Source organism: Sinohyriopsis cumingii, chromosome 3 (assembly GCF_028554795.1).
Source record: "Sinohyriopsis cumingii isolate HCF-2022 chromosome 3, ASM2855479v2, whole genome shotgun sequence".
NCBI lineage: Eukaryota > Metazoa > Mollusca > Bivalvia > Unionida > Unionidae > Sinohyriopsis > Sinohyriopsis cumingii.
In genome coordinates this window covers 137413397-137470133 of record NC_142963.1, presented here as the reverse complement: position 1 = coordinate 137470133, position 56737 = coordinate 137413397, and the positions used below count along the sequence as shown (strand labels likewise).

General features: G+C 35.8%; 1 protein-coding gene across 1 annotated transcript; it reads right to left on the bottom strand.

Moving 5' to 3' along the window:
- Positions 1–6809: 6809 nt before the first annotated feature.
- Positions 6810–56184, bottom strand: LOC149803937 (protocadherin Fat 4-like). The gene is made up of 22 exons (XM_089954021.1): positions 56130–56184; positions 55016–55262; positions 51418–51611; positions 50050–50286; positions 48997–49301; positions 46880–46967; positions 43874–44121; positions 42107–42227; positions 38314–38343; positions 36527–36772; positions 34622–34759; positions 30353–30486; positions 27006–27102; positions 22985–23224; positions 21298–21378; positions 19696–19842; positions 18686–19432; positions 16133–16445; positions 13261–13367; positions 10064–11758; positions 7807–8166; positions 6810–7002 (listed from the first exon to the last, which is right to left on the bottom strand). Exons 1-22 carry the CDS (start codon positions 56182–56184, stop codon positions 6872–6874), a joined length of 5961 nt encoding a protein of 1986 aa, XP_089810147.1. The 3' UTR covers positions 6810–6871.
- Positions 56185–56737: the final 553 nt, after the last annotated feature.

Here is a 56737-nt window from a genome sequence, read left to right as displayed (position 1 = left end):
TATTTGATTCATTCTTTGATATATTATGTACAGTTAATTACTATTTGATTCATTCTTTGATAATATATAGAGTAATTAGTACTTGATTCATTCTTTGATATGAGTAATTACTTTTCAATTCAGTCTTTGATATACATGTATTACAAAGAGTAATTACCATTTGATTCATTCTTTGATATATTATGTAGAGTAATTACTACTTGATTCATTCTTTGATATATTATATAAAGTAATTACTATTTGATTCATTCTTTGATAATATAGAGTGATTAGTATTTGATTCATTCTTTAATATATTATGTAGAGAAATTATTGACTGATTCATTCTTTGATATATTACATGGAAATAGCCATCATACAGGATTCATTTAGTTAAGATTTTTCTGAAATACTGTAATTTCAACACTAAAGCCTTATTTGCAATTTCAGAACATACCATCATGTTCCAGCAATAGGTCTGGGTTTAACAAACTACACAATCCATTTAGACTGGGTTTAACAAACTGTGTACAATTCCTTTAGATCGTGATCAACAAACTGTACAATTCTCTTACACTGGGATCAACAAACTGAGTAAATTTCCTTTAGACGGGGATCAACAAACTGTGTAGAATTATGTTAGACTATCATAAATTCAGTTCATTTTCTTCCATGATATACTCATGAATGTAGGTGTTTTCAGATAGGAAATATGTAAGGATTTCTAAAATATACATTTCCTATAGAAAGTATGGGTGAAGATGAAAAATGAAAGCTCTAGCAATACAATTTGGAAGTAAAGCATTCTTCATTTATAATATTTATCCAAATCATAATATATTCACTATCTCACAAATCTATCCCTCCAAATCTAATAAGGACATGTTTCATGGCTTGTTTAAGCAACCAAAATGGTCATCTGCTTGCCAAGGCACAAGTCAGACATGAGTAGTCTCTCCTTGGCAAGTCAGACATGAGTGGTCTCTCCTTGAAAAGAGGAACTAATTCCAAATCTGATCAAAGTTGCAGTGGTTCCTCTCTTATAATGCCTTACCTTCTAAAGTAGAAAAGTGGCCTGACAAGGGTAGTATTTCTACTGGGGGATCACACAGATGTGAGTAATAACTGCATGTAAAGTATAAATGGTGTAAACAAGTTAAAAAAAAATTACTTATTTTTATTTGCAAATTACAGGCATGTCATTGAATCAGTGTGATACAACTTGTAATAACATCATTCAATCAATATTATACAACTTGGAAAAAATATTATTATAACTTAGGTTTATTTGAATCATTATGATATCAAATTTCTCCGCAATGATCAAAGGAGTTGCCCTATTTACATGAATCAAATTTCTCAGCAATGATCAAAGGACTTGCCCTATTTACATGGTATCAAATTTCTCAGCACAGATCAAAGGACTTGCCCTATTTACATGATATCAAATTGCTCAGCACAGATCAAAGGACTTGCCCTATTTACACGATATCAAATTTCTCAGCACAGATCAAAGGACTTGCCCTATTTACATATCAAATTTCTCAGCACGGATCAAAGCACTTGCCTTATTTACTTGATATGAAATTTCTCAGCACAGATCAAAGGACTTGTTCTATTTACATGATATGAAATTTCTCAGCACAGATCAAAGGACTTGCTCTATTTACATGATATGAGGGGCCCCAAGTGGCCGAGTGGTCTAAAGCGCTCTCTGTTACGGATCACTGTCATCTCACCTCTGTCTGCGTGGGTTCGAGTCCAGGATTCGGCCAATGTGGGTATGTGAGAAAGCTTGCCAGTAGCTTCTCGTGGGTCGGTGGTTCTTGTCGGGTTTTTCCCAGGTTCTTCCTCCACCATTAATACTGGCCGCCATGCATAACCTATTGTGTGCTGAAAAATGGTGTTAAATCCCACAACAACAACAACAACAACATGATATGAAATTTCTCAGCACAGATCAAAGGACTTGCCCTATTTACATGATATCAAATTTCTCAGCACAGATCAAAGGACTTGCCCTATTTACATGATATCAAATTTCTCAGTCGAATTGCTGTCATTTTTCCTTCTAAACTGAGAACATCTAAGATGACCTTATGCATTTTTTTTTAAAGGAACTTATTCCTGCACTGTCAGTGTTTATAAAGGCAGTGAGCTTGTCACTTGGTCAACTATTCTTTTTGCAATACAGCAAAGAGAAGCCACTAAGGTTAACATACCATTTTCACTTTATGGCAATCAGACATTTTGTAATACATAACAGAGAAGCCATTTTCACTTTATGGCAATCAGACATTTTGCAATACATAACAGAGAAGCCATTTTCACTTTATGGCAATTGGATGTCATGCTGACTTCAGCTGAACAACACTGTTTCTCAGTGTTTGTCTTCATAATAATTAGTGTGGTAATAATTACAGGCCTGTAGTTATCAAAGTGACAAAACTGAAAGCCAAGGAACACAAAGCATAATTGGATTAATTACATCTCCATACATATTAAAGTCTGGTATTTTGAAAAAAATGTCAATGGTTCATATTTATAAAGCAACAACTATTCATGAGATTTCCATTTAAAACTTAAAAAAACCTATTATAGGACTGCTCATGAGTTGTAAAACTGACAGCTTTTGCACAAAGATGCTGGCCACTGGTCACATTAGTGGAGTGACTGTCCTTGAGAAGAGTGTATGTCCTTGAGGTGTTTTTATGCACAAAGATGCTGGCCACTGGTCACATTAGTGAAGTGACTGTCCTTGAGAGGAGTGTATGTCCTTGAGGTGTTTTTTTTGCACAAAGATGCTGGCCACTGGACACATTAGTGGAGTGGCTGTCCTTGAGATGTTCTTTTGCACAAAGATGCTGGCCACTGGTCACATTAGAGGAGTGGCTGTCCTTGAGGTGTTCTTTTGAACACAAACTCATCAGTACCAAGGGATTTTGACAGTGTTAAATGGGAGATTGCTGTTTATTGGGCATAAAGAAGGGGAATGTGGCTAGGACTTGGGAGTGTTTATTGGGCATAAAGAAGAGGAATGTGGATAGGACTTGGAAGTGTTTATTGGGCATAAAGAAGGGGAAAGTCGCTAGGACTTGGGAGTGTTTATTGGGCATAAAGAAGGGGAATGTGGCTAGGACTTGGGAATGTTTATTGGGCATAAAGAAGGGGAATGTGGCTAGGACTTGGGAGTGTTTATTGGGCATAAAGAAGGGGAATGTGGCTAGGACTTGGGTGTGTGTGCTTATATTATGACTGGGTAAGTATTAACTTATTTTACTTAAAAACAGTTGGGTTTTTTAGGCAAGAAGTGCTGAGTTGACTTGTTTCTTGTCTCCTAACGAATATGAAGCAACTTAAAAGTTTTGTGTGAAATAAGGACTAGGGTTAACATATGGTCTTGTTTGAGATAAGGACTAGGGTTAACACATGGTCTTGTGTGAGATAAGGACTAGGGTTAACACATGGTCTTGTGTCAGATAAGGACTAGAGTTAACACATGGTCTTGTGTGAGATAAGGACTAGGGTTAACACATGGTCTTGTGTGAGATAAGGACTAGGATTAACACATGGTCTTGTGTGAGATAAGGACTAGGGTTAACACATGGTCTTGTGTGAGATAAGGACTAGGGTTAACACATGGTCTTGTGTGAGATAAGGACTAGGGTTAACACATGGTCTTGTGTGAGATAAGGACTAGGGTTAACACATGGTCTTGTGTGAGATAAGGACTAGGATTAACACATGGTCTTGTGCATAGATGCATTTGTGAGACAAAATTTTGGCTCAAACAAATTAAGCAAATGGTGACTAACTCGTGTGGTCATGAAGCTGCTCAATAACTTGGACCTATTGTTTTGTTGATATCAGGTCAAATAGCCCATTGTGACAAGGTCTCTGAGGTCAAAACCAGAAGAAAAGCAGAGTCATAAAAGGAAGTTCTCACTGCTTAAGTACTGGGTTTGCCTCTATGATGACATGTTTTCTGACCTCCTCCTTTATAGCCATGAGATATCTGTGAATCAGTGGTGGTCTTTAAGTGGTGTGGACATGAAGAAGAATGGTTCTCTTTCGATGAGTTAAAAATTAATGGATGCAGCTATGATGTTTGACTGTGAGTGTTGACCTGCATAATTGAGTACATGAATCTTACACAAGACTGACTCCCAAACATGTTTGTTGGCAGATGGTTGAGCTTTTGATGGTCTTGGCTTCGGATTCCTGAAAAACAGCCATTGTACATGGAGCCAATCACTATGATTTTTGTAAACTAGCTGTTGTGTATCTTTATGGGTTTCCAATCCATGCATGAAGGGGAAGGTTTTGACATTCTTAGGCCCAATGTCTTTCTTAACAGATGGTCTTAAGTGTAAAAGACTGGAATGTGTTTCTTGTAGAAAGCCAGGTTCAAGTCTGATCAGAGTTGTCACGAAAAGGAAAGCTTTCAGACACACAGGTCATGAAGTTGTTTTCCGAAGGAATGTTAAGATGCATGCAACTTAACCAGGCTGTAGATCTAAAGCTGTTTTCAGAAAGAGTGGTCCTCTTTGTTATATGATTGATGGATGTGGGAATGGTGTGGGAATGGATGTGGGAATGGTGTGGGAATGGTGTGCAAGACACTGACAAAGCTAAAGGTGTTAACAGGCAGAAAACCACTTACATAAAAGGAAGGCAGAATCTTCCATAATGTTGACTGTAAGCACATCTTTCAACCTGCACGAGTGCAGCGGCAAGTAATCCTCCTGCCAAAAAAGTGATACCTAGGCTGGTAAAGTGTGTGTGTTGGGGACAGTGAACAAGGCTAGAAGCACGTCTAGCCTGGAATGCGTTGATATCCAGGCATTCACTTTTGGCATCACCAGTGATCTGAAGCTGGTACCAGATGGCAGCGAATGTCGAATTACCATTAGCCAATATTGTGTTGCAACAGCCAGAATGAGTGATTGATCTGTTCTGTGCTGGCTTACAATACTTCCATGGGTCTAGTACCAGACAGTGGGAGAAAGGTTCAAAACCACTGTCAATCATGCGGGTCATATGTGACAAAGCTGGTAATGGACCTGGTGTCAGTGCTGTGTTTTGGGTTTGGGATGGGATATAACAGGAAGACAGATCAATATGCCCAGTCATGGTGGTATATGGCTTGTACTGTGGCCTTGCTAAAGCTGGAGTCATAATGTCTGACTTCTAGTGCATATTCCTGGTTTGGGTTATTGAGGGAAAGATCAGAATTTCCAGGTGATTTAAAGTCCAGTACTGGTCCAGGTGAGCTGCCATACCATGGTACTACTGGTCCAGTTGTCTGGATGGAATGGTCTTGCTTTGGTACTGCAGACTGGGTTTACCGGGAATAGATCACCATTGCCTGAAATAGGTCTGTATGAAGTGATGGAATGTTCAGGACTTGCTCAGATGGAATGCTGTACCATAACGGTACTAACATGGCACTCTGTTCCATGACAATGTTCTGTTTGTGACACTGGGACCTCTGTATACCAATGAAAATAAAGCTGGATTTGTGGTCCAGATCAGCCAACAACTGGTACCTGATTGCTATCATGATAATGATGTCTGGTTTATGAACAAAGGTACTTGCTATTCCAAGTAAAGTAATCATAGCCAGTACTAGGTGTATCTATAAAGATGGAATTTTCATGGCTGGTCCATTTTGGCCAGAGTAGCATGTCAGAAGCTTGCAGGATAGATTGTACCATGATTATAAATTCTGGATGTACCATGTGAATAGTTGTGGGGCTGAAGCTGTGCAAAAAAAAACTAATGGCAGAGATTGCTCAATTTTCTTTTCAATGGGCAATCTTTCTATATATCAGAACAATGGTGATGAAGGCTATGCTGGCAGGAATAATGATGGCATCTTTGTGTGTTTTCTTGACTTGCTTAATCACCCGAGTCAAATGCATGGCTGTGAATACTGCCAACCACTCCTCAGACAAACATTCCATGCATGGTTCAAGCAGTATACAACATTGCCATTATTTCCAGCTAGCTTGAAATGCTTGCACTCAAATTCTGTAAGTAAACCATGTATAGAAATCTTAATTGTACTTATCCGACCATAGAGGAAGATATACAGTAATATAAATGAGTTTTCTAAAATAAACACAAAACCTGCACATAAATAAGTCACTGAAGCATCATTATTTATACAAATGAGTAGAAGCTACAATATCCATTGTGAGATGTTGTTACCTGTGGTAAAGGCCCAATGATGTTGTACAAGAAAAAATCAGAAAAGCATCACGTATATAACTCTTAAGTGCATGCTAAGACAAGATAATATAGAAAACTTACCTGTATGAATCTGGACGCCGTGGAAATCATACAGCAATATTAAATGAGTTTTCTCTACCATCATGCACTTGTTAACACAGTTGTAGGAATGCGAGGGAACACCATTGCGACCCATGCAGGTATGTAACAATGGTGCCTAAGTGTGTGAAGATGACAAAATAATAATACTGAAAAGGGCCATGTCATTGTCTGTATCACTCACTTACCTGCATGGCAGTGTCATTGTCCATTGCATTCACTTACCTGCAGGACCTGTGTCATTGTCCATTGCATTCACTTACCTGCAGGACCTGTGTCATTGTCCATTGCATTCACTTACCTGCAGGGCCTGTGTCATTATCCATAGCATTCACTTACCTGCAGGGCCTGTGTCATTGTCTGTATCACTAATTTACCTGCAGGGCCTGTGTCATTGTCTCTATCACTCACGTACCTGCAGGGCCTGTGTCATTGTCTGTAGCATTCACTTACCTGCAGGGCCTGTGTCATTGTCTGTATCACTCACTTACCTGCTGGGCCTGTGTCATTGTCTGTATCACTCACGTACCTGCAGGGCCTGTGTCATTGTCCGTAGCATTCACTTACCTGCAGGACCTGTGTCATTGTCCGTAGCATTCACTTGGATTAAAAATGTTCCAATAGTTTCATCTTCAACCACAAAAATATGCTGATCACCATGTGAAAATACAGGAGGGAATTCATTTACATCTAGAATGACAGAAAACATAAGTAATAGTATTTGTTTCCCTCATGTTAAACATGGCAAAAAAGGGAGATAACAAGTTCCATATGAAAACAGTCCATATACCCTTTCCATATGTTTATTTGTAATCTTATTTATCTAATATGTTGATGTTATAAAAGTAAGCAGGAGAGTCAAGATGAGAAGAAGTGTGTGTGTGTGTGTGTGTGTATTTATATACTGCTTGGCCATGAATTACTTGAATGTTCAAGTGAAATAAAAGTGGTAATTCACTGAAGTAAATTATGAGAAATAACTTCACTGCTACATCAATAACAAGCATGAAATTCAAAGCTCTTAATTCAAAGATGCTTAAATAGCAGTGTAGTAAAATGGCTGCCACATGTTAAAGCCAGCTCTAGATCACAAGGATACTTTGTCTTAATGTGCTAGGAAGGAGAATTATGTAACTGTTTACATTTTCTATCTGAATAATCACAAAACACAGCAGAACATATGCAGTACACTACAGACTAAGAAATCTGCTATTTCAATCTGTTATACTAAACACACAATACATGATGTAGGCAATATGTTTATGCATAAAATAAACAGAAAATCTGCTTGCTATCGAGTAAATAAAATATTTCATCTCTCGCTTGAAAAACATGAGCATTTTCACTCATGGATTTGGCACTCATGAAAATACAGAAGTTTTCACTCACTAGATGAAATATATCCATTATTCACTCATAGCAAGCAAATATCCTCGATCTCACCATATATATATATATATATATATATATATATATACACACACACACACATACCTGTTATTATCACAGAGAGGGTTGTAGTGACAGATCTGGACGGTGTACCATAGTCAACAACTTTGATCATTAAGTTGTAGCTTGCTTGGGTCTCTTTGTCCAAAGCCCAATTTGTTACAACCTCCCCCAGCCCTGGGCTAATGGTAAACTCCGAGTTACTAATTCCATTCACAATAGAATATCCAATGAGATTATTGGGGCTGTCATGGTCAGAATCACTACAGCTGAGTTGGATTACATGGGTTCCTATGGCAACTCCCTCACTGATATATGCTACCCACCTCCACGTTAAACAGGTTGGTGTGTTGTCATTCACATCTGTGACTAGGACTAGCAGAGTATACGCTGATGACAACCTTCCTAATAATAATAATAATAATAATACTATCATCAAATGCTGTTAACAAGATGCCCAGGCAGAAATGTTATATGCGTGTGACTGACCTATAAAATACTCAAATTCTCATGTGATTGACATAAAATACTTATAAACTCACGTGATACACATATAAAATACTCATGTGACTGACTTATAAAATACTCATGTGGCTGACATAAAATACTCATACTTGTGTGACTGACATAAAATACTCCTATACTCATGTGACTGACAAAATACTTGTGTTACTGACATATAAAATGCTCATATACTCATGTGACTAACATAAAATACTCATATAATCATGTGACTGACATAACAAATAAAAGCAGATGACTTGGAAATCAATATTTTGCTTTCTGTAGAAATTTCTTCTGATTCTATTGATTGCATAAAAAAAAAAACTGTTGCAATGTTTCTCTGCTTTTCTGTCTCTTCATCCATATTTGACGATTGTACAGCAACATTATTCAATAATGACAGACCATTACCCCCATGATGATTTCTGTCCGACTTTTTAAATTCTAATGAATGGTTTTTTAGATAAATTAAACTAAAGAGTTTCCCTACTTTTTGCTGAGGTGTATTTGCAAATTGGCATCATCAGCATAAATCTGAAAGACATTTAAGCTTAAATGTTTTTAACAAATTGGTAACACTGTGCCAAGTGGTTGTCATCAGAAGTTATATAATGGTTTATCTATTTTTAGTAACAGCAGCCATTATTTAATGATGAATCAGCATCATTTGGACAAATTTTAAAGAACGTTTGGACAAGGTCCTCTTTGCAAATTGTGGTCTAATTCTGTCTGGCAGTTTCAAAGAAAAAGTTGATGAAATTTATTTCTTGGTTAAGCAAAGATGGCCATGTAGAAAGGTGGGAAAGCAAAGCATGATTTGTAAAAAGTTTGAATGAACTTCTTGCCAGAATGCTTCCTTTTAAATGTTATTGAATTTTCTTAAAGGATTTTAAGTTGAAGTCATTTAATGGAGTTTTAATTCTTTTTTAGTCATGGTGACCACAACGGATGGAGAATTAACATGATTTGTATAAATCTGAATGCCTTCAACCAACGATGCTCCTTGTCGCAGTTTGGTTGAAACTTGGTACCTAATTTTTGAGAATTTTTTTGAAAATAACAATTGTTGATGGATGGATGGATAATGCTGGGCTAAAACAGGACCGTAACATAAGTTCAAGTGAGCTAAAACTATTACAAGATTCAGCCAACATTCTTTACCACCTCATTAAAGCCAAAGGTTTTCACACGGATTACCAAAAATATAGCCTATCTGCTGCATAGTCATTTATTTACCGGCATAGTCATTTATTTACCTGAGGTCATTTATTTACCTGCATAGTCATTTATTTACCTGCATAGACATTTATTTACGTGCATAGTCATTTATTTACCTGCATAGTCATTTATTTACCTGCATAGACATTTATTTACGTGCATAGTCATTTATTTACCTGAGGACATTTATTTACCTGCATAGTCATTTATTTACCTGACATAGCCCAAGCATGACACTAATTTTTAAAATACAATTATGTCCCAAAAACATGTATAAAAAGAAAATGTTCACAAAATGAGCAAAACTGATGCAAAAAAATCTTTAAACTCCACATATAGATCAGGGTGCTCAAACTGCAATCCCCAGGCCACATTTGGTCCGTGGGAATCTATGTGTGGCCCGTTCTCAAACAAAAATTAGTTCTAGAATATATATCAGCATGTATGGCCCACAACTCAACACTTTTGGTTCATGTGGCCCATGGAAGAAGATGGACCATCCTGATATAGACCTATTTTCTTGTTAAGGAGAAAAATGTTATTTCACCAAAATTTCTGTTATGAGGACAACATGTAATACCTGGATCAATCCCATTGTCTTTGGCAGTGATCTGAACAGTGTAATTGGTAACTGCCTCCATGTCTAAAGTGCTGACAAGTTTAACATCTCCTGACAAGGCATCTATTGAAAAGACACCTGGAATGTCAACCTGAATAGAATATATGATCTCACCGTCATAGCCTGCATCAGCATCTAAAGCCCTCATGTTAAAAATTGTACCTGGGATCGTATCTTCACGAATCATCACTGTCATTGGAGTATGTATGAAAACGGGGGCAAATTCATTGTAGCTAATAACACTTATAGTTACATTTACAGCATCCGTAAGGCCCCCTGGGTCCTGGATTTCCACCATCAGAGAATAGTTTTTAATTGTTTCATAGTCCAGATTTCTTGTATCCTGCACAACCAAGGTGCCATCTGCATTAACTGCAAAGACATTTCCAAAGTTGCCACCAGATATGGAGTAAGTGAAGCTTGCATCATCAGGGTCTGAAGCTGACAAAACCAGTACCGTTGTTCCGACGGCAGCATTTTCTGACACACTTGCTTCAAGAGAGGGAGAGGCAAAAACAGGAGCAGTGCTGTTTGTGATGGTTATAAAAATGGTAGTGGATGATGTTCGAGAGAGTGACATTAAGCCTCTATCAGCAGTGTATAAAGTTAGGTTGTATGTAGATTCTGACTTGCTATCTAATGTATCAGCTTGAATTTGAACTCTACCCGTTACCATGTCAATGCCAAATATTGAGTGTAAGGGATAAAAATGATACAAAACAGTGTCATCAGTATCCAGATCTGTAGCTGTTACTATAAGAATTGTATATCCTATAGGGATGGTCTCCGGTATTTCCAAGTTATATGGAGTTGACTGAAAAATAGGTGTGTGTTCGTTGACATCTACAATGTCAATAACGTACGTCACTGTAGTAGAACGTGGGCTTGACCCTCTATCCTCAACTTTAACTAGCATATAAAGTGAGCTTGAAGATTCATAGTCGAAAAATGAGGTCAGAGTTACTACCCCTGTATTGGATGCAACAGAAAAAGGAACTGTCGATGACGAGTTCTCATTGACGCTACTGATGGAATATACAAGTACGGAATTGCTGCCACTATCTGCATCATGGCAGGAAACACTAGGAAGGGTGTGACCAATAGTTTCATTCTCATAGTAGGATAGAGTCTGCAAGACTGGAGAACATACTGGTGTGTTATCATTGACATCTGCAATGGAAATGTTAACTCTCACACATGCAGATATCCTGTCTGAACCAGAGTCTTCAGCACATATATTCAAGTTAAAGTATGAATTCCCACTCTCATAATCAAAGCACTGATTTGTGAATATAATACCTGTGTACCGTTCTATGTAAAACTCATTCTGGCTCTGATAAATATAGTAGGTCAAAGATCCGTCATTTCCACTGTCAAAATCTGTGGCTATTACTTGGATCACACTCATGTCAATCGATGCATTTTCATTAATAATAGCAGAGTACGAGTTTTGAGAAAAAATTGGACTAAACTCATTTGCACCATTAATGGAAATCTGAACCACAGTTGTTGAAGTCAAGCTGCCCTCTCCACCAAGGCTGTCATATGCAATTACTGTCAGAGAGTAGAGGGCTTTGTATTCATAATCAAGATAAACGGTAGAATTGATCTGTCCAGTGTTTTCATCGATTGCAAAGTATCCCTCTGTATTTCCATCTGAAATTATGAACAAAATTTTATCATGCTATGCTGTATATGTGAGGTAAATTTGTTACAATACAGTATTCTTTTGTCAGCAAAGTATGCTGCCTAACATTGAGACTGCCTTATAACGAAGTACATGACGCATAAAACTTTTCTACTAAATGAAATGGGATCCACAAACATACCTTTCTTATAACAGGAACCATGTTATAATGATGGGCCTTATAATGGGAACCATGTTATAATGATGGGCCTTATAATGGGAACCATGTTATAATGATGGGCCTTATAATAGGAACCATGTTTTAATGATGGGCATTATAATAGGAACCATGTTTTAATGATGGGCATTATAATAGGAACCATGTTTTAATGATGGGCCTTATAATAGGAACCACGTTATAATGGTGGGCCTTATTATGGAAACCATGTTATAATGATGGGAATTATAATGGAAACCATGTTATAATGATGGGAATTAGTGAGTGGGAGTGTTGCATTACTTAACATGAAGCATAAAACCACATAATCACTTGTAAAATCAATTAGTTATTCAACTAAAGAACTTAAAACATAAGTGTACAACAAGTAGGAGAAAGTCTTCCTTTTTATTCAGTACCAAATCTATTGCTCTCTCTATCATTTCCTAGACACTAAAATGTCAAAATATTTAGCCTTACTTAATCCATGTCAAAAATTAAAATACGGAAAGTGGAATTCCATAACCAAGTCTTGACAGCACTATCCAGCTTCCAGCTATGACAATAGCCAAGGATGTACCCTGAACCAACCAGCTATGATCATGCCCAAGGATGTACCCTGAGCAACCAGCTATGACCGTCGCCAAGGATGTACCCTGAAGCAACCAGCTATGACCATGGCCAAGGATGTACCCTGAAGCAACCAGATATGACCATGGCCAAGGATTTACCCTGAAGTAACTAGCTATGACCATGGCCAAGGATTTACCCTGAAGCAACCAGCTATGACCATGGCCAAGGATGTACCCTGAAGCAACCAGCTATGACCATGGCCAAGGTTTTACCCTGAAGCAACCAGCTATGACCATGGCCAAGGATGTGCCCTGAAGCAACCAGCTATGACCATGGTCAAGGATGTACCCTGAAGCAACCAGCTATGACCATGGCCAAGGATTTACCCTGAAGCAACCAGCTATGACTATGGCCAAGGATTTACCCTGAAGCAACCAGCTAAGACCATGGCCGAGGATTTACCCTGAAGCACTTGACTATATACTCATGACTATCAAACATATACACTAACATCCAAGTACATACCTGTAATGACATAGACCACTTGACTATATACTCATGACTATCAAACATATACATTAACATCCAAGTACATACCTGTAATGGCATAGACCACTTGACTATATACTCATGACAATTAAACATATACATTAACATCCAAGTACATACCTGTAATGGCATACACCACTTGACTATATACTCATGACTATCAAACATATACACTAACATCCAAGTACATACCCGTAATGGCATACATCACTTGGCCATATACTGACAATTTATTATCAAGGTCTGATGCAGTAACATCCAAAACCATCTGTGGTGGGTAGTTCTCAGTCATGGAACCACTGAAAGGAAAAATGAAATGTGATGGACAATAGCATTTGTAATTACTTTGTAACCTTTTATTAATTATTTTTAAGGTGTACCATCTAAGATAAGATTTTTTTCAATGGTACCAAAAGTTTAAAGACAGGGTCTATTACTACTTACCAGTCTTGCAGCATTTCTGATAATTCAGCAATATACCTGGTGAAGAATGAAAGCTGAGTCATCTAAAATCTTCTAGGACAAGACTAAAGGCTGGGTTGATTAGAAGAATCTTGATGGTCAAAGGTAAAATCATTAGTTGTCATCAAGAAATTCTGGTAGCCATGGTGGCTGAGTGGTGAACATGCTGGACTCACATCTGAAAGGGAGTGGGTTCGAATCGTACCATCAGACCAACACAGTTCAGCTAACATGCTGTGTCACTCAGCAACTGGTAAAAGGACTTTACTCCCATTACCTCGCCAATAAATAACTCCTGTGCATTGATGTGCCACAAAATAACTCCGGTGTAGTGTTGTGCCATTAACTCCTGTGCATTGATGTAACATTAAATAACTCCTGTTACTGATGTGCCGTTAAATAACTCATGTGTATTGAAATGCCGCTAAAAAACTCATGTGTATTGATGTGCCATTAAATAACTCCTGTGTATTGAAATGCCGCTAAATAACTCATGTGTATTGATGTGCCATTAAATAACTCTTGTGTATTGAAATGCCACTAAATAACTCCTGTGTATTGATGTGCCATTAAATAACTCCTGTGTATTGAAATGCCGCTAAATAACTCTTTGTGTATTGATGTGCCATTAAATAACTCCTGTGTATTGAAATGCTGCTAAATAACTCTTTGAGTATTGATGTGACATTAAATAACTCCTGTGTACTGACGTGGCATTAAATAACTCCTGTGCATTGAAATGCCTCTAAATAACCCATGTATATTGATGTGCTGCTAAATAACTCCTGTGTACTGGTCTGCCATTAATAAACTCTTTGTGTATTGATGTGCCATTAAATAACTCTTGATTAGTTTCAAAATGAAGTTAGAGTGATCTCCCATGAACAGAAGCAGGTTCCTGGCTATAAAGCCAGGTGCTGTCAAAAGAGACACTGAAACCGTCATAGCAGAACCAAGTAGTTTGGGCCAACTAATAAAACATAAATTTCAGGGATTATTCCTTTTCTTAAAGAAAGGGTGACTATGAAGCAGGTGAAAGGTATTTGAATAAGGTACCTTGACTATCAGTGACTGTGATGCCAATCCACTGGAATGTATTTGAATAAGGTACCTTGATTATCAGTGACTGTGATGCCAATCCACTGGAAGGTATTTAAATAAAGTACCTTGATTATCAGTACCTGTGATGCCAATCCACTGGAAGGTATTTAAATAAGGTACCTTGATTATCAGTGCCTGTGATGCCAATCCTCTGGAAGGTATTTAGAAAAGGTACCTTGATTATCAGTGACTGTGATGCCAATCCACTGGAAGGTATTTGAATAAAGTACCTTGATTATCAGTGACTATGATGCCAATCCACAGGAAGGTGTTTAAATAAGGTACCTTGATTATCAGTGACTGTGATGCTAATCCTCTGGAAGGTATTTAAATAAGGTACCTTGATTATCAGTGCCTGTGATGTCAATCCACTGGAAGGTATTTAAACAAGGTACCTTGATTATCAGTGACTGTGATGCCAATCCACTGGAAGGTATTAAAATAAGGTACCTTGATTAGCAGTGCCTGTGATGCCAATCCACTGGAAGGTATTTAAATATGGTACCTTAATTATCAGTGCCTGTGATGCCAATCCACTGGAAGGTATTTAAATAAGGTACCTTGATTATCAGTGACTGTGATGCCAATCCACTTGAAGGTACTTGAATAAGGTACCTTGATTATCAGTGCCTGTGATACCAATCCACTGGAAGGTATTTACATTGGGTTGATCTTTAATAGACAACTAAACCCAGGAAGAAAAATACACATAATCTGTGCCTATATAAATAACTGACAATGTTGATAAGTATTTGTATGGGCTACTGACAATGCATATGATCACTCACATGGATTACTGACAATGCATATGAACACTTAAGATGATCATCAGCAATACACAAGTACTTTTACTGATGACTGACAATGCATATGATCACTCATATGGATTACTGACAATGTTGTTGTTGTAGGATTTAACGCCATTTTTTAGCACATGATAAGCTATACATGGTGGCCAGTATTAATGGTGGAGGAAGAACCTGGGAAAACCCCAGAAAGAACCACTGACCCATGAGAAGCTACTGGCAAGCTTTCTCACATACATACGTTGTCTGAATCCGAGACTCGAACCCATGCAGACAGAGGTGAAATGGTAGTGATCTGTAACGGAGGGCACTTTAGACCATTTGGAGCCCCACATTGACAATGTCTATGAACACTTAAGATGATCATCAGCAATATACATGTACTTCTATTGATCACTGACAACGCATATGATCACTCACATGGATCACAGACAATATATACGTGTACTTCTATTGATCACCTTCAATGCATATGATCACTAACATGGATCACAGACAATATATACGAGTACTTATATTGATCACTGACAATTACAATTAGCACTTACATGGATCAATGACAATGTATACGATTACTTGTAGGAATTACTGACAGTAAAAAACACTTATATTTACAAGATTACTATTTGTGACTAACATTAAGAAAGGTGGTACAAATACTAATAGATTATGACCATGACTGTTGATAAACTTACTTAAATCCATTCTGCGTAAACTTTGGATAGTTGTCGTTGATGTTGGTTACATTGACTGTCAAAGTTGTTGCTGCCAGGTACTTTCCATCTGTCACAGTAATAACAGCAAATACTTGTGTTGCTGTTTCATAATCAAAATGTTGTTGCAAATAAATGGTTCCAAGTGCCGGGTTGATTTTGAAAGGACTGGTAGTGCTGCTGGTAATGCCGTACTCCAAAACATTGTTCAGGTCATTATCAGAGGCATGTATTGTTCTTATGACTGACCACAGACTGATATTTTCAGGCAGGGTTTCAATCATATCAAGAGAATCTGAATGAAAAGAAAATAAACAGCAAATAAGGAATGCACATTTTTCAGCAATGTATGTTACTCTGAGAATACTTACTCAATCACACTACATTAGGAATATTAGCCTGCTACTTCGCGAATCCAGCCCTACTAAAAGACAAAACAAATTCTCTCCATCTCATTAAGATCATGGGAAATAACTCTTGCCCATTACTTCCCCTTGCTACTGCCAAGTGTCTAGTTTTTTGCTGAGTGATATTCTAGTGAGGATGCTCACATGATGATTGGGAGGGTTTTTAAGTAATGTAATTTGTTAAGCATTCTCAGAGAAACATAATTTACTGAAATATTTGCTTTCTCCTTCAAATACGTTCCCCAATCACATTACATTAGGAGTATAGGTAATAGGAGGAAGGAATGTTGATTATCCAAAATCTACCTCATATATCCTTCCAGGGAATGATGGCTGGATTCCCCATACAAATGATAACCCATTCTCCTAATTCAATAAGCAACACAGCCCAGGGTTGCTTAACCCGTGACCCTTACATACAGTTAAGAAGATACATATTGAACTTTAATGAACTGAAATCTTTAAGGAGGTATATTTTTCTATGGTTGCTTATAAGACATGGATCTTTTGTGTGTGTGTGTGTGTGTGTGTGTGTGCAGGTGTGTCATATTGCTATAATATTATGCAGTGTGACAGTTTTTAGTGATGTCTGGCAGTGGGACATCATGCTGCAGATGTGTAGCGTAATATCCCACCCAGTCACATTATCCTGACACCAGGCTAACACTGAGCCCAAGCAAGGCAGCTATTAGTACCATTTTTGTAAGTCATTTGTATGACTCGGCCAGGTTTTTAACCTGTGACCTTCCGCATTATGAGGCAGATGCTCTAACCACTAGGCCACAAAGCAGTCCATTTATTTCCCAGTAATACTTTAGTTTCTGAGACTAGGAAAAAGTATCTGTTTAAAACAAGTGTATGCTTAATAGATTATCTCTATTATAATTGTCACAAAGAAAATGTGGCTCTTTAAAACAGGTGGTTGTTTAATAGAGGTGACATTTAAGGCAGGTTTGACTCTATAGAATGATATTTTGATCTCTAAAGACAGGTGGTATCTCAGAATGTTTTATTTTTGACAGGTTCAGCTATATTACAATCTGTCCTGAGCAGAAGAGCCTAATTTTACCCTGTAGTGGATATTTTAAGATTGATGATGACAAATGAAAGGGTCAGACTGCACCTGTAGTGGATTTTTTAAGATTGATGATGACAAATGAAAGGGTCAGACTGTACATGCAGTGGAATTTTTAAAATTGATGATGACAAATGAAAGGGTCAGACTGTACTTGTAGTGGAATTTTTAAGATTGATGATGACAAATGAAAAGGTCAGACTGTACCTGTAGTGGATTTTTTAAGATTGATGATGACAAATGAAAAGGTCAGACTGCACCTGTAGTGAAATTTTAAGATTGATGATGACAAATGAAAGGGTCAGACTGTACCTGTAGTGGATTTTTTAAGATTGATGATGACAAATGAAAGGGTCAGACTGTACCTGTATTGGAATTTTTAAGATTGATGATGACAAATGAAAGGGTCAGACTGTACCTGTAGTGGATTTTTTAAGATTGATGATGACAAATGAAAGGGTCAGACTGTACTTATAGTAGATTTTTTAAGACTGATGATGACAAATGAAAGGGTCAGACTGTACCTGTAGTGGATGTTCTAAGATAGATGATGACAAATGAAGGGTCAGACTGCACCAGTAGTGGATTTTTTAAGACTGATGATGACAAATGAAAGGGTCAGACTGTACCTGTAGTGGAATTTTTAAGATTGATGGTGACAAATGAAAGGGTCAGACTGTACCTGTAGTGGATTTTTTAAGATTGATGATGACAAATGAAAGGGTCAGACTGTACCTGTATTGGAATTTTTAAGATTCATGATGACAAATGAAAGGGTCAGACTGCACCTGTAGTGGATTTTTTAAGACTGATAATGACAAATGAAAGGGTCAGACTGTACCTGTAGTGGATTTTTTAAGACTGATGATGACAAATGAAAGGGTCAGACTGTACCTGTAGTGGATGTTCTAAGACAGATGATGACAAATGAAGGGGTCATACTGCACCAGTAGTGGATTTTTTAAGATTGATAATGACAAATGAAAGGGTCAGACAGTACCCATAGTGAATTTTTTCAAATAAATGATGACAAATGAATGAGTCAAACTGTACCTGGATCAAACATGGGCAAGCAATCATTAACATCAGAAATTAACACTAGACAGAAAGCTGTGAAATGCCTTTCCCCATCCGATACTTCAATCACCAGGATGTACTCTTTAGGTCCAGTCTCATAATCCACTGTGGAATTTAACACAAGGTCTGTACCATTCATGAAGAAAATTGAGCTATACCCACTTTTGATGTTGTAATTTAGTGTTGTAAATTCATCAGCATCTGAACAATTTAATGTTATTATCGTTGTCCCTATTACAGTATCCTCTGGAACATATGCCTTGAGAAACTTTCTTGTGCAGACAGGTGAGTTGTCATTTACGTCAAGCACTGTAACAGTTAAGGTGGTTGTAGCTGATTGTGTATGTATTTTCTCGACAGCCTGTATGACTATCTCATACGATGCAACTGCTTCCCTATCTAACTTGACCCAGTTTACAACAGCACCCGTTACTGAATCAATTTTAAACTTATTATTTCCACCTGAAAGAATGGAGTACTGAATTATTCCATTGTGTGAACCCGCGTCATCTGGATCACTTGCATTTATGATGGCTACAAAAGTTCCGATTGATGCTGATTCTAAAATGGACGCATTAAAACTGCCCGTGAAAGTAGGCTCTCCTTCATCAATGTCTCTAACTATCACCACCACCGATATGTATGTACTTTTGCTTGGTTTTCCATTGTCCAAAACTATAATATCGATCTGGTATGATGCCAATGCCTCATAATCTAATGAACCTGAAAAATAAAAAGCAGTAATTTACAAATTTTACCTAAGATGTATTAAAATTTTCTCAGACTGTCAAGGATGAAATAACAACGAATCAAACAGTAGAAGCGATATGTGTAGAAAATTCCCCTGAATCAGTATTTTGCAATAATTTATAAACTGTTCCTTAAAATTACATGTTTTACTTTTAGGTTGTTCCTTTTAATTTGTCTTATAATAGAAAAAATAAAATTTAATAAAATCTGGAATATTTTCAAGCTAATTTACCAACCCTGTAGCTGTAGTGTTGTGGTCCCATTGTTGTCATCTAGCATAAAGACACTGTCAGCAGGAAACTGTGATGACAGGTTATAGATCAGAGTTGTATTTCCATCCAGATCAGAGCAGTTGAAGTCATCTATCAGCACTGAACCCAGGGCTGAAAAATAGTATACAAAAATTCACATTGTTCTTGCAGAACCATTACACATCAGGCACATTTTTGTCAGAGTTCCTATGAAACTGCATTTTGTTCCCCAAAAGGCAGTCCTTTTGTAGCCAGGCTTCCTATGCAGTCATATTTCGGTCCCCAAAAGGCAGTCCTTTTATAGCCAGGCTTCCTATGCAGTCATATTTCAGTCCCCAAAAGGCAGTCCCTTTGTAATCAAAATACTTAATATATGCAGTCATATTTTGGTCCCCAAAAGGCAGTCCCTTTGTAATCAGACTACCTAATATAAGCAGTCATATTTTGGTCCCCAAAGGCAGTCCCTTTTTAGTCAGACTTACTATGCAGTCACATTTTGTTCCCCCAAAAGTTCATTAAATTTCTGAACACTCAAAGACACTGGTAACCTCTTTTTGGCCACAACAATATCTGATTTAGTGATGTTTACAACAGTTTCTGATTTAGGGCTGTTCCAGTAAAACATACCTGGGACCCAGGGAGGGCACTTTCAATGTATGGTACTCACCCATAGATGCAACGTAGAATTTTCTTCTCATTTTAATATGAACTCAATGAAATCAAAATACCCATGCATATATTTTTCAAAAATCTGCCTTCCCTGGGTACCAAGTATGTTTGAATGGAGCATCACTTAGTGGATATTACAACACTATTTGATATAGTGAAGTTTTCAACAGTATCTGCTTTCACCAAGTTTACATCTGTTCATCATCATCATCATCATCATCACCAATCCCTTAACCCAAGAGGTCGTTGGGGCACTAGAGTTGACTTTACAACCAATTCTCTCCATCGTTCCCTGTTCTCTACTGCCCACTGGAATCTCCAAATCCCATGCCTGTCCACTCCTTAATGTTGTCTTCCCACCTCTTTTTCTGTCTGCCTCTTATTCTGCATCCTCACACTGTGCCTTGCAAGATTGCTTTTGCCAGTCCAGATGATCTTGAGACATGACTGTACCACTTCAGTTAACACCTTTTTTACATTGGTCAAGAGGTCTTCAAAGGATCAGATGGCTCGTTGGATCATGTTGTGGACTTCTTCATTGGTTACATGGTCAATGTATGAGATGCCCAAGATCTTGCAGTAGTATCTCATTTCGCAGGTTTGAATCCTTTTCTGTAGATCTGATGTGAGCGTCCATGATTCACAAGCATACAGAAAGATGGATATGACAATCGAACGCATCAGCCTTATTTTGGAACCAAAAGCAATGTTGGTATCTTTCCATATTGTTATTGCTGCTGTTGTCTGGGCAATCCTGCAAAGTAGTTCTGGTTTGGAGCTCTCATCTGTGATAATTGATCCCAAGTACTTGAAGCTTGTGACTCTTTCCAGCTTCCGTCCAATGACCTTTATTTCTGCACTGATACCAGTGGTATTGTTTGTCATCAGTTTGGATTTTTTCAGTGCTAATCTCCCTACCATATGATGTGGAGGTTGTGTCGAGATATCCAACAAAGTCAGCCTGTTCTTTTTCATCTCCTGCTAAACTGTCACTAATATCTGCAAGGGGAAGGTTGGTGATTGTTTTTCATCTGATGCTGACAATGCCCTTGTGGTCATGCAAGGCATCCTCCATGATCCTTTCCAGAAAAATGTTGAAGAGTGTAGTTGACAGTATACAACCCTGTCTGACTCCAACTGTTGTTCTAAACCAATCTCCTCTGCTGCCATTAATGAGGACAGCACTGGTGGCTTTGTCAGAGAGGTGCTCAACAACCTGCACCAGGTTTTAGCTTATGTTGTACTTCCTCAAGTTTGCCCATAAGGCCACATGCCATACCCTGTTTTGAAATCTATAAAGACATGGTATAGGTTTTGCTGATACTGGAGGTATTTCTTGCAAAGGAGTCTGAGATTGAAGATTGGTTCTGTGGTGCTCCTTCCTGCTTGGAAGCCTGCCTGTTCTTCAGCAATAATTTTCTTTGCTTGAGGCTTTTAGTCTGTTGAGAATTATCTTCAGCATGACTTTGGTGACTGATCAGACTGAAGGTTCTGTAGTTTTGGCATAGCTGTAGGTTTCCTTTCTTGAGGAGCACAATGACCAAGGATCAAGTCTATGTGGTGGGCCATTCTCCTGTCTGCCATATCTTGTTGCAGAGTGTTGTCAGGACTATGACTATCTATTCTCCTCCTGCTTGAATGAGCTCTGCTGGTATGTTGTCAGTGCCAGCTGACTTTCCTTTCTTCAGTGAATTAAATCAATTTCTACTTCACGAAGAATGGGGTTGTCATCAATTTCTTCTGCCTGAGGGCATTTTAGTACTGCTGGATCTCCTTGAGTCTTATAATTGTACAATTCTGAGCAGTATTTGTCCATTGCTTGAGGATCTCTTGATCATCTGTAAGGCATTTTCCTGATTTGTCTTAGATGGTGGTAGTTTTCTCTTGTTTATGGGCTGTGAGATCTTTCACCAGTTGATATGCCATTTTGCTGTCATTTCTACTCATACTGTTTTCAATTTTGCAATCTTTCTATCTAGGATTCCTTTGCCTTTTTTATGCTGTTCCTGATCATGTTGTTTATCTCTCGTTATTTTCAAGCTCCTTCATTTCTTTTTCCCTTTTTCAGTTCTCTTCTTTTGTCACATAGTTCAAGGACATCTGTTGTGACCAAAGATTTGTTTGTTCGATGATATTTGCCAATGATCTTTCTAGCTGTGCTAGTCACAGCTGTGTTGAATGTGGTTGTTAAGGATTCAAGGTCGGTGTCTTGGCTGTCCAGGGTTTTCAAAGGTGCCAATTTACCACCTATCATTGCTTGGAAGGCTTCTACGAAATTTTGGATTTTTCCATTTTTCAAGTCAAAACTAATTCTTGGTTGGTTAGGCTTTGTGATCATTTTCAGGTGGAGTCAAAATGTTGTCATTAATAAATCATGGCTACTTCCAATATCTGCTCCTGGAAAACTTCATGTTCTGGCAATATTCAGTCCTGTGCAGAATTGTTTTTTCACAAAGATGTAGTCAATCTGGTTGTAATGTTGTCCATCTGGACTGTGCCAGGTCCATCTTCTAGATGCTTTGTGAGGGCCGAACATGTTGGCTAGCACAAGATTGTTGTAGGCTACAAACTTCAAGAGCCTGAGTCCCCTTTAATTTGGTTCTACATTGCAGAAGGGTCCACATGTGCTTTGCCAGTTTGTCTGTGAAAACGCCCACCTTTGCATTCCAGTCTCCTTGTACAAACAGAATGTACTTGTTGGGTGAGTTGTCAATTACATCTGGCAGTTGGTTGTAGAAATTCTCCAGTTTGTTTTCATTATAGTTAGAGGCGGATGCATAGACCTTTATGACTGTGATGTTGAAAGGAATCACCCTCAGGCAGATGGTATTGAGCCTACTTGAAACTGGGCAGCAACCCATAATGCTGTTCACAATGCCCTTGTGGACAAGAAATCCAATACCATGATAATGTTTGTCCCCTCTTCCACTGAAGGAGTCAGCTTATGCCTTCATCTGTTGTTATTTTGCCAAAGTTTATCCAGTGCACTTCAGAGACCAAAAATGTTCCAGTGTTCGAACATTCCATGTACTGATGATGATATTGTATCTCCCACAGATAGTGGAGGCACAAGTAGCACACTTGTCACCTGGTGTGCAGCAGAAGGTGCAGTCATTGTTGATCTGGGCTGGGACCGATCTGGTATGGAAGAATTATTAGTTGTCTACATGTAGTGTGTCAAGGGCAAGATACAGCCTGGAGGAGCCCATCCCTCTCCACACTGGATGACCACAGCCAAAATCCACTAATAATAGTGTGGCACACTGGTGACCTGAGCATATGGTCATTGAGCTCATCTTACAGTATCTAATTTGGTAGTTTATACCACTATCTGATTTAGTGAAGCGACATCAGCCTACATAATGTTTTTGTATTAAACATGTACTGTTGTTATATCTGAATATCACACTTTGCAACACATCTTAAATTAATCAAGGGTCAAATTGCTTTTGCTAGATATTTTAGGGAAAGATCTTCAAATTATAACATGTAGCAAGTACAATCTAAACATTTTGCTTACCTAGTATGAATTTTAAAGAACCAGATAAAAAAAATTTAAACATTCACAAGGCAAGCAACAATACACAGGATTCAACTTAGTGTTATAAGTGTTATACATTCTTTGTTATATATATTTATGTTACTGTTACGCATTATGTTATACTTTATACATTACTTTATGAAGCATGCTGCAACACAGGCCAGAAAAAGGATACATCTGTCTAATTAACACAGAACCTTTTCAGTAGAATTATTGATTCAGTATTTTAGGAGTCCAACAGGTTTGCTTTTATTATGAAGGAAAATCGAAGTTAGTTATAACTGGGGAAAATAAGTTGTATCAATAATACAACAATTCCTGACATCCATTAAGCAAGGCTATATGTAATTCTAAACAAGGCTAGATGTAATTCTAAACAAGGCTATATGTAATTCTAAACAAGGCTATATGTAATTCTAAACAAGGCTATATGTAATTCTAAACAAGGCTAGATGTAATTCTAAACAAGGCTATATGTAATTCTAAACAAGGCTATATGTAATTCTAAACAAGGCTAGATGTAATTCTAAACAAGGCTATATGTAATTCTAAACAAGGCTAGATGTAATTCTAAACAAGGCTAGATGTAATTCTAAACAAGGCTAGATGTAATTCTAAACAAGGCTAGATATAATTCTAATTAAAGCTAGATGTAATCCTAAACAAGGCTAGAAGTAATTCTAAAAAAGGCTATATGTAATTCTAAACAAGGCTATATGTAATTCTAAACAAGGCTAGATGTAATTCTAAACAAGGCTATATGTAATTCTAAACAAGGCTAGATGTAATTCTAAACAAGGCTAGATATAATTCTAATTAAAGCTAGATGTAATCCTAAACAAGGCTAGAAGTAATTCTAAAAAAGGCGGGAAATAATTCTAAACAAGGCTAGATATAATTCTATTAAAACAAGGCTAGATATAATTCTAAACAAGGCTAGATATAATTCTGACAAGGCTAGATATTATTCTAAACAAGGCTAGCTGTAATTCTAAACAAGGCTAGATAGATGTAATTCTAAAGAGGGTTAGCTGTCTAAACAAAAGTAGTTGTGATTCTGAACACAGAAAAATTGCAAAAACATTCAAAGGAATCTCTTTTTAATAACTAAAATTGTAAAATTTATTTAAACAAAAATTATCATATGATAATGTCAAAACTTTAAACATCTTGCTAACATTAAAACTGAAGTGAAAGAAGATAAAAAAGAAAGCTGATGCCTCTTTCTTGTTCCACAAAAAAGCCTTGTTTTTTTTATAGAGTTCTGGTCAAGCAGTTAAATGGCCTGATAACATTAGTGATCCTAGATAAAACTTGTATACACTTCTGACTTTTAAGTTTCACAGCATATATATATATATATATATATATATATATATATATATATATATATATATATATTACCTTATTAAAAACATCTTGAGTATGATTTTGAGACTAAATTAATTGATGCATCCCAAATTTCATCAATCAGCTATCAGTAAATTATTCTTTATTCAAAATTGGAGTATTGGAGTGGACCAGTAGCCAATGAATAGTACCATGAATGGTCCATATGTTTGATAGTTCACAAACTGACTGCGTATGTGTGTGTGTGTGTGTGTGTGTGACTTGGATTTTTAACGTAGCTTTAACAATTTTTCAGTCATTTTGCTACGATGTCTGCAGTGTGGGAGTTTATAGTGATGTCTAGCACTGAGTCATCATGCTGCAGACATTTAGCATGATGTCCCACCCAGTCACATTATCCTGACGCCAGGCCAACCAGTCCTAACACTAACCTATTTATTAATGCTGAGCATCAAGCAAGGCAGCTGTTAGTACCATTTCTATAAGTCTTTGGTATGATTCGGCCAGGTTTAAACCTGTGACCTACAGCATCCAAGGTAGACACTCTAAAAACTAGGCTGGTGGAGCAGTTACAAACAGACTGCACATTAATTGTATCATGAATATACACCATGAATGGCCCATATGGTTGATAGCTCACAAACAGGCTGCACATTAATTGGACCATGAATGCATAGCTGCCAACCTTTAAGGCTCGCAATTAGTGAAAATAGGGATAAAAAGTCATGAATTTGGATATGAATTCGTGAAAAATACCATGACAATAACTCCATCCACTCTGATCATCTGAACTAAAACACTACGTATCTGCATTTCTGTTTATTATGGTATTCATAAACTTCACTTGTTCTTGTGGTTATTTATCAAGACATGATATTGTGGCAGACTTGAACTTCCTCAACTGCTTGATTGTAAATTTGTTTTCAAAACAGTTCAGGCTTCTTGCCTGCTGGTTGATCTTGGTGACTAAAATTGCTGACAAATTTTCTGCACCTAAGGAGGCCCTAAAATCTGTCTTACTTTTCCTCACTAGAGAAAATACTCTTTCACTGTCTCTGTGGCTGTGAGGAATGCAGAGGAGCTGCAGCACTTTTGGTTCTTCCACTGGAAAATTTGGAAGCGATCTTCGAGTCTGGGAACATTTGTTGGAACAAATGTTTAGCATGGTCTCCAGCTGATAGATTGTGTTCGACAAGAAAACTCACAAATAATGCTTCAGCACTGGTGGGTGCAGGTCTTCTGTCAATGGCTTAAAATATTCCAGAGCTGAAATCTGCAAATTCTTAAATTTCCCAATTTCTATGTTTTTTTGCAACTGATGTGCTTCCTCACATCGTCTCTGCCAATTTGCCCAATACTAAAATGTATGGCACACTGTGTGCATAAAGCATGATGTATATCGATGTTTAATGGCAGAATGCATGGCCAGTTTTTGGTATATTCCAAATTAAACATTCAGGATCTTACATGCCCTTACATGCGATGCCGAATGATAATTCAAATCAGTGTTGTTAGGCCACAGTTTCTCTTAAAAGCATTTGTAAAACTATTCTTATACATATAGATTCAAATGCTTGCTACCTGGACAACTGTACCAATCGACTGCAGTTCTACTAATATCGTGACCAGCAGAACCGGACCATTTTGGCAATTGCCAATATCAAGATTAGTGCTTAACGAGAAATCTGTCATTTGAGTTTTTAGTTTATACCATTAAAATAGATCCAGTACCTACCTGTGTCCTCAGTAAAAGATATGACATGCAGGACTGGATTGCAAGATGGAAAATACTTGTTAATTTGTAGCACAGACACAGTCACAGTACCTGTTCCCTGCCAATAATAATAATAATAATAATAATAATATGATGATGATGATGATGATGTAGTAACAACATTAATAATATTATAACACAATCTGATTAAAATCAGATCTCCGTTGTCATACATGAAGATCTGACAATGAACACTTAAGGGTCGTGTTATGGTGACCTTTGAATTAGCCAATGAAATGCATCTTTCAAAAATCTGAAAGTTAATCAAATAATTCGGTACACATTCATGCTCTTCATCTTAAGCATTCCAAATGCAAAGATATCATAGTTTCATCTGATTGGTTGATAAAATTAGCGATTATGGAAAATAAGAACATGACCCCTTAGAGTGGTTACTGCCAGATCTTCATGTATAACAATGGAGGTTGATTATAACATTAATAATAATTTCAGTTTTTAGTTTAAAGATTCCTGAATCTTTATATTCTTGTCTTTTCTTTCAATTTAAGTTGTACTGCTAAGTCAATATTTTAGTTGGTACTTTTATCCAATCATTTTATATGGTATTGCTAAGTCAATATTTTAGTTGATACTTGTATCCAATCAATTATGTGGTATTGCTAAGTCAATATTTTAGTTGGTACTTTTATCCAATCAATTATGTGGTATTGCTAAGTCAATATTTTAGTTGGTACTTGTATCCAATCAATTATGTGGTATTGCTAAGTCAATATTTTAGTTGGTACTTGTATCCAATCAATTATGTGGTATTGCTAAGTCAATATTTTAGTTGGTACTTGTATCCAATCAATTTATATGGTACTGTAAAGTCAATATTTTAGTTGGTACTTCTATCCAATCAATTATGTGGTATTGCTAAGTCAATATTTTAGTTGATACTTGTATCCAATCAATTTATATGGTATTGCTAAGTCAATATTTTAGTTGGTACTTGTATCCAATCAATTATGTGGTATTGCTAAGTCAATATTTTAGTTGATACTTGTATCCAATCAATTATGTGGTATTGCTAAGTCAATATTTTAGTTGGTACTTGTATCCAATCAATTATGTGGTATTGCTAAGTCAATATTTTAGTTGGTACTTGTATCCAATCAATTATGTGGTATTGCTAAGTCAATATTTTAGTTGGTACTTGTATCCAATCAATTTATATGGTACTGTAAAGTCAATATTTTAGTTGGTACTTCTATCCAATCAATTATGTGGTATTGCTAAGTCAATATTTTAGTTGATACTTGTATCCAATTAATTTATATGGTACTGTAAAGTCAATATTTTAGTTGGTACTTGTATCCAATCAATTATGGGGTATTGCTAAGTCAATATTTTAGTTGGTACTTGTATCCAATCAATTTATATGGTACTGTAAAGTCAATATTTTAGTTGGTACTTGTATCCAATCAATTATGTGGTATTGCTAAGTCAATTTTTTAGTTGGTACTTGTATCCAATCAATTTATATGGTACTGTAAAGTCAATATTTTAGTTGGTACTTGTATCCAATCATTTTATGTGGTATTGCTAAGTCAATATTTTAGTTGGTACTTGTATCCAATCAATTTAATATGGTACTGTAAAGTCAATAAATCAGTCAGCGCCTAAATCCAGGATTGGGACATGTTCCTATCCACAAAAAGATCATTATTTTATGCATCTCTGAAACTGTGGTTTGTAGCAAGCATAAAATCCAAGGAAATTGGTAATGAATACAAATAAAGTAAACCAAAAGTGAAGAAAGTATTGATATATTAAATGTACTCTTTCAAAGTAAAACAAAAATCAATACGGTGACAAACTCATCAGTATGAGGTCTTACAGCGTGCCCAAGCATGCAGATTATGATTGCCAACACACGCAACTTGCATAACTTTGATAAGATATAGAACTAAGGAAAGAAAGAAAATCTTAGCTTGAAGTAACAGTGTAGGCTAAACCATGGACTCAATTGATGAAAAATTGTCTCAGGAGTGGGTTTGAGGTAGTCCAACACAACAGCTGTCAACATGAAGCCCATTTAGGCTTGAGCTGTTGGCCAAGAAATCTGGGTCTAGTGGATACTTTCTGATGAAAAAATTTCTTCCAATGATGTTAACTGTATATCTTATGACAACAACTCGTCAAAGGTTTGTCTAGCTTTATCTGATGGCACATCAATATCATTTGTCCAATCATTTGTCCTTCAATGAAAGGCTTCTGTACCAGAATGCTTTCTGTTCAAGTCGATAAAATTCTGATGAGTAGGGATTTTTTTATATAGATAAAAGTGCATAAATATTTTTCTTTTAGGAATGATGACCATATTTGATGGCATATTGGCATTAGTTGTATGAATCTGAAAGGCCTTCAAGCTGAGAAAGTGATCAAATTCTGAGGCATCCTTTGTTGCATTTGCTTTTGAAGAAGTTGTGTGTGTGATTTAGATTTTTAACATACTTTTAACAAATTTTCAGTCACATCACTACAATGCCTGCAGTGTGACATTTTACAGTGATGCCTAGCACTGGGGCATCATGCCACAGACATGTAGCATGATGTCCCACCCAGCCACATTATCCTGACACCAGGCCAACCAGTCCTAATACTAACCTCTTAATGCTGAGCACCAAGCGAGGCAGCTGTTAGTACCATTTTTGTAACTCTTTGGTATGACTGCTGGATCTAAACCATGACCTCCCGCATCTAAGGTGGACCCTCTAACCCCTAAGCCACTGGAGCAATCTTGAAGAAGTTGTTACAGTTGTTTATTTTCAGCAACAGCTGCCATATTTGATGATAAATACACATTATTTGCATAAGAGGTATAAAAGCAAAAGCCCTTCAGGATGCTGTCAGTAATTTTCAGTAACGGTAGACATATTTGATGGTGGAAAAGTATAATTTTTAATATGTATACTTAGGCCCAAATAAAGAATGCCACCAAATCTAGTAAAATTCTGCCAAGAAGTTTCTTATGTCATGTTTTGTTGTTGTGCAAATCGTTGCTCATCATTCAAGTTTAAAGTGACCAGGATTCTTTCTTTATAATCTAATCAAATTCTGTTGAGTCATTATATATGAGGTCATTTAAAGGCCTTCCTATCTGAAGTAGTGGGAGTCATATTTTTGAGTGGCTTAGCATAATTTTCTGGACTCTGAAAGACATTGACGAATGAATGATACCTGTTAAATGTTATCAAATTCTGTTAGAAGAAAGTACACAATTAAGGTGATGTACAATGGATACAGGACTATATAATAAGCACACCTGGTGCCAACAAAACTTTATTATTTAAACCTGAACTGACCTGTAATCCTCCCCCATCTGTTGCAACTATCAGAAGTATAAAGGGTCCAATGTCATCATCGTGTAATTCTCGTGCTAGGTGCAAAACGCCTGTCAGTTCATCAATGGCAAAAAAGTCAGTTTCATTGTTTGATACTGGAAAACAGATTAAATTTATAATTGAAATTAAGAATTTATTTCATGGTAGCAAAATAAACTAAAAACAGTAAAATCATATCATAACTACAGGGCAAGGACCTGCAATTACAAGGGTAATGACACTTCAATGAACATAGTACAAAAATTACACAATATATAATCGCATACAACAAGAAATGCCCCCCCCCCCAAAATGTGCTTTCTTAAAAGGCAAATCTAATGAAATTAATGTAAAGTTTATCACTATGGTAAATATTCAGGGCAGAAGTGACTGATATAAGCTATTTAAAGATTAACAGGGTGAGAAACAGACTGAAGTGCTACCAATACAAAGTTTAAAAAAGAAGAATTTCCCAGGTATTCCTCACTTGTTATCATGGCTTTTTAAAAAGGCCTTGTATATCTTTGGTATTACTGAAAGAACTTATAATTCCCTTTATTTTTAGTGTATGATTGATAGGTGTAATATCAGTTATAGAGTATACAGAATGGCCTTACTTCTGATGTGCACCTTTCAAAAAACCACTGGTTCAGTTTGGTCATTTTTACTTCCGGGAATTCAAAGGTAAATGGTATAGAGCTGATGACTTCTTAAATAACTTTTTTTTAGAACTTTTATACATTCTGAAAGTCATTTGTTGCACTTTCAGAAGCTTGTATTGCTTACTCTGGCAATATTTATCTCCCCTTTTTTAAGTACTACTAAAGATTGTGTAATTTGGACTAATTCAGGCTGATTATGTCAGCACATAAGAGCTGCCATTTTGGTCAGCGTTGTCCTTAGATCATTAAAAATTTCCACAAAAACAATATGTGAAGAAATTTCAGCCACAGTTCGTGAAAGCAGAATGGAGACATGCCAACATTATCTCCAATGTACATGCTGCAAAGGCAAACAATTTCACCTTAAAACCTGTCACTCTGTCAGAAGTACATAATGTCTGTAGACCACCACCCAAGTTCCCTTTGTAAAGCTGGAATGAGGCTTTCCCAAAATTCAGAAAAGTGATTTGATTGGTTGATGAGATGACATGTATAATTTCCTTGGCTAATTCAGACACACCTCCTGCATTGGCATATCTTTATACTGATGTATATTTGTTATCCATTTAGGGTTATAAAATAATTTTGGCTTCAAGAATGCAGAAAGTATGTCTATGTAAATTATGGGATAGGCCAAGATGTTTATTGTAGCCTCGCTTCTTAAAAGTTTGACTGAAGCATCTTCAGTTGGTAACAGTTATCAAAAATGTCCTCTATCTGACCCCACAGTCACACACAAGTCTGGCTGGATGAGACTAGAAAGCTTCACTTCTACAAAGTTTGACCGAAGCATCTTCTATCTGTAACAGGTATCAATAATGTCCTATACATGACCTCACAGAGTCACACACATGTCTGGTTAGTGGTTCAAATGCAGCCAGTATGTTTATCATATATATTGGAACACCGTATTTTTTGGGACAACAAAAATTAATTTTTAAAGTAGTTTTTTTGTGTGTATGTTCTGGGACATGTAGTTTTTTCTAGTAGTAAATTGTAGGACACAATTTGAATTATTCAAAATTACATGTCAGAAAATACATGCAAACTTAAATTTCATTTAAACATTATTTAAGTGTGTACTTATAATGCATGCAAACTTAAATTTCATGTAAACATTATTTAAGTACTCTTTAATCCACAGCAGCATCTTCTCATCAACCCAACCCCTATACAGCACATTTACAATCCATACCCTTATACAGCACATTTACAATCCATACCCTTATACTACAGATTTACAATCCATACCCTTATACTACACATTTACAATCCATACCCTTATACAGCATATTTAGAATCCATACCCTTATACAGCACATTCACAATCCATACCCTTATACAGCACATTTACAATCCATACCCTTATACTACACATTTACAATCCATACCCTTATACTACAGATTTACAATCCATACCCTTATACTACAGATTTACAATCCATACCCTTATACAGCACAGTTACAATCCATACCCTTATACAGCATATTTAGAATCCATACCCTTATACAGCACATTCACAATCCATACCCTTATACAGCACATTTACAATCCATACCCTTATACTACACATTTACAATCCATACCCTTATACTACAGATTTACAATCCATACCCTTATACAGCACAGTTACAATCCATACCCTTATACAGCATATTTAGAATCCATACCCTTATACAGCACATTCACAATCCATACCCTTATACAGCACATTCACAATCCATACCCTTATACTGCACATTTACAATCCATACCCTTATACAGCACATTCACAATCCATACCCTTATACTACACATTTACAATCCATACCCTTATACTACAGATTTACAATCCATACCCTTATACTACAGATTTACAATCCATACCCTTATACAGCACAGTTACAATCCATACCCTTATACAGCATATTTAGAATCCATACCCTTATACAGCACAGTTACAATCCATACCCTTATACAGCATATTTAGAATCCATACCCTTATACAGCACATTCACAATCCATACCCTTATACAGCACATTTACAATCCATACCCTTATACAGCACATTTACAATCCATACCCTTATACAGCCCATTTACAATCCATACCCTTATACTACACATTTACAATCCATACCCTTATACTACAGATTTACAATCCATACCCTTATACTACACATTTACAATCCATACCCTTATACAGCATATTTAGAATCCATACCCTTATACAGCACATTCACAATCCATACCCTTATACAGCACATTTACAATCCATACCCTTATACAGCACATTTACAATCCATACCCTTATACAGCACATTCACAATCCATACCCTTATACAGCACATTCACAATCCATACCCTTATACTGCACATTTACAATCCATACCCTTATACAGCACATTCACAATCCATACCCTTATACTACACATTTACAATCCATACCCTTATACTACAGATTTACAATCCATACCCTTATACTACAGATTTACAATCCATACCCTTATACAGCACAGTTACAATCCATACCCTTATACAGCATATTTAGAATCCATACCCTTATACAGCACATTCACAATCCATACCCTTATACAGCACATTTACAATCCATACCCTTATACAGCACATTTACAATCCATACCCTTATACAGCCCATTTACAATCCATACCCTTATACTACACATTTACAATCCATACCCTTATACTACAGATTTACAATCCATACCCTTATACTACAGATTTACAATCCATACCCTTATACAGCACAGTTACAATCCATACCCTTATACAGCATATTTAGAATCCATACCCTTATACAGCATATTTAGAATCCATACCCTTATACAGCACATTCACAATCCATACCCTTATACAGCACATTCACAATCCATACCCTTATACAGCACATTTACAATCCATACCCTTATACTACACATTTACAATCCATACCCTTATACTACAGATTTACAATCCATACCCTTATACTACAGATTTACAATCCATACCCTTATACAGCACAGTTACAATCCATACCCTTATACAGCATATTTAGAATCCATACCCTTATACAGCACATTCACAATCCATACCCTTATACAGCACATTCACAATCCATACCCTTATACAGCACATTTACAATCCATACCCTTATACAGCCCATTTACAATCCATACCCTTATACTGCACATTTACAATCCATACCCTTATACAGCACATTCACAATCCATACCCTTATACAGCACATTTACAATCCATACCCTTATACAGCACATTTACAATCCATACCCTTATACAGCACATTTACAATCCATACCCCTATACAGCACATTTACAATCCATACCCCTATACAGCACATTTACAATCCATACCCTTATACAGCACATTTACAATCCATACCCCTATACAGCACATTTACAATCCATACCCCTATACAGCACATTTACAATCCATACCCTTATACAGCACATTTACAATCCATACTTTCAGTGCATGAAGATTTTTTAGATTTCTCATGCCAAGAAAAATTATCATTAAAGACAACATATCCCTTGAAGTGGAAACTGCAATAAGATTTTTTATATGCATCAGTCATGTAAATTCTCACACTTTTAACTGCCTTCTTATCAACAGTCTGTCCTGGAATGAGAGCAAAGTACACCAGAATTTCATCCATGTTAATGACCATACTGTTGGCAAAATCATTTTCTCCTCCAAACCTTCTGGGAAATGCTGGGTCATCAATGTCTATACACAAAGCACTAGATTATTTTGCTTTAAAAATTGTTCCATCATTTCAATTTACTTTCAAAATTCCCATGAATATTGGTAAAAAGGAACCAAAGTTGGTATCTCTATGTCTGCTGATTTGGTATTTGTTTTAAAAATTGGCATGCTTAAAAGAATCCAAAGTCATCTTCTGAAGTTGGCTTGCTTTGTAACCATTGAATTTAATATCATGTCAGTAACTTCATATGATAAGTTTATTGCATCTCCGCCCATTGTGTTTATTCAAAACCCAGGCTTCTATCTGCTTACCATCTGACGTTATAACTGATGCAAATGGGCAATGATGTCTGCAGAGTCTAACCACTTAGGTCAATACACTGACAATATAACTGAAATTTATCAATATGTCAAATTCAATGGCCAGGTAGTTTTGATTTCATTCTTGTACTGTCTGTATTCCAGACACTTTGACAGTATAATTCAAACGAATCAACATGTCAAATTCAACTTTATAATTGGGCAGGTTGTTTTAATCATTTCTTACCTTGTTTGTACAAATGCATTTAAAAAGTGAGGGTGAATGGAATATACTGTGGGAAGGGTGGCAAATCCACAACCCCATTTCTTCCATCCATAGCTGACCCGATGTAATGTTACTGTGGGACTGGATGTATTGTTTTTTTTATCGAGAAGGGAATGTCTAAGTGTCTCCCACTACGCTGGCCAGTGATAACATCTTTGGATGCAGGTACAGAGTCCACGAATCTGTCCCTTTTGTCTTTAATCATAATCTCAATACAGCGGACCATATGATCTCCAAGCACGATGCACAAAAACCTGCATATAGCTGTCCATGAACATTTGGTACATACAAGGCAGGTCTCATGCATATTCTCATTTGCCTTAAAAAATTTCCATTTTATGTTTTCTGTCAACAATGATTAGCTATTTTCATAAACACAAGAATGATGAAAATATTTCAGGAAATAACTAATCAAAACTGTTTATCTGCATAAATACTCAATGTCTGTTAGTAAATAAGCAAACAAACATCAACAGAATGCATGAAAAGAACCAACAACGAATGCCACCAGTTATACGTGTTGTATCAAAGAAACTCAGTAATGCTAATAAATATCAACAAATTTCACAAAATAATGATTACAATTACAACATAAAGTATATATATATATATATATATATATATATATATATATATATATATATATATATATATATATATATATATATATATATATGTATATGCAATACTAGATCAATTTTGTTTACTGATTTATAGTCAATAGTCCACAAGATTAACTTAGATCCTGTAAGAGCTGAAGCATAGGATGTATGTCATATTAATACAAACAACCACAGCCACCAAGTGATTGTGAGAAGACAAACTGTGAAGAGTTTCTTCCCTTCGTCAATTGGGAATATGGAAAGTAAAGATTACATTTCTCATCTGCAAAGGCAGCAATTTGAGAGGTAGCAGTTACTTCCAAACAATAAATGTGATTGGGGAATGTATTTAAAAGAGAAACGTGTTTGAAATGTGAACCTATATTACAGAGATCTGTGTTGTTCACAGGTTGGACTGAATCCTGCATTACAGAGGACTGTGTTGTTCACAGGCTGGACTGAATCCTACATTACAGAGGTCTGTGTTGTTCACAGGTTGGACTGAATCCTGCATTACAGAGGTCTGTGTTGTTCACAGGTTGGACTGAATAGTCTAGAGAATCTTGGCTATATCAAGGACTGAATTCTAAAGCCATGTACCTGAGGCAATGCTGTAAGAAGAAATGCCGTAAGGTTCCAGATCTTCATCTGAAGCTGTGTAGGTCCATAGACCGGTTCCAACAGCTGTATCTTCAGCAAGAAATACAGTCTGGGATGTGTTAAATTCTGGACTGTGCTCATTCTCCATAGTCACATATACATCAACAAGCACTGTCAGCAAACTGGTGACATCACTGACTTCTATCTCTAGAGAGTAGCTCTGTGGACCTGATTCATAGTTTAGGGCTGAATAATGGAAGAAAAGACAATGCTATGAGCATTTTAATTCTCTTTTCAATTAAATAAAAAATTATTAATCTCTACTTTGCAAAGAAGAAATAACTTATGTATGTGTGTGATATGTGTGAGTGTACTGTATATGTGTTGTGTGTGTGTTGCATGTGTTGTATGTGTGCTGTATATATGTGTGTGATGTATATGTGTTGTATGTGTGTTTGCATGTTGTGTGTGTGTTGTATATATATGTATGTATGTGTGTGTGTTGTATATATATGTGTGTGTGTCATGTATATGTTAGGGAGGCCAATTTGCCATGAGTAAAAACAGCATACAAAGCCCATTTCAGATTTAAAAATTTCTTTTATTTGATGAAGTTCTTTCAAATAGATGATTTTTGTTGTTGTTGTAGGGTTTAACGCCATTTTTCAGCACAAGATAGGCTATACATGGCGGCCAGTATTAATGGTGGAGGAAGAACCCGGGATCAAATAGATGAAGTACTACAAACTATGCAACATTCTAAAACTCATGTGAAAATATCACAGCATTATCTGTTGTACATTTTTAGATAATGCTTCCTAAAAATGACATATTTCATTAAAAAACGAATCAGGAATATGTAAAATTTAGCTTTTTTGATATATTTGTTGCTTTATTAGAGATCTGCACTTTATCCAAAGTCTATACATTTTTCTTAGTTTAATCTTGATATGCAGTACTATATATCTGTGCAAAAGGTACAGCTCTGGTAACTTTACTTCTATTTACAAACCGTGTTAAAATCTGAAAAATGATGAAATCTTTCAAAACAGATAGCATTTTCTCATGTCCATCAACCAAAATATTTCACTAATTGTCTCACCTTTGTAGGTTATCTTTACATATTTTCATCTATGCACTCATTGCTAAAGATAATACTACTTTCATGATGTACAGCAAACAAGTACAAAAGATGGTCTTAAAAAGGCTACATTAAGTATTTTCATTCTATCAAAAATTCAATGTCCAAGTGTCCATCACCAAAAAATAGAAAGACACTGTTAATCAGAGTAAACACTGTTTCAAAGCGATCTACAGCTTACTTAAATAATAAAACACCAAAAAAATGTTTAAAAAATATCTACATTTCCTAAATAATTAACTGAAAAATGATTTCAGTTTTCTCAGAATTTTATGGGGAGATAATCCAAAAATATGGACGTAACTTTTCTTGTAATTTAATATTCTTTCTTTGAATAATACAAGCCATTATACTTATATTTCTTAACACCAGCATAAAAAGATGCATGTGCTAGTTCATTCAATTTAGAAAATGTATATTAAATAATGTACAATGCAGCATTTTGTGAAATAATTTACAATCTTGTATTTTTTAAAAGATCATAAAATCTGATGATGTCAGTTACAATCTTAAACATATGCATATATATTCTTAAAATAATCCAAAGTTCCAGATGACACAGGTGGATCAAGCGTGAGCAGACTTTTCAGAGACTAAAATGGCCAGTTTGGAATCGGATGACTCGTATCTTCAAACCGAATATCACCTTCTAGAAGCAATAGATGTGCATACTCATCTGAAAGACAATTAAGCTCAAAAATTAAATCAGCTGTATGGAATTAGTAAATATAAATTTGTATCAAACATTAAACATTTGAGTTTTGTCGATAATTGAATTTATGAATGTCTGAAATTGATGTTGATATTCATATGTTTCTTCAATTTCTAAAGGGCTTTAACATTATTTTAGCCATTTAAGAAAAAAATAGGGACTAGGTTGGGGACAAATGCCAAGTCCTTATAATTATTTTAATAGCAAATGCTCTAAATACAAGGACATCTTCAATTTTCTTTATATTATACTCACTAAAAATTCATTAATAAACCAGTAATACTTATTAACACGTACTATTGCCATGAATTTAGATAAAAGCAGAGGGGTGGGGGTCTGCAAAATGGCATCAAACCTTCAAATACTTAAATTGGTATATATGCCGGGTTTTAAAACTATAAACTAATGAATAATTGATTATATTAATTAAATTGACAGTAAATATCATTACAAAAGAGGACAAAATAGAAGAACCTTCGTTCAGATTGATTATTCATGGTTATGTCAATTTATTGTGAAACGTGTATTGCATTTTCTCGGTAAAGTCGCATCCCCAATTAAAGTTTAGAAACAACAACGTTATTATTAACATACTTTTTTAAGAGTTGTGCGAATTGTTTCCATTGAATGAATGCTGAATTACATACTAAGTGAAAATGTGTAACATAAACTATTATCACTGATCTACCATACACATGTGAATGTGTCATAGCAGCCATTTTACTCTGGGCACCCGATTATCTTGGAATCTTTAATTCGAATTGCAGCATATTAATCCTTGCAAGAAACTTGATTTGGGGCTCATTTAATGCAGAAAGAATAATTTTATCTATCTGACAGTGCACTCCTTAAAATATCCAGAAATACTGGAGTAGAAAGAAAAAAACTTACCCATTTCTTTGTTCTTGCTTGTACTTCGTAGTGCGAATACTGTGAGAAAGGTCATGACGTCAGCTATACGTTAAACCAAATTTTATTCGATAAAACAAACACACTTCCAAGCACAGAGCAAATCAAATTGTCCGTTGTTTACGAAATGCGAAACATCAATACCGTGCATTAGCGGGTCACTGACCCGGCCGCAGTGGACAGCTGTAGTTACTGAAAACAAAACAGCTGAGTACCTATTTAAAACTCATCCTAATTACTTTATTTGTAAAGGGAAAATGATAAAATTTTCAAGACATAAAGAATGGAATTAAAGCAAGATTGTGGTGTAATTTGTATAATTCTGGTTCACGGGTAACCTATCGAAATTGAAGGTTAATTATTGGATTTCCACTGATCTGCCATTGATTACCTATTATGATATCCGTGGGCCTCTCTATATATGTGTGTTGCATATGTGTTTGCATGTTGCTGATTACAATCAAGAATTCTCTCAGTTGCAGCTTGTGTGAAAAATCCTGAGAACAAATACAAAATGAGTTACATGGCACAAACTGATCTTGACAAATTATTACTTCAGACCATGCCACAAAATATATTTATAATTTCAAAATATTAAGCACAAAAATATGATAAAAAATTATAATAGTGCTAATAGCAATTACGTCATCATCACCTGAGAAGTGATACCTATGTTTTGTTAGTCTCTAGCAATTACGTTATCATCACCTGAGAAGTGATACTGATGTTTTGTTAGTCTCTAGCAATTACGTCATCATCGCCTGAGAAGTGATACCTATGTCGTTAGTCTCTAGCAATTACATCACCATCACCTGATAAGTGACACCTATGTCTTGTTAGTCTCTAGCAATTACATCATCATCACCTGAGAAGTGATACCTGTGTCTTGTTAGTCTCTAGCAATTACATCATCATCACCTGAGAAGTGACACCTGTCTTGTTAGTCTCTAGCAATTACGTCATCATCACCTGAGAAGTGATAACTGTGTCTTGTTAGTCTCTAGTAATTATGTCATCATCACCTGAGAAGTGATAACTATGTCTTGTTAGTCTCTAGCAATTACATCATCATCACCTGAGATGTGATACCTATGTCTTGTTAGTCTCATTTAAAAAGCCCTTTCACATGTCTTCCTAAAACCTCCACCAAACAAAGATCTGCAACAAAACAGAATTTGCCAAGTAAAGGAAGGTTGAGACTTTCCCAAAATTTAGACAAGTGATTTGACTGGCTGATGAGATGAGCTGATGCAATGCATTAAAGTAATGAGATGAGATCTCAGTAATGAGCTGATGCAATGCATTGTAGTAATGAGGTGAGATCTCAGTAATGAGCTAATGCAATGCATTGTAGTAATGAGATGAGATCACAGTAATGAGCTGATGCAATGCATTGTAGTAATGAGATGAAATCACAGTGATGAGCTGATGCAATGCATTGTAGTAATGAGATAAGATCACAGTGATGAGCTGATGCAATGCTTTGTAGTAATGAGATGGGATGATGAAATGCACTGTAGTAATGAGATGAGATCACAGTAATAAGCTGATGCAATGCATTATAGTAATGAGATGAGATGATGCAACGCATTATATTAATAAGATGAGATCACAGTAATGAGCTGATGCAATGCATTGTAGTAATGAGGTGAGATCTCAGTAATGCATTTTAGTAATGAGATGAGATGATACAATACATCATATTATCATATAGTAGGTATAGTTTTCCTATAGTATGTGCAGTTTCATTTATTGGATATTACCACAAGTTAAAATATCACTTTATGTAATTCTGATTGGTCCAAAAAAGCCCATGAAATTATTGTGCAGTATTCTATTTACTGATTGGCCGTGATTGTGGGAAAACATTTTTAACCCCCGTTCTGGAATTTTTGTTTTCAATGAACATTTTTGGCTGCCATTGTTTTAATCGACTCCGGAAAAGGGAACTTGGAAAAAATGGCTTCGTCTGTTTCAATATGCTTATTTACCCCAACAGACATAAGGCCAAAACCACAAAATAAAAACAATAACAAGTAAAACTATGGTTATTGTTTGTGTGGGGTGGGGGTTGAGGGAGGCTGTACATCTGTAACATGGAATCCATCCTATATACTAGATTGGTTTAAATGTTAACTTACAGAAGTAAATAAACTCACCTCTTTTCACAGAAGAATGTGGACATAAATCAGTCTTCAAACTGACAGAAGTTTATCCAACCACTGCATATTTACGCAGTAAATATGTGATACAATTCCGAGTAAAAATGAAATTCATTTGCATATTCTATAGTCTATTCTTCCAAATCAAACACTGCAAATATCCGGTCACAAATACATAAATTATGGGAATTTCTCCATCCAGTAAACTTTTTTTCACAAGAATATCATAACATCAACAGAATGTTTAGCTGTGAAAGTGACACTTTTAGGTTACGTAAACATGTATCATCAACTGTATGGATCAAACAATGCGACTTCACACACACTGTACATTCTGTGTTGAAAAATGATTATGTCTGTAAAATGTTCCGTTTCTTTTTTTGGAAGGACGCTTTATTATTAAGTCTTAGGTAGGAGAAAATGAATTATATAATAACAATGTTACTACATTTGTATGGGAAAATATGAACACATTCATTGACTAAGACAGCATCAGTAGTGTTTACATTATTAGTACTATTTACACTGAAAACCATGTCTGAACCAGTACTATTTGCTCTGAAAGCCATGTCTGTACTAGTACTATTTGAACCGAAAGCCATGTCTATATTACTACTATTTACACTGAAAGCCAGGTCTGTACTAGTATCATTTACCTTCATTGACTAAGACAGCACCAGTACTATTTACACTAAAAGCCATGTTGGTATTTCCCCACACTATACTGTAGGTGAGAACATCTGCTAAATCTGTGTCATTACAGTTCAACTCTGCCACCTGAAACAGGAATGAACAGACAAACTCCCTATTACAAATTTCTGCATGTAATAGATATACAATGGGGACTTGTCACTAAAGCAAATAAATTTAGTACACCTTGTTACAGTCAGTATCTTGTTACAGGAAAATTACATTTTGACTCCAAGTCTTTTGGTACCTTGAGGAATTCTTAAGCTACAATATTTAATCAAGTAAAATGTCAGTAATAGAGAATATTATATGCGTTAATAATTTAAAATTTATTAAAAAGTGTAACACAGTAAAAGCTATAAACCTTTTTATATTATTGTTTAATAGACTTTATAAATTTCTTGTCTGAATACAAGTTTAAGATTCTGTTCAGTAAGTGATAGTTGTATGTGAAAATTATGTAATACAACTATTAGCTATGTGTAATGTCAATGTGACATATGTAACAGATGTGTAATGTCAATGTGACATGTGTATGAGCTATGTGTAATGTCAATATGACAGGTAACAGATGTGTAATTTCAGTCTGACACAAGTAACAGCAATGTGCAATGTCAACAGGACACAAGAAACAGCTGTGTAATGTCAGTGTGCCATAAATAACAGCTATGTGTAACGTTTGTGTGACGCAAATAACAGAAATGTAATGTCAATGTGGCACAAGTAACAGTTATGTGTAATGTAAATGTTACATGTGTAACAGCTATGTGTAATGTCAACTGAACACATGTAACAGTTATGTGTCATGTTATTGTGACACAGGTTTCAGTTATGTGTAATGTCAATGTGACACAGGTAACATTTATGTGTAATGTCAATGTGATGCATAAACTTGACATATTATTGTAATAAATGCACTTTTTTAAATGAAATGTGACTGACTAGATAATTTAAACTCACCAAACGTGAATGTGATTGAAACAACAATATACTTTATATCTACTTATGTAGTTTTTATGAGCATCTTTCTGTTGATCCCTTCATTTCATTCTTTCCTTCATAATAATTGAGAAAATCAATTGTGAACACAATATTAATTTGCTGATCACTAATTTCATGTATTTTCAAGGCTGTATAAAGGATATAATTAGAATAATGTATTTTCAAAGCTGTATAAAGGATACAATTAGTATAATGTATTTTCAAGGCTGTATAAAGGATACAATTAATGTAATGTATTTTCAAGGCTGTATAAAGGATAACATTAGTGTAATATATGTTCAAGGCAGTGTAACAATAACATTAGTGTAATGTATTTCCAATGCTGTATAAACGATACCTGGGATTCTATTTCTTCACTGAATAACTTGCATAAATACTTAATTTAACATTAAGTCAAATATTAATTAATTTGAAAATAAAAAATTTCCAAGGAGGAAAAATTATTATTAAATAAAACAGTGACCACCCATCAACTATTAATGTTTTAACTGAAGCAAGATCTGAAACAGAAAATTCCAAAAATCAGCCATTTTCTGGCACACCCGATAAAATAATTAAACGTCTTAAACTGCTAGACACACAGTGCTGGAAAATATCTGAAAATGTGCTTCCCAACTGGAACTGAGTTTTCTTGAAGCAAGTAACAGGAAATTTTTTGTCCCAGATCACCTGGCTCGATAATTTAGTCAGCCCTATAAAGGTAAATGTCGATAATGGTAAGAAACTCATACCACATCTCCAATTCTAGCAACCTCACTGACAGGAGCTGAGAACAGACTGGAACTACACACTGGAGGGGTGTTGCCAACATGAAGAACTGTTATGGTGACTGTGGTGTTGCCCGTCAGAGATGGTGAACCTCCATCTATGGCAGTTATCAAGAGCATATATGAAGATCTCCTCTCATAGTCCAGATTCTTCATCAAGTATATCTCACCCGATACAGGATTGAGGAGAAACATCCTGTCCTCATTTCCTTCTAATAAAAACAAGAAAATTAATATCTTCTATTACTTGAGAGGAAATTAAAAAAGTGATGTTTAGATAATGTCTTTTAAAAGTCAAGTTTTCAAATCATATGCATGAATTACCAGAAACTGGTCTACAGAAACCTTCCACAGACCTCTCAATTTTGCCTTGAATGGACTGGTCTCCTTTATAATAAGTTGAATTATCTCATTAAAATTTAGGGTTCATAAATATTGTCCTTTATGAATATGTGTCCTTTAGATGGCAGTGTCTGCAACAACAAGTTTTACTGTATTAGATCCACTGAAAGAGTACCACAAGTCTCAATAAATAAAAGACCAAAACATTTAGGACATTAGTGATCCTCTTGACCATGGTCTTTACTGTTACCCATACCCCTCTTGACCATGGTCTTTACTGTTACCCATACCCCTCTTGACCATGGTCTTTACTGTTACCCATACCCCTCTTGACCATGGTCTTTACTGTTACCCATACCCCTCTTGACCATGGTCTTTACTGTTACCCATACCCCTCTTGACCATGGTCTTTACTGTTACCCATACCCCTCTTGACCATGGTCTTTACTGTTACCCATACCCCTCTTGACTATGGTCTTTACTGTTACCCATACCCCTCTTGACCATGGTCTTTACTGTTACCCATACCCCTCTTGACTATGGTCTTTACTGTTACCCATACCCCTCTTGACTATGGTCTTTACTGTTACCCATACCCCTCTTGACCATGGTCTTTACTGTTACCCATACCCCTCTTGACCATGGTCTTTACTGTTACCCACACCCCTCTTGACTATGGTCTTTACTGTTACCCATACCCCTCTTGACTATGGTCTTTATTGTTATCCCTGAATAAGCTTTCACCTTTTGCTCTCAACCCAACAGTTAATTTAGTTCTTTAATTACCCATGCTAAATCAACTTGGACAGCAATTCAAAGATGAGATTATGAGATACTGTGATTTCAAAAAGAGATAAGATTACAAGATACTGCAATTTCAAAAACATTATTAAAATGTAAGTGTTAAATAAGCAGATGACAGAAGAAAGTACTGCTGTTAGGTAGTGCATTCGTTAGTATTTGAAACCCCCTGTGGGGGAATGTAGAATCAGCCTGATAGGGCATTCTTTGAAATTTGAAACCCCGTTGGCCATGGAATGTGGAATTGACCTGACAGTGCATTTCTTGACATCTTAAACCCTCTGTAGGCTTGGGAATGTAGAATTGACCCGATAGTGCATTCTTTCACATTTGAAACCACATGACCAGGGAATGTAGAATTGACTCAATAGTGCATTATCTGACATCTGAAACCCCATAGACCAGGGAATGTAGAATTGGTCTGATAGTGTATTCTTTGACATCTGAAACCCATGGGCTTGGAAATGTGGAAATGGCTTGATGTACCATCCTGCATGTTGAAAGAGGTGATGAATGGAGCTCAGATTTTCACCTTGGTACTGTCCCATGATTATGTTCTAACTTTTAAAGTCTCAGACATCTTGGTACTGTCCCATGATTATTCTAACTTTTAAAATCTCAGACATCTTGGTACTGTCCCATGATTATTCTAACTTTTAAAGTCTCAGACATCTTGGTACTGTCCCATGATTATTCTAACTTTTAAAGTCTCAGACATCTTGGTACTGTCCCATGATTATTCTAACTTTTAAAGTCTCAGACATCTTGGTGCTGTCCCATGATTATTCTAACTTTTAAAGTCTCAAACATTTTACAAGGATTTGAATTTGTATTTGAAAGATTTGACCCATTTTGCCTTTATCTTTGTTTTGTATACCTTTCTGAATACTTAAACATACATGACACTGAATAGCCAGGGCTGTGCTGATGTGGCATTAAATTCCATACATACATACATGCATGCATGCATACATACATACATACATACATACATATATACATACATACATACATGCATGCATACATACAGCATGCATGCACACACACATACATACATACATGCATACATATTTACTGTTATATATATTTAATTTGCATTGTGTATTTGACTTGTTACAGGTTGTAAGGGCTTATCTGATTAGCAACATTTATTTTATAAAAAAAAATATATAGCTAATATTTGTCTATCATTGTAAGTTATATATTAAGACAATTATTAATTGTAAACATGTTTGTTTCAGTTTAAGTTATGGACATAGGTTTGATTATGACCTTAGAAGGTTCCCGAAACGAATTTTCCAATAAGATGACCTAGGTCAAGTGGAGGGGTATATAAAGTTGTTTACTTCAGGATTACCCTTTCCATATCTAAACATCAGTCTTAGGGAAATCAGTTTAAGCTGGTTAATATCTGAGAGGACTTTATTCAAGTTATTCACTGGAATTACAAAGTGCTCAATACTTAATCACTATTTTGGGATCATTGTGAATTCACTTGAGGGCATTTAGAATTATATCATTGTAATACATCTAGACTGTTAACATATCACCAAATTCCAGGCTACTGGCACATCAGCACATTCAAAATTGAAATTCATTCAGAACACCACTGGAATATATTATAAGTTCTTTTTAAATTTTCACTTTGTATTCCTAGGAAATAAATTATTTGTTAAATTTTACAAACCTTTTCTGTTACTTAGTTCAAGGCTAGAGTCACAAAAATACATGCATACATACAGTTGAAAAAAGAATGGGAAATCTAACAGCTCATATAAGAAGCAAAAACATTTGAAAAATTTCAGAAAACAATGACAATCCTATTACCTGCTATGTCATAAATGATTGGATCATGGTCTGCATCAGTTGCTGTTACCATGGCAATATTAGTCCACACTGTGGCATTTGACATCACCTTGACAAAAAAATGGCTCAAAGAAAATAACTGAAAGGATTTTCTCTTACCTTACATATTACATTTGAAACAAGAAGGTCCCTGACTGGTGCTGTAATATCACATTTGAATCAAGCCATTCCATGACTCAGGTATTAATAAAAAATATTACATTTGAATCAAGCCATACCATGACTGGTACTAATTAAATATCACGCTTTAATCAAACCATACTAAGACTGGTACTAATTCAATATTATATTTTAATCAAACTATACCAAGACTAGTACTAATTAAAATTCACAATAAATTTAAGTCATACGAAGACTGATACCAATTAAATATTACATTTGAATCAACCCATACCAAGACTGGTACCAATTAAATATTCCATTTGAATCAAGCCATACCAAGGCTGGTACCAATTAAATATTAAATTTGAATCAAGCCATACCATGACTGGTACTAATTAAATATCACACTTTAATCAAACTATACCAAGACTAGTACTAATTAAAAATCACAATTAAATTAAGCCATACCAAGACTGGTACCAATTAAATATTACATTTGAATCAACCATACCAAGACTGGCACCAATTAAATATTAAATTTTAATCAAGCAAGTTTAAAGACTGGTACTATAATATTGCATTTTAATCAAGCCATATCAAGACTGTTGGTGTCAAGCTAACAGGCAAAGTGGGTGACTAAGTCACCTAAAAAATGTAAATTTTGTCTTCTTCTGTTAGAAAAGAGAAAATGACTTTGCCCTGTGACTTTTAGAGAAAGACTGAATGAGATGCTCCCTCGCCTTGTCCCAGTTAGTTCCAGTGTTATGTTTTTGCTCAAGGAGAAGTGTAGGCTGCAAATAATTGGTGTTGATATCAATAACACCAACCAACAAACTCCTGCACATTCTCAGGCATGTGGTTTGATAGTTGACTGACCAATGACCCATTCCTGAGTAAGTTAGCAAGTTATCCTTTGATGATAAAAACATACAAACTTGTGTTTCAAAACCTAAACATATTTAATAATCAATTTGTGTTTAAAGAATAGAATCAGTAACATGAATATTTTGATTGTCACATGTACATTATTTTCTTCCTAAAAAATTCAGTTGGAAACCGTAAGTGATCCATCGACTGATCTGGTCATGGGAAAATAAGACTAATGGCAGACATCACCAAGTCTGGGAAGTACAGCTTGATTAGATTGTCTCTTTTCATAAGCCTTTGGACAAATATATTCAGGAAATATGTTTCATAGAAAGCAAAATCTAAATATTATTATAAACATACAGGACAATGTTATGCTGTGGAATTTGATAGATGCTGTAAGGTCAAGGTTGTATTCTGAGTTCAGTAATTTTTGTCACTATATGAAGATCCCCCCCCCAAAAAATCAACCTGCAAAGCTATTTAACTAATGCCTAACATTACACCAAGAATGTAGATAAATAACAAAACTTTATATTTGCAAGTCTATCAATGGACTGTTGTAACAAAGCTATAAAGTGAGTGGTTACATTAAGAAAACCTCTCTATCTAAAAATATATGCACTTGCATGTTGGTTGTGTCCATTTGGCTGAAGAAAGGGATTACTTCACTCATATACTGACTTTAATTCATCAGTGTGTGTGTGTGAGATTTGGATTTTTAACATTGCTTTAACAATTTTTCAGTCACATTGCTATGATGTCTACAGTTTGGCAGTTTATAGTGATGTCTAGCACTGGGGCATCATGCCACAGACATGTAGCATGATGTCCCACCCAGTCACATTATCCTGACACCAGGCCAGCCAGTCCTACCACTAACCTCTTACTGCTGAGTGCCTAGCAACTTAGAAAGGTAGCTGCTTGTACCATTTTTATAAGTCTTTGGTTTGATTTGTCTACACTTTGAACCCATGACCTGCTGCATCCGAGGCAGATGCTCTAACCCTTAGGCCACAGGAGCAGTCTATTTAAAGAAGAAACAGCAAACTTTTTTGAAAGACAAGAGAGATGAACTACATGCATTACACACATTTGTATAACCTTACCTCTACAGTGTTGTTGGGTAGAGTTACTCCAAAAACTGGTGCATATTCATTGACTTGACTGACAAGAACAGTCACATATGCTGTCCCTGTAAGCTCGGGATTCCCTCCATCCATTGCTATGACAACCAGGTCATACGATGCAGGATGGTTGTCAGGAACATCTAGATTTATGATCTTACTGATTTTCAGCATGTTGGTTGTATTGTCAAGGCCAAAGAAACCAAAAGGATCTTTACTGGCTATGACATAGGACAAATTGAATATGGAATCTTTGTCTACTGCTGTCAACTGGATGATATCCATTCCTGTTCAATGAAGCAATACATTCAGAAATCATCATGATAGCACCTTTGATTCTAATCTTTCAACAAATATATTGTAACATAAAAAAAATTCAGATCAATGAAATTTTCAAAACTGTTGTATACAAAATCTGTGTATTTTACATTATAAAGACTGATACTTATAGATCAGTCCCACTCTGATAATAATTGTATCTCACAAATCCATCACATTTATTAAAGTTTCAAAGGATTCATGAAGTTAATATAATTTACTGCAGTTTCCAAAATGAAACAAATACATATGGAAACATTTTAATCATGGAAACAAAAACATTGTTCAAATTTTGGATACCTTTGGAGTCATTCCTTCAATAGCTAGAAAGAAGCATTTTGATAATGGTGCATACTTAAATGTCTCGTGTACGTCCTACATTTTGGATTGCATAAAATATATAGCTTCAGTCAGTCAAATCTAATAACAAAGATTTCTGAACAGATTATACTGAATCACCCGTCTTTTTCATTATAAATGAATTTCATACTGAACACGTCTGTTTCATTATAAATGAATTCAATACTGGAACACGTCCGTTTCATTATAAATGAATTCAATACTGGAACATGTCTGTTTCATTATAAATGAACACATTTCCAGATTAATGTAGAATATTCAACATCTCAGTAGGAATTATGCATTTTTTTGTCATTAATTCAATGAATTGGCAATAAATTTTGTTGATAATAAGCAAGGAAATTATATATTAATTACCCATATAAGATTCTTCATAAATAGATACTGAGTATGCAGACTGGTTAAATGCTGGTACATTGTCATTCACATCAGTCAGGTAAATAAACAAGGAAGCATTTGCAGAATTTCCCAAAGTGTCAGTGACAGTCAGCAGAAGTTGGTCAAACAGGGTTACTCCCCCTTCATAATCCAAGTGCTGAAGAGTAGTTATCTCCCCTGTTATGGAATTCACCTGGAAGAAGCTTGTGTATACACCTGCATAGAAAATAAATATGCACTGCAACTCAAACAGATCTTTACCAAGCAGAAAAATGACACAGTGCAATTTTTTTTTATATGTAAAACACTCATTTTGAATTTAAGTACCTTAAGAAAACTAAAAGGCCAGGCAATAAAATATTACACTAGCCCCAAGATCAACGGGATGATCACAGGATGAACTGTCCTGTAATGATCTGCCCATGATATAAAGAAAATCCAATTACAGGTTTAGGAAATATGAGCAAATGAATGAACCGTAAGCGAATTGAAAGAGAAACTTTTCATTGAATGTGACTTTGGTCCAAGGTCAAAGGTGCATGCAAGCATGCCATACAATGGGCTTAACTTCATTTTGAATTAACCAGTTTAGGAAATCAATGCAATGAAAAATATTACACCAAACCTTAACAAACTTTCATGCAGCCACTGCCACATGTGGCTGACAACTGACATATACGTCTTTCTTCCTTAATAGGGGCTGGCCTAAAACTAATCATTATCTGTTATGTACAAATTTATGAAATTTGTATGAAAATATTGTGAGACTTATATCATGATAAATTTTAATAAGATTTAGTCTCAAAATGTTCCAAGTAAGTTGTACATAGGAACAGAATCAAGACTGTAGACTTGATGCAAGATGACAACTCTTTTCACTGGCTTTCTAGTTTCAGGCCTATAAAGACTCCTACCAATTATTTTTCTTCTGTATATCTGACATTAGAAATCTAATGTCATCCTGGGTTCTATAATGAAAAGAGTTTCACATATCTACTACATGTATCAACAAACATAAGCTATGAATGTAGTTTACTTTTCTCATTTAACATGGTATCACTGGAATATTTGTGGAAATTTTCCCTATAAAATTACTCACAAATCTGAAACCTCTTGGCTAGATTTTTTCTTAGTAACACTAATGTTGTCTCGACTGAAAATATTTTATTTATAATGTTTTTTTTAAAACAATATTTATACTTTCGCCTTTTACATGCATAACTGACAATCATGACCTATGCTATTTAGGTAACATTTCCTGAGAAGTACCATTACACTCAATGTCTATGGCACTTTTTTACCATCAGTATTTAGTAGTGGTTCAGCGTTAACAGATGTGATAAACACCTGAGAGATTATAAGTTACGTAATCCCCTGCATCAGCATCTGTAACAATAAACATCTCTGGTAATTTTGACCCAATGGAGAAATTCTCAGGAATAGTGGCAGAGAAATCTCCTGTAATAATGGGGACCTCATCATTTTCATCTTCAATGCTGACTGTTAGACTGGCATTCACACTGGTGGTCCCATCTGAGACACTGTCAAAAAAGAAAATACATATCACAATAAAAAAAGTAAAATACAACCATTAGTTTAACTAAGGTTATCCAAAATCCTACCACATATGGAAATATCTAGAGGAAAAGGTGATCATTAAATATTTAACTGTTACATTTCAACCAAGCAATCTTTGTTTGTTGTGGGGTTTAACACCATTTTTCAGCACAAGATAGGCCATACATGGTGGCCAGTATTAATGGTGGAGGAAGAACCCAGGAAACCCACGGAAAGAACCACTGACCCACGAGAAGCTACTGGCAAGCTTTCTCACATACCCATATAGGCCAAACCCGAGACTCGAACCCACGCAAACAGAGGTGAGATGGCAGTGATCCGTAACGATGAGCACTTTAAACCACTCGGCCACTCAAGCAATCTTTGATACAAGAATTGAGCATTTCTTTGATGCAATTCAATATCCTTTGGATTATTATTTCATAGAAGGTTACCTGAATACTTCTAGTTTGTTTTAAAAGAGGGAGAAGTGAGTATAAAGAGGTCACATTTTAACCTTTTCTTTGTAAAGGTGGTTGGGGATGGTGGGTGGGGGATGAGGGGTGCAACATACACCACTATGGTAACCTATCAATTTTAGTTTACATTTTCTTAAGTTTTTGGCTTAAAAAAAATGTTCACCACCTGTAAATGTTAAGGTATCTATATTCAACACTGCATGTCTGTAGCACATGTCTGAAAATGATTTTCAGTCATGAACAAACACAGTTTTGATCTTAGTCACAGCAGGGTGATATATTTTTCTAGTGAAATAGCCACCCCACTACATGTCATTTCAACTAAAAATGCCAAGAAAGAGAAGCTGACTTCACCTTTTCTCAAGGCAAGGTATTCATCCCACTATTTCGAGTCTGTAAAAGATTTTGTATTCAGAGTAGAGGACCGTGTCTTGTGTCCTTGTTTTCTGTACAAAGCCATTGTGACAATTTAATGTACTTTCATGGTTTTCAAAAGTAACACATTTCTGAGGTTATTGTCCTTTGTGGACTGTTCCGGTGGCCTAGTGGTTAGAGTGTCCGTCTTGGATGCAGGAGATGGTGGGTTCAATCCCCAGCCGATTCATACTAATGATGTACAAAAATGGTACTAACAGCTGCCTCGCTTGACGCTCAACATTAAGAGGTTAGTGTTAGGACTGGTCGGCCTAGTGTCAGAATAATGTGACTGGGTGGAACATCATGCTACATGTCTGCGACATGATGCCCAAGTGCAAGGCATCACTATAACTGCCACACTGCAGACATCATAGCAATATAACTAAATATTTTTATAAAGCTACATTAAAAATCCAAATCACACACATTGTCCTTTGTAGAAACTAAGTTATTCAAAACATTTGCTGCTTTAATGTTATCTGGTTCAAAGGTTGAGTCAAATGGTATTTTCAATCAATTTATGGATATCCTAAAATGTGACCTCTTTATACTCACTTCTCCCTATTCCGGTGCATGAGATAGGTCACTACATCCTAAAATTGCAGTCCAATGGATTCTACATAGTGGAACATTCAGAGTCCATTCCTTATTGAAAAGTTGGAATTCGCCAAATTGATTTATTTTCTCAAACGTTGTGAGCATAGCATTTATCATGTCCTTTATTTGATTGACAGACGAGACAGAAGTACATCATTGCTGAAATTTGACTGGATAAGGCCATTTGCATTCTGCGTCACATAACTATACAATTCTCACAACATACATGTCAATGACATCAGAGGTAATGTAGTCACATGATATCGACAATAAAACAAATTTACAAAGTTGTTATACACAGAATTTGGACCTATCATATAGAAGTTACTTAATGTTTGTAAATAAATATAATGCACTCTTAATTCTCAACATATTTATTCTGAGAATAATGACCAGAAAACCTGTCGTTATCACAGCAGGGTGGAGAAAACCATTTTCAAGAAGTACTGAGCACATGTCAGCAATGTTTTTGTTGGTGTCACATGACTACCACATTGACATGTGCTCTCTGCATAGTTAATCTGGTTTTCTTCAAACTGCTGCAACATTTACAGATTTTCGGTCATTGTCTTCACAATAAATAATTTGAGAAGTTTATGTTTTTCATTTTTCTATAAAAATTATGTGACTTTCATTTATATGTTTGATTTGTTTTCCTACAGCAACACTGGAAATGGTTTATTGTTAATACCATGTGACTGTATCACCTCTGATGTCATTGTTGGCAGCAAGAGAACATGTGTAGTCATGTGACTAGGAATGCAAATGGCCATATCCAGGTCAAATTTCAGCAAAGATATATGTTCATCTCGTCTGTCAGCAGACACAAAGAATGATATGATTGCAATTTCTAAGAAAATAAATCATATTCCTATCGATTTCATACAGGTATATCTCGATGAAAGGTCGTTCAAGTTTGCTGGGCCAGCTAGTAAGCAACATTTCGATAGAGAATGGACTCTGACCGTACACCCCAACATAAATATCAAAAATGGGGTGGCAAGGGGTCAGAGGAAACTCGGACTACATAGAGTCCTAACATATCCGTTATCAAATAAGGTTGTTCACACACAAACACGCAACTTTTCTCAGGTGGGTTTGGCCCCCAAGGCGTGACTTTAATAGTTTAAAGTTAGTCTGGGTGACTTAATATATTTGCAATAGCTGCAAACACTTTAGTTATAACACAAAAGTCCGACGTTTTATTAATAAATTTTGACGAAATTTTTATGTACGTTTATAGTACCGATAAGGTGATTTCATATTGTCAGAGATTTCGTCGTACTTTATTTATAAAAGTCATATTCTTGTGGTTATAAGTGCAGCTACTCAGTCTCTTCGTCGTAGCAGACGTTCACGTTCAAGCGAAAATTCGCGTGCGAAGTGGACACGCACGAACTCTTTCAACTACAGTACTTCAGAATTATTCCTACTATATGGAATGACATATCGTCGTACTATATACAGAAATGTGCATAAGGCTGAATCTTGTGCTTTTAATCGTCCGAAAAGAAAAATTAAATCTGCCGCCATTTTGCCGGTTGTACCAAATACTTTTGTTAGATTATACACGATTAGACAAGTATTAGCCAATAATTAGTTACATAACTTTTGCCGTGGTTTCTAATAAAGTAGCCGTAAACTCTGACCCGTGTACATTATAATCCGCTTAGAGAAAAGAAAAGGATCTTGAGCCGGAGTATAATAAAAAAAGCATAAACATAAGTATTTGTTCTTTAAATCTCATCATCTTTTTCAAAATTATAATTTGATTGATTATTGAATCGATTTTTCTATCATACCAAGCAGGTGATTACCGGATGATGATGATGATGATATTTGTCTGGTTACAGTCAATTTTATACATTGTAATAGAGCAAGGAAAGCACAAGAACCTGATGACTAAAGTAAAAATCCTCTCCGAAATGTTTTCAAAGTCAAAAGTTCCAGCTGTGACAAATGTCCGATCTGTCAGTGCGAACTTGGCCAGAGGAATCTGATCAACGAGTGAAAAGGTCAAATTGTCCCCATCAGCATCTGTTGCAGTGATATTATATATCGGTGTTCCAGAAAGAGTTGTTTCCCCTATGTAGATGTCATTAACGTCGCTGATATTGAGAGCCTCAAGAACGGGACCTTCTCCTATATAAAAACAAGTATAAGAAAAGATAAACTTATTTATTCCGCTCGTTCACGTGGAAGTGTATATTAATTTATGAAACAAATAACAAAATCATCCGGAAAATTGCAGCCGTATATCAATGTTATTCTTATCCGAAGACCGGTGTTTGCCCTTAAGATTACAGTAGTATAGAGGGGCAATATGGGGTAAAATAATAATTGCTGTAATCGATATCTTTTATAATGCTGTATGGCTTGTTATAGTAAATTTTATATGTGCTAATCAACGAATATTAAAAAAAAAATAAAATCAAAATAATTGTCCGCACAAACTCATACACTGCAGCATAAAATAATCCCTAATAAACCACTGACAGAATGGGAGGGGGGTAAAATCATGTTCTATATTTTTTAAAACTATACTTTTATTGTTGATTTATGTATTATTTACACTATTGAAGAAGAAAACTTTTCTTGGTAAAAGCAATATTGTGTGACGATATAGCGTTAAAAAAGACTACGGTATCAATAGCAATTTAGTATTCCATCTTGGAATACAATCTTATGGCGACAAACTGTCCATATGGCGACAAGGAAATTTACCACCGATATAAATCTAAAATTAAAATTACACTGCCCCTTTTCCCTATTATATCGTTGATATAGGTACAAACATGACGCAAAAAATACAGTATGGGCACAGTGTAATAGTAATTTTAAAACTACATTGTCTGACCTATACTTACTAACCAACAGAGATAACTGAACCACTCCGGTGGCCTAAGTGATTAGAGCGTCACATTGGTTGTGTGACTGCAGGTGCAGTATTTATGGTTGGAGACTGGTAAATTAGACGATGGAATAAACAAAAAGGGACTCGGCAGATACCGTTTATGTCCCCGTATGGTGGCAAAAGTGATGTAATTTTACAGGCGAAAACCATGATTCGACTGGCCTAAGGTGGCGTAGTAATTCCTTGTTAGGGGATAGTTGTATAGATTTTTACGGCGCGAACTGATGACGGTACGGAATGTTGATGAAGAGAAACCATGCAGATATGCGGTTGATATACAATTGTAAAGTGGTGAGGACTGTGGTTTTGTATTGATTAGAGTAAAAATATTTATAGAATGGACACCCTGAGCTTTCTAATTTACAACATAAGTTAATATAGAAGTCTTTGGATTAGGGGAGACTTTAGACTTCTAGCGGAATCCCGCCAGGGTTTGACACTGCTTGGTCAACGTAAATACCATTGTTTGTAACAGTACTATCTATTGGGTAGGAGAGCTAACACATAAACACACATCCAAGATATGAAGTACAAAACATAGATATATTCAAACTTGGGGTACAAAGGGAATGCTAACATTATAAATTAACATTAGATTTCACTTAGGACCCATTTTTGGGGGTGGGGTGGTTGTTTGGTTTTTTTTTTTTTTTTTGCTGTTGTTGTAAGTAGTTAAATGGGCCACCATAGGGACAATGGGACT

What these genes read in the sequence shown, in the direction of transcription:
- LOC149803937 (XM_089954021.1), bottom strand. Translation starts at nt 56,184, where the DNA reads ATGGTTTTCGCCTGTAAAATTACATCACTTTTGCCACCATACGGGGAC. An exon ending in CACAACACTACAGCTACAGG is followed by an intron (nt 19,433 to 19,695) that starts GTTGGTAAATTA and finishes TTTATTTTTCAG; the next exon opens with GTTCATTAGATTATGAGGCA. An exon ending in AGTGATGTATGCCATTACGG is followed by an intron (nt 11,759 to 13,260) that starts GTATGTACTTGG and finishes TCATAATTTCAG; the next exon opens with ATGGAAATACAGAGGGATAC.